General features: G+C 47.6%; 1 protein-coding gene across 3 annotated transcripts; it reads left to right on the forward strand.

Moving 5' to 3' along the window:
- Nucleotides 1–226: 226 nt before the first annotated feature.
- On the forward strand, nucleotides 227–51,313 carry VPS26C (VPS26 endosomal protein sorting factor C). 3 transcript variants are annotated; one of them, XM_019839392.3, is made up of 8 exons: nucleotides 227–425; nucleotides 25,393–25,536; nucleotides 26,722–26,871; nucleotides 34,239–34,319; nucleotides 37,742–37,816; nucleotides 42,576–42,726; nucleotides 42,967–43,119; nucleotides 49,282–51,306. In XM_019839392.3, exons 1-8 carry the CDS (start codon nucleotides 369–371, stop codon nucleotides 49,368–49,370), a joined length of 900 nt encoding a protein of 299 aa, XP_019694951.1. In that variant the 5' UTR covers nucleotides 227–368; the 3' UTR covers nucleotides 49,371–51,306. The 3 variants fall into 3 exon arrangements, with proteins under 3 accessions (XP_019694951.1, XP_011284073.1, XP_044892547.1); XM_011285771.4 differs by lacking the exon at nucleotides 49,282–51,306 and adding an exon at nucleotides 45,690–46,432; XM_045036612.1 differs by lacking the exon at nucleotides 37,742–37,816 and having other exon boundaries at nucleotides 49,282–51,313.
- Nucleotides 51,314–54,335: the final 3,022 nt, after the last annotated feature.

Below are 54,335 nucleotides of genomic sequence, written 5' to 3' on the forward strand. Positions count from 1 at the left end.
GGCAGGGCCCGCGCAACGCGACCTCGGCACCACCCCCCACCGCGGGGCACGCCGGGAGAGAGCCGTTTTGGAGGGTATTTCCGGTGTTAGGACAGTCTTTACGGAAAGGGTGGGGCCGGCCTGGTCCCGCCCCTCACGCCCAGCAGGGGCGGGGTGAAGAGTGACAGCCCCTCGGCCCGCGCTAAGGCCCGCCCCTGCACCGGAAAAAGGAAGGCGGGAGAGTCGATCCCGAGAAAGGCGCGAGGTCTCCAGAAAAGACAGCTAGCGGCAAGGGAAAAGGGGCGGGCCCGGGTCGGAGGGGCGGGGCGACTCGCCTTCCGCTCGGGTCACGCGCGGCAGGAAGTGCTGCCGGCCGCGGAGTACTCGAAATGGGGACCTGCCTGGATATTAAGATTAAGAGAGCGAACAAGGTTTATCACGCCGGGGTAAGTAGGGTGGGCGGGCCTGCAGGTCCCGTCGTCTGCGGGGCCCCGCGCACTTCTGGGTGTGCCTGGGCGGGGCAGAGCGCCCCTCCAGGTGCGTCCCCGCCAGGTGTGTTCCGCGCGCGGCCCGCAGCCCTAAGGAGGGCACCCCGGGCGGAGTCGTCACCGCGTCGGCGGGGCTTGCGGGCCGGAGGGGCCGGCGCCTGGGCTGCAGCGTTTACCGTCTGGCCTCGTGAACATCCGGCTCGGCCTTGGTTCCGGAGCTTGAGCTGTCCAGTGAGGGCCGAGGAGCTCGGTGACCACCTGCCCCGTAACTTCGCTCCCGCTGTGACTGCAGGGGTCTTACTGAACGAAAGGCAGAATTCGCTTTGAAAGCAGAAATACGCACTTCGGGCCCCGGTCAGCTCTAACACCGTACAGAAGTGACTCATTTCTCCGGTTTTATTGTTTGAATGATCTACAGAAGGAATAGCATATTAAAATGCAAGTACAAAAAAATAAAAATCTTAATTATGGCACTAACAAGTTTTGTGCCTGCCATTCGCCAATCACTTAATCTCGTCAGTCCTCAGTTGCCTTACTTGCAAAACGAGGGTGATGCAAGGTTCTTGTAGCTCAACCCTACTCTGCAGTAGAATCAATCACTTTGGGAATTTTAAAGTATGATAGCCAGGGCCCCACTCCCAGAGATACCATTGATTGTAATGTGCAGCCGGTGTTAAAATCCCAGCTGGCTCGCACTGTGGAACAAACTTGCGAGTAGCAGTTGGTCACATTAATGCAGAGCAGTCTCAAAAAGGATCGAAGACCAAGCAAAGATCATGAACAGATGCTAAACCTTTTGAGTGCAACACAGCTGGGGAAACCTGATATTTACACAGACTCAAATGGTCACCCCCCAGATTGTTAATGTCAAAGGGAAAAAGCTACCTTTATAATGGAGGAATCAGGTTATCAGGACTCCAATGACAACCAACAGTGAGCATCACCTCACTGCCACCACTAGTGACACTGAGGTTTAGTTCTGGCATGATAATAAAGGGTCTGGCCTGATGGCACTGAAAAGCAAAAGCCCTTCGATGCGATATTCCTACCAAAAGGGTTCGACTTAGATCAGTTCGTAAGGAAACAATCAGGCATTTCCAAATTGAGGAACACTCTGAAATAATTGGCCTGGATTCTTCAAAAATGTGAATGTCATGAAAAGCAATTTTTCTAGATTAAAAGAGCCTACAAAGATACGACAACTAAATACAGTGTGTAATTCCTGATAAATAAATTTGGATATAGACTGTACGAAAAATAATTTTGTATGGGTGTTAAATTTCCCGAGTGGGATATTTGTATTTTGGCTATGTAGGAGAATGTTCCACATACTGAAGTCTTTAGGAGTAAAGTGTGGAAATAACTAGATTTTAAATAGTCCACCCACATATTGTGTGTGCGTGGATGTGAGGAGAAGAGAGAGAGCAAGTGGGGCAAAGTGTTAATAATTGACTCTGATCGAGTCTACCTTGTATTCTTTTTTTTTTAATTTTTTTTTTAACATTTATTTATTTTTGAGACAGAGAGAGACAGAGCATGAACAGGGGAGGGGCAGAGAGAGAGGGAGACACAGAATCTGAAACAGGCTCCAGGCTCTGAGCAGTCAGCACAGAGCCCGACGCGGGGCTTGAACTCAAGGACCAGGAGATCATGACCTGAGCTGAAGTCAGACGCTTAACCGACCGAGCCACCCAGGCGCCCCTTGTATTCTTTTTTTAAGAACAATTTTATTGAGATGAATTCAAATACCGTAAAACTTACCCATTTAAGGTGTAGAATTCAGTGGTTGTAATATATTCACGGGGTTGGGTGAATAATCACCGCCATGTAATTTTACAACATTTTGATCCACCCAAAAAGAAACCCTCCACCCATTAGCCGATACTCCTCATCCCCTCTACATCTCACCCCCTGGCAATCACAGATCTACTTTCTGTCTCCATGGATTTGCCTATTGTGGAAACTTCATATAAATGAATCATACAACATGTAGCCTTTCATGACTGGCTTAATTCACTTAGCATGTTTTCAGCGTTCATACATGTAGCGTATGTCAATCAGTTCCTTGTCCTTTTTATGGCGGACTAATATTCCATTGCATGGATAGACCTTTTTTTTTTTTAAATTTTTTTTTCTCAACATTTATTTATTTTTGGGACAGAGAGAGACAGAGCATGAACAGGGGAGGGGCAGAGAGAGAGGGGGACACAGAATCGGAAACAGGCTCCAGGCTCTGAGCCATCAGCCCAGAGCTCGACGCGGGGCTCGAACTCACGGACCGCGAGATCGTGACCTGGCTGAAGTCGGACGCTTAACCGACTGCGCCACCCAGGCGCCCCTAGACTATGTTTTATTTACCCATTCATCTGTTGATGGACATTTAGGTTGTTTTCACTTTGGCTTTTATGAAGAATGCTACTATGAACATTCCTGTACAAGTTTTTGTGTGAACATAGGTTTTCATTTCTCTTGCATACACACAGTGGTGTGGAATTGCTGGGTGATACAGTAATTTTATGTTTAACGTTTTGAAGACCCACCAAACTGTTTTCCAAAGCACTGGGACTGCTCTACTGTGTGTGAGTGTTCCAGTTTCCCTACTATTTTGTATTCTTGGAACTTTTCTGTGGCTTGGAAATTCAGAATAAGAATTGGGGGCAGGCAGTGGTAGGAGACTATATACACTTTGCCTTAATCATTTTCATTTCATTAAAAAGTCAGTATATTCTATTCAGAGATGTTTTTCTATTCAGGGCCAGCTGAGATGTTTTCTGTGGCTTTTAAATAATGGCACAAGTAATCGAAGGTGCATCTAGAAAAGCTGCAAGAAATGAAGTGGGGAAGTTGCCCCAGCTGGAAGTCTTCCACACGTAGGACCAGGCCTCGTGGGTGGCAGAGTCGAAGGTGGTGTCAGCTTTGCACAGCTACTAGTGCACATCGCTTAGTGCCGTTAATGGGGAATAGAACCTGTAGTTGCTGGCGTATGGCGGTTTTAATTTAATTAAAATTTTATTTATTTATTTATTTTTTAATTTTTTTTTTTAACATTTATTTATTTTTGAGACAGAGAGAGACAGAGCATGAATAGGGGAGGGTCAGAGAGAGGGAGACACAGAATCCGAAACAGGCTCCAGGCTCTGAGCTGTCAGCACAGAGCCCGACACGGGACTCGAACTCACGGACCGTGAGATCATGACCTGAGCCGAAGTCGGCCGCTCAACCGACTGAGCCACCCAGGCGCCCCATTAATTAAAATTTTAATTTAATTAACATTTGTTTTAACTTAATTACCATGTTTTTTCACTTTGTTTTGAGAGTGTGAACGTGCATGAGCATGTGGGGGAGGGCAGAGAAAGAGAGAGAATCCCAAGCAGGCTCCACACGATCAGCACAGATGACACAGGGCACAAACCCACGAACCGTGGGATGACGCCCCGAGCCGAAGTCGGACACTTAACCGACTGAGCCACTCGGGTGCCCCCCTACGGCAGCGTTTCTTAATCTTGCATTGGGAGACCGTACATGGTGAGTAGAAGAGAAAAATCGAGGTAACTTCTCCTAAACAGATGGCTGCTATGTTTTTAGAAGCCAAAGGAAGAAAAAATGTTACTAAACTGGGCAGTCTAATCAACCAACAAAAGTATGTATCTGAACGTATGTGCTGTGACTCAAATGTCAGACTCCGTGATCTGTGATTCAGGATAGGTGGAGTAGGCCAGCACTGCTATGGCGGCTTCCTAGGCTCCAGCCGGCAGGACCGTTGCTGGCCAGTTGCTTGATGCTCTCAGGGCCTGTGGACAGTGCGTGTTTCAAGCATAGTTTGGGCCATGGTTGTGTGAGGGGTGGCCTCTTTTTCCCACTCTTACTGGCCGCAAGGGGAACTAATCACGTACAAGTTTTTGGTTTTCCCTGCACATCTCAACAGCGTTGGTAAAGATTCCGTTACTCAAGATTTGACTCCTCAGTGGGTCACCAGAGCACAGTACCTGTAACTGTCATTGTTTGACGTGGCTACCACCTACGTTAGCCCGATCCTTAGGTCGTAAGTGATTGTCATTCATGCAAAACATGTTTGCCTGTGTAACCACATAAAGCGGTCTTCTGTTCCACTCAGACGTACTTGGTAAGCACTGGTATAGGTTTGTTAGGCCGTATCACTGCGTTTTACTGATGAGGAAACTGAGGCCTAAGCAGGTTGAGAAACTTGCCCAAGGTTACCCAACTCGTGACAGGCTGGATTCCAGCTCAGGCCAGCTAGCTTCGTCCATCCAACAGTCTTGCCATCCTGCCTCCCTAAGAGTGACTATTTTTGTGCAACATGGTTGAATTTATAATGTAGAAATAGTTGTTATTAATTTCCTAAGAGTGCTATAAATAGTATTATAATATTTCCATTTAAAACACTATGACTTCTGGGGCACCTGGGTAGCTCAGTCGGTTAAGCATCTGACTCTTGATTTCAGCTCTTTGTTAGATCGAGTTTGGGATTCTGTCTCCCTCTTCTGCCCGCCCCCCTTCTAGCTCTTTTCCTCCTTCTCTCTCTCTCTTAAAATAAGTAAATAAACTTTAAAATAAAAAAAATAGGGGCGCCTTGGTGGCTCAGTCTGTTAAGCATCTGACTCTTGATTTTGGCTCAGGTCGTGATCTCACAGTTGGGTTTGAGCCCTGCTTCGGGCTCTGTGCTGATCGTGTGGAGACTATTTGGGATCTGTCTCCCTCTCTGCCCCTCCCCCATGTGCACGTGCACTCTCTTTCTCAAAATAAATAGATACACTTAAAATAAAACATAAAAAAATAAATCAGAACCTCTCCCCTACCCTTAAACCCTGGAAACCACTGGTCTGTTAAAAAAATTAAAAAAACAAAAACTATGACTTCTACTCAGAAGAATGTACTGATTCTGTTACTGTGCTTTTCAGTATTTTACTTATCATAAAAGCATTTGAAAATGGCTTTGATTCTGCGGATACCAGAGAACTTGAGTTACCTTGGGTTTAAAATTGGCAGTCGGGTTTTTTCCTAGAAAAAAAAAAGTTTGTTCCTATTATTGATAAAATGATAGACTTTAAAAAGTCACAGTTGAATCATTTAAAAAATAAAAATGTAATTCATGCCATGTTGGCCACTTAACATTTTATAGAAGGCTGCTAAGTGAAAAGCAAGTTCTTCCTCCTCTCCCCCCCCTTTTCTGTACCCTGGAGGTATCCCCTAGCAGCTCACGTACTAGTCCAGGCATTGCCTATGAGTAACAGGTGTGCATGTGCATGCACACACACACACACACACACACACACACACACACACAACTTGTTCTTTCTGCTTAACAGTGTCTCTTTGTCTTGGATACCTGTTCATGTCACCACATCCCCATCAATCTCCTCCTTTTTTAGTTGTTACTTAATCTAAACAAATTTATTCACCCCGTGTCTTTGGTCTCATGAGGCTTGGCGGTCAGAGAGAGAGATGGGTAACTATATAAACGAAAGGTGAGAAGGAGCTCAAATAGGAGCGTCTGTGGCAGATGAGCACAGAGTTGGGCATCCGTATTTCGGGCGGGCAGTAGTAGGGCCCTCTGGAGCTCACTGGCGGTGATGTTTGCACCTAGCTTTGAAATTTAAGCACTGGTCTGGGGTCTCCCTCCCCACCGGGCCTGTTCATTCCCACCAGGAGGAATAGACAGTGCGGCAAAGTGAACAAGAACCCGCAGACATTTGCAAAGCAGTCTGAGTCCAGGAAAAAGGTTTAGGACTTTTTTCTGTAGGCTTTTCCAGTGACTTCTATAATCCCATTTGGCAGTAATTTTTTTTTTTTTTAGAGAGAGTGCATGAGCAGGGGAAGAGGGAGAGAGTGAGAAAAGAGAGAGAGAGAGAGGAAGAGAATCTTAAGCAAGCTCCACACTCAGCACAGAGCCCCACACAGGGCTCGATCCCACCACCCTGGTACCATGACCTGAACCAAAACTAAGAGTTGGACGGTCCACTGACTGAGCCACCCAGGTGCCCCCACAGCAGTTTTTAAAGGGGATTTCACTTTATCATCTTTCCAAATATTTCCTCTTTTTCTTGAATTTATTCTGCCTTTTTCCTGTTGTTGTCTTTTATGTTCCTAACTTGACTGTTTAGCATATCAAATTAGAGCCTCCTTTTAAAAATGCAGACATTTCCCTCTAAGGACTGCTTTAGTTGCAACCGCAAGTCTGCTCTGCCTACGCGCTGCCCGAAGACACGGCTCCAAAGGACCCCACCAAGACTGCATGGCACAGCAACCTCACACTCTGCAGACATGGCAAGACCCCCAAATCACTCTACCACCGTGTCGTGTGAGGTGTGATTTGTGGCATTTCATACTTTATAATAAGATGTAACTACAATATCTTCCAATTTCCACTATGGTTTTTCCTCTGACACATGAATTGTTTAGAAGTGTGTGTTTTCAATTCTGTTGTAAAAACAATTCTCACTCATAGACTTAGAATAATTCTTTTTTTTTTTTACATTGTATTTTTTACTTTTTAAGAGACAGAGAGGGACAGAGCACGAGCAGGGAAGGGGCAGAGAGAGAGGGAGACACAGAATTGGAAACAGGCTCCAGGCTCAAAGCTGTCAGCACAGAGCCTGACACGGGGCTTGAACTCACGAACTGCAAGATCATGACCTGAGCCGAAGTCGGATGCTCAACCGACTGAGCCACCCAGGTGCCCCGACTTAGAATAGTCCTTAAATTGCAAATTTGAATTTTAGAAAATGCCTTATGAGAAGAGTACCTTGAACTGGAATGTGAGATCTTGGTGGGGCAGAGGTGTTGGTCCGGTGGTCAGGAAAAGACTTAGTATCATGCCATGTTTTCTGTAACTCAGTAGTAACCTGTAATGCATTAGCAACACCTTTTATAGGTACCTGTATCATTGCACCAGTTAAACTTGTTGCAATTGTTCTTTGAATCTTCCTAACTACAATGCTGTTTTGTTGACATTTATATACCTAGGGCCGTCAGTACCTGCCTACTCAGTAGGCACTCTAAGACTTTATTAAACGATAGTTGAAGCCTTTAAACTAAATTCATAAAGCTAATAGTTTTCTAAATGCATCGACCAGAAAGGGAAAGCTATGGTTTCATAGGCATACTGTAGATTTTCCTTTGTAATTACAAATAATACTCTAGGCATAAATTCTAGACAGATGTTGGTAAGATTCTTATTTTGGCATAGCCCCAGAGCTATGTGCGAACCCTCTCCATTATTTGTATTTGCTTTAGGACTATCGTTCTTATGTGTTTTTTTTAATGTTTATTTATTTATTTTGAGAGAGAGCATGCATGTGAGCGTGAGCCGGGGGAGAGGGCAGAGAGAGAAGGAGAGAGAGAATCCCAAGTAGGCGCCACACTGTCAGTACAGAGCCCGATGCAGGGCTCAGTCTCACGAAGCATGAGATCATGACCTGAGCCGAGTTTACGAGTCAGACGATCAACCAACTGAGCCACCCAGGCACCCCTATGACGATCATTCTTAAAAGAATGATTCAAATAAATATGGGAGTGGAGACTTCCAAATTCCTATCAACGTGATTCTCTTCTCTGCAATTCAGAAACAGAAGATAATAGAAAGTGGTCCAAAATTTGATCTGTGCCTTCATCACAATTTACATAGCGCAGAGTGAGTAGACCTTCCTCAGAGCTTAAAGCAGCATTGCCGTTCCACTCTGAGAATCCTCGTTGAGTTCAGAAATTTGACTAGTGTTTCCCAAGCCCCATGTATGTCTGATACAAGATCATCAGTAATATGATTTAAAAAGAATTCCCTAATTCCATATTTCCGGTGAACATTCTGATATCCCATGAGAGCACTTAACTAAAATTGCTTTATAATAACATATACTAATATGGCCCATTCCAACTTTAATCCCCACCAACACTGAAGAATGCCCCCATTTTATGCCTGAGAAGACTGAGGCTCAGAGAATTCAGTGACATACACTGATGAGAGGAAATATTTGAAATCGGGCTTCTGTATGCCTTGTCTTAATTTTTAAGGCCTTAATTTTTCTCAGCTGGAGGAGGAAGCTGATACCTACTCAAAAGTTTTGTTGTAAAATTAAATGACATGTTTTAAGACATTTACTGTAGGCTCTGACCCTTAGTAGGGGCTCAAATGGTAAGTGTTGGTATCGCGAGGTTTTTCGATAATGTCTGTTCACACAGAATCGCTGTTAGTGCACTTTCCAAGTGGCGTACAAGTAAGTGTTGTATCAGATGTGCTTCTCACATCGTCAGATGTCTCTCCGCCGTGGACTTGGAGGAAGGAGGGCCAGTGACCTAGCAGCCCCGATAGGGAGCCCGGCAGTTTTGGGCACTGAAAGCTGAATGGAGTGTTGGTCTCCCTGTATACTCCTCACACGGTGCAGTAGATGTGTTCTTGATCAAAAAGTTTGACTCCATTGCACCGTAAATTATTGTTTTCAGTGCACCGTGGAAGTTTATTGGTTGGAAGAAACTTGCAGTAAATCTTTTGGTAATGTAAATGTGGTTCATTTGTTTTTATAAATTCAGAATGTTTTATGTTCTAAAATCCCGGCACATGTACTCGTGAAAGTGATGCTGTTAAATAATGTGCTTGTGCAAAACATAAATAAGAGCTTTGCTCTCCGGCATAGCCAGGTCACAGTGATGAGGGATCTGTGCCCAGTGCGCTGATTACTGTAGCGTGAGAACCCCTAGATTTCCATCTTGTCTCACTCGGCTTGCATGTACTTTCTTGTTACAAAATTAAAGAGGGAAAATCCTATATGTAACAGTTTGTTATTCTGAGGAAAAATTGCAGGACTGGAATGGAATGGAAAAAGAGCCCCTTACTGTACTTGGTACTGCACGATTCTTGATGCACGAATGATCAGTTCTGGTGAATGCTGATGCAGGTCCTTAGGGTACAAACATGTAGACCTTTGAGCCAGGAGGGGTGAGTAATCCTAAGACATGTGGGGGAGGTCTGAACCTTTTAGGAATCTCTGTCGTCTAAACGTTGAGTGGGTCTCTAGAATAGAATCTAGAGATTCTAGTGGGTCTCTAGAATAGAATCTAGAATAGGCCTCTAGAATAATCGAATGCTCCTCCAAAGGCCTGTCTCCTGAATCGTAACCTAACCCTTATGTAATGCATGAGAGGCATTTTCAGAATTATCCAAGCCTGTTTGAAAACTGGGTGCAGTAAAATGATTCATGTAGTTCTCTAGTTGGTGTTTGTGACAGCAGGTTTTGTACTGACCTGAGCATTAGGAAAGCCTGCTTGACCGCTCTGGGTGTGCCGGTTTCTAGACTCGGCAGCAGCCGGACGAGTGTCAGCACGCAGGGCCAGGCCGCCCTGACTCCAGCAGGGTGGTTGGGTTTCCTCTGCCTTCCTCTGGATGCCGGTCCCCAGTTCGGACCTCCTGGCCTTGCATCATCTTGGATTTGCTGGTGGAACCAGCCACACCCTCCCCGTGGGCTCAGACCTGCACCTTTGCCTTGCCTGCTTCCTGCGGTGATGGTCCCCCAGCCGGAGAGCCAGTAGCATGGGCAGGTTTGGGGGAGATGCCACCTCTCTCCCCGTCTCGTCCCCCCCTCTTGACTCCGTCCCCACTACTGCCCCAACCCGAGTCAGCAGAGCCCTGCTGGGCTGTTCTCCAGACTTCAGGTTCAGCTAACCCTACGGATGGACGGTCCCTGCTATGTCTCCCTTACCTCCCCGTTCTCGGTCCTCTTGCACCTGTGAACCAGGGGCTGCTCACCCCCTCGGCTTTGAGCTGGACCGACTCCCTGGCCCTGGCTCTCCGCCTACTTCCATCACTCTTCCGCACCTCTGCCCAGCCTGCTTGTCCTCTGCCCTCCGAGCACAGGCATGTTCTAGAAAAGCTGTAAGTTGAAGTCTGTTTTCCGTTTGCTTCCCACTTTCATTTCAGCTACACCGCGGGAGTTTTTATCCCCCCAGCTCTGAATATCTCTTCATCTCATTTGGGTTTTTTTTTCCCCCCTAAATCAAGTAGTTGTTACACAAAAACGCAATTCTTTTAGTAGACAAATCAATGGCCTCACCCCCACCCCCTGTTAGTTTTCTGGGCTTCAGCTGTTTCATTCAGAAAACAGTCCCTCGTGAGCCACTGGGTGGGTGGGCTGACCTGTTTCCCCTCCCCATGAGCGCACAAAGCCTTGGAAGTTTCCGAAGAGCATTATTAACCAATTAGCAACTGAGGGTCTCGTGCCAGCAAAAGGACAGTGTTCTGAAGCTCAGAAATGAACTTGGCCCTGTCTAGATGGATGGTTGAAGGAGACGTAGGTCACGCGGTGCGTGTTTGTGAGCCACTGTGATTCCCACGTGTGGCTGGAGATGCAGGGTGCTGGGCTCTGGTGTGCTGGGCATTGTTCCTCTCCGGCTGTGGGGTTCTGGGTCCTTTCAGGTGCTTTCCACAGACAGGTTAAAGATCCAATTTTTGTAAAAGACTTGTGAAGTGAAGAATTCCATTCAGTTTCAATTAGTGTCCCCTACCTGCACACAACACTTTCCGGACAGTTTTGTGGTGAGCAGCTCTTAAAAAGACTGCGTTGGTCTTCTGTTGTCCTTATTGAAGAGAACAAAGTCTACTTTCTTACTCGTAGGTAGAAGAAAATTCAGGCTCAGAGCCACGGTGCCTTTCTTGAGGTGATGGAAGATATATATCCCCTTTCATCCCTAAAACTAAAGGGAGTGTTTCCTTATAAACAGCTCAAGAAAATGAACAACATCGTTTAGAATGAAGATTCCCCCCCCCACCCAAATTTAAGCCTTGAACCTCTTATGTTAAATGAAATCTTATATAGAACTCTAACATACCAATTTTTGTAAGTCTATGTTTTATAAGCATATAAAATCAGAGCTTTTCCCTTTGAGGAGGTTTCCCCTGGCTTCCCTGACTCATCCTCAGATCCCAAAGTGGCTGCTGAGGCATCTGCATAGGCCTGGAGCTCAGCGTTTCGCAGCTTGAAAAGTACTGGTTGTATGATGCAATGACTGGCCACAGCCAACAAAGTTGAAGTTTTGTATCATCCCATTTTATTTTGTCTTATGCCAGAACTTGAAAGCTCTATTAACTTTCACATATAATGCAGTGGGTGCAACCAGGCTTAAAGCATTTTGCTTTCATTCACTGGGGTATTTAAAGAATAATAATAATTAAAAGAGGTAGCCTCCTACTCTACATGAGATTCCAGACCCACCCTTGCTGGTGAGTCTTTTGCCAGTTTCCTCCTTGACAACCCGCTCACCTGGGGTTCTTGGGCCAGTAGTCCCAGCAGAAGCCGGTGGGGTCTGGCCACCTTCACCGTTGTTCTCCTTACCGGTGGGTGATTAAGCTTGCCGTGGGAAGAGCGGTGTGAGATTGTCAGTAGAGCCTTTGATTCTTGCTGGGAACCTGAACCTGGTCATGCTCTCCTGACCCCGGATGCTGATGCTCAGAAAGGGCTTGCCTCTGAGAAACTGTGGGCTCCCACCAGCTGTCCTGGCTGTCGGGCAGGTTCTCACGGTGTGTGACATTGGCACACGGGCTTTCTAATGATGGCTGGGCTCCGTTCATCCCCAGCACCCCGCCCTCTATGCTGACGTGCTTCTCTATGCTTGTGGTTTTCTGTCACACACCTGGCATGATGTCAGCCAAAAATCGGCCCTTCCTCTGCTCCTCAGAAAAGATCGTTTAAGACCATTGCTCTAAAACCCGAGTCATCCTCTTTAGGAAAGGAACAGAAGTCCCATCAGTGGAAAAGTAAGGGATAGAAGGACAGAAATTCCTCCCTTCAATAATAATCAGGAAAAAAAAAGCCACTTTTTTTTTTTTTATTGAAAAAAGATCTAGTGCTGTTAATTTGGCCATGCGTTTCAGATCTTTCAAAAAAAGTTCTATTTTGTAAATTAAAAAAAATCTATGTTTTCCCTTGCTAAGAAAATTTAAGGAAGAGGAAGGAGTATCAGATGAGAAGTAACATTCCCTGTCCCCCCCCTTCACTGCCCCGTAAGCGCCCAAGAATTAGCACGTGACACTCGCAGCCTCCCGCTGTGGCAGGGTCCTACAGTCTCTTTGGGCAGGGTGCCCGGGAGGCACTGGGCCGCCTGGAGCAGAGGCTGCTGCTGCGTTGGGAAGCGCGATCGGTCGGCCCTGGGCTCTCTGGCCCCGCTCCCGCCTGTGGGCCCTGCTCCCCTCACCTCTCGCCCTCTGCTCCCGGGCCCGGGCTCTGCCTTGGACTGATGCTACACTGTTGATGCTACACTGTTGATGTGTACCTTGTTGATGTACTGTTCTCATTCCTATGAGAGTTCCCTCTGCCTGGGATTCAGTTTGGTGGCTTGTTGGAGTTCATTATGTAAGCGGGCTGGCTGTTCAAAGCGTTTTCTTTGGCCAGCTCGCTGTATCCCTTGGTCATTACTTTGGCATATCATCAGGCCAGCTCCCAGCCTTCTGTGACGGGAGCTCTCTGAAGCTCTTGGTTTGTAGCCTGGAGTCTTTATGTTCCCTTATGCCAGTAGTTGCAGACAAATGTCAGTGTTCCCAAGTTTCCATGAGTTGTACTGTTCTTGAAATCTGAAACCCAGTCATCTCTATTAAGTCATCACTTTGCTAATACGCAGTATCCAACCCCTGAAACCACACAGCTCACCGGGATTCTAAGGTGACACTCCTGTCCTGAAGACTCGAAAAGGTTTCACTTTTTGTGACTAGTGTCGGCAATCTTATTTTGCCCCTTCCGGAACTTTTACTCAGTGGCTCAGATGTCTTTTCCAGACTCAAGAAAGTTTTGGAACTGGAAATTTCAGAGATGTCTCCCTCGGACAACTGCCATGAGTTTGTCAGCCCATTTTACTTAGTATCTACACCTGTACTTCTATACCTAGAAGTACAGAAGAGACCTGCTGTCTTTCACCGTAGTAGTACAGCATCAGAATGCGATACTAAAATGCAAGCCTTGAGAAAGGGACTTTGTCTCTCTTGTCCCCTGCCCTGTCCCTGGTACCTGGAACAGTGTCTGACTCCTAGAAGGCATACCAAAAATGTTTGTTCAATACATAATGATATTATTTCTGCTGTTTTGTCAATACATATGTGAATGTAAGCCAAACAAGTTAGTATCTCAGTATTCTGTTACCGTTCTGTTGTCAGTGAACGGATTGACTTTCATCGATTTTTACTTAAATATTAATCACTTTCAGGGCGCCTGGGTGGCACAGTCGGTTAAGCGTCCGACTTCAGCCAGGTCACGATCTCACGGTCCGTGAGTTCGAGCCCCGCGTCAGGCTCTGGGCTGATGGCTCAGAGCCTGGAGCCTGTTTCCGATTCTGTGTCTCCCTCTCTCTCTGCCCCTCCCCCGTTCATGCTCTGTCTCTCTCTGTCCCAAAAATAAATAAAAACGTTGAAAAAAAATTTTTTTAAATATTAATCACCTTCAGGGGTGCCTTGGTGGCTCAGCCGGTTAAGCGTCTGACTTGATTTTGGCTCAGGTCATGGTCTCGTGGTTTCTGAGTTCGAGCCCTGCATTGGGCTCTGTGCTGACCCTGCAGGGTCTGCTTGGGATTCTCTCTCTCCTTCTCTCTCTGCCCCTCCCCTGCTCATGTTCTCTCTCAATAAATAAATATTTAAAAAAATCTTTAAATATTAATCACTTTCAGACTGTGACTCTGTTGTCGAGAAAGTAGTATGTATTGAAGAGGGCATCTTTTGGGATGACCACTGGGTGTTGTATGGAAACCAATTTGACAATAAATTTCATATATTAAAAAAAAAAACGAGAGAAAGTAGTATAGCTGTATTTCCGTCTCTACTTAATGATCTCTGTGGGTTTCTTAATTGAGGTTATCACATACAATAGATCACTCTTCAGCGAAGAGTTCTTTTGAGATGGTAACCGCCACCACAGTCAAGATCTGGAGCAAGGACACCTGGGTGGCTCAGTTGGTTGAGTGTCCAACTCTTGATTTCAGCTCAGGTCATGATCTCATGGTTCGTGGGATCAAGCCCCACATCAGGCTCTGTGCTGACCATGTGAAGCCTGCTTGGGATTCTCTCTCCCTCTCTCTCTCTGCCTCTCTCCTGGGTTGCGTGCGTGTGCTCTCTTTCTCTCTCTCTCAAAAAAAAAAAAAAAAAAAAAAAAGACCTGGAACAGTTCTGTCACTCCCTGAAACTCCCTGTGTCCTCTGTAGTCAACCTCTTCTCCCCCCTCTACCCCCCCCCCACCCTCACCCCAGCTACTGGCAAACTCTGGTCCGTTTTCAGTCCCCTATGGTTGCCCTGTTTCAGAATATCTTGTAAGTGGCCTAATTTTGATCACACGATATGTAGCCTTTTGAATCTGGCCTTATCGTGTAGCATAATGCCTTTGAGATTCATTCAAATTGTTGTATCAATAGTTTGTTCCTTTTTATTGCTGAGGTGTCTTCCCAGGTATAGATGTACCACTCTTTGTTCAGCCATCCACCTGTTGAAGGACATTTGGGTGATTGGAATAAAGCTACTAGAAACATTTGCGTACAGATTTTTGTGTGGACATAATCTTTCATTTCACCTATAAATGGGGTTAAGTAGCATTATAGGTTTTAATGACAGATCGGAGACGATACAGTCTCTTAAATTCTCCTTTCTAGAACTACAGTAAACACCACATGATACTGGCCATTACTGACTATGTGGTGTGAGAATCCCAGGGTGGTTCTGAGTAGTGCTGCAGCATTCGGAAGGAGGGACTTGTTTGGCTACACAGAGGACTCTTGGGAACAGTGCCGGCTCCTCTGGGACCATCAGAACGGAAAGATACTGGAGAGAGAATGGCTGAGGCATCAAGTAAGAGGCCTTTGCCTCTCTGGCAGTTGTGTTCAAGTCCAAAGCAAGAGATAATCCAGCTGTGACTTTCTAGCATACAGTCTTCAGATCTTTTCCCAAGGCGAGCAGGTTATCAGAATTTAAAGAACTTAGAGTCTTTGTACATTTAGGTCCAGAGGCCCCCCATTCTAGGATTGATCTTACTTTAAAATTGATTTATTACGTTAATAGTTAATCAATTCACATGGTTTAAAATTCATGAGTTCCAGGATGGACGCATCTACCCCTCACCATCCATCAAGGTCCTCTCCATGGGGCAACCAAAAGCTATCTATTTCTTGTGATTCCTACCAAAGAGATTTTATGCATATATAAGTAAATCATACATATGGCCTTTCTCTCCCCCCCTTTTTTTTCACAATGGTGCAATATGCATCCTTAAAAAAAATAATAACCATGTATATACTAATGTGAACGATTTCCAAGGTATTGTTAAGGGGAAAACCACCATTTTCCTGTTGTTGGAATTTAGGTTGTTTACAGCCTCTTGTTATTACAAACAGTGTTGTAGTGAGTAACCGTGTTCCTGAGTCATTTCACCTGTGCTGGTATATCTCAGGAAAATTCCTAGCTAGGAATTGCCAGCCTGGGTGTTAGTGAAATGTCTTTGGTATTGCCAGATGTTCCTTATGAGGTCATGGTACTCCAGACTCCACCCACCCCAACATCTGAGAGTACCCATTGCTGCCTCCCTTAACACAACACGATAAAGTATTTTGATCTTTAGTAATCTGATGGAAAATGGTGGAAAATATTTTGATCTTTAGTAATCTGATGGAAAATGGTGGAAAATGGCACTTAGGATAGTTTTATTATTTCTCCTATTACTGTTGAGATGGAGCGTATTTTCATGGGTGTGGAATAGATTGCCTTCTTTTTCTGTGAACTCTTTGTTCCTATCATTTGCCCATATTTAAAATATTTTTTGATGTTTGTTTATTTTTGAGAGAGAGAATGAGAGACAGAGTGCGAGTGGGGGAGGGGCAGAGAGAGAGGGAGACATAGAATCTGAAGCAGGCTCCAGAGCGCGATGCAGGGTTTGAACCCACGAACTGCGAGATCCTGATCTGACCCAAAGTCAGACACTTAACCGACTGGGCCACCCAGGTGTCCCATCGTTTGCCCATATTTTAATTTTTCTGTTAAGTTGTTTATCTTTTCCATTTATTTTTTAGGAGTTCTTAAAGTATTAGAGAAATCATCAGCCCTTTGCCTTTCACATGGAGTTGCATTATTTCCCAGGTTTATCATTTATGTAAATGATTTGCTCATAATCACTTTTATGAAACAAACTTTAGGTTGTATCTGTAGTCATATTTATTCAGAATTTTGAGTCATTCTTAGAAAGGCCTTCCCCACTTTGATATGATAAAAATCATCCTGGATGGTTTCTTCCAACAACATTTTGGTTGTTTCTGTTTTTACATTTAAGTCTTTGATGCGTTGTGAACTTTTCTGTGAACAAAGGTTTACAGTATGGCTCCAGCTTAATTTTTTTTCCAGTTCTGAGGCCAGTTTTCCAGTATCATTTAGTGACTTTTCCATCTTTTCCTCTGGATTTAAAACGCTTACCTTTATTATCTGTTAAATTCCCCTACTATCTGGGTCTATTTCTGGACTCGTCTATTTCCTTCCTTTGACCTTTCAGCCTCTACATGCCCTGCACCTCACGTTGTGAATAATTGTGGCGATGTGACATCTCAGGGGGCCAGTCTCCTTCTTTTCAACATTTATTGACTATTCCATAAGAATCTTCAAATCAGCAGCACCTGGGTGGCTCAGTTGGTTGGGCTTCTGACTCTTGGTTTTGGCTCAGGTCATGGTCATGGTTCATGGGATGGAGTCCTGTGTCAGGCTCTGTGCCTTTGGCATGTAGCCTGCTTGGGATTCTCTCTCCCTCTCTCTGCCTCACTCCCACTTGCATGCACATTCTCTCTCTCTCTCTCTCTCTCTCTCTCTCTCTCTCTCAAAATAAGTAAGTAAGCTTTAAAAAAAAAAAAAAAAAGAATTTTTGAATCAGCTTGTCTGGTCTGTCTCACCCCACCAAACCACCCCCCCCCCCAGAGAATTATTTTCTTTAGGATTCTGTTGCCTTTATAGACTTAACTTTGGGAAAGTAGACACACTTAGGGTGTTAAAACTTCGTGTTCATAAGTATGGTATGGCTTTTCATTTATTTTGTGCCCTCAGCTGTTTTAAGTTTTTGTCTTATCTGTGTTTTGGACATTTCCTGTTAAGTTAATTTATAACATTTTAACTTTTGGGGGCACCTGGGTGGCCCAACTGGATGGCTCAATTAAGCATCTGACTTCGGCCCAGGTCATTATCTCACAGTTCATGAGTTCAAGTTCTGTGTCTCGCTCTCTTTGCCCTTCCCCCACTCACGCTCTTTCTCTGACTCTCTCAAAAATAAATTAACATTAAAAAAAAAAGCTTCCCATATAATATTTTAACTTTTTGTTGCTTTTGGAAATAAAGTCTTTACTTCCAGCCATGTCTTCTCATTGGTGGTTGTTTTGTACAGGATGCCTTATTAATTTCTCTGCGTTAATTTTCTACCCAACTGTCTTCCTGAAATTTTCTTCATGTTGATAATTTTCAGTGAATTCTCTTGGGTTCTTTTAGGCATGTAATCATACTATCTGCAGATAATGACCATTTTACTTTCTACTTTTCAATTTTCATACTATTTGTCTAGTTTCATTATGTTAACTAGTACTTGTAGTACAATAATAGTGGTGACAGTGTTCATCTTTGTTTTATTTTTTTTAATTTTTTAAATATTTTAGAGAGAGAGACAGAGTATGAGAATATTTTAGGGGGAGGGTCAGAGAGAGAGGGAGACACAGAATCTGAAGTAGGCTCCAGGCTCCGAGCTGTCTGCACAGACAGAGCCTGACGTGGGGCTTGAACTCACGAACCCATGAGATCATGACCTGAGCCGAAGTTGGTCGCTTAACCGACTGAGCCGCCCAGGTGCCCTGATCTTTGTTTTATTCTTGATTTAAAGGCAGTGTATCTCATTTCCCATCAACGCTGAGGCTGGCTTTTGGGGAAAGTAGATATATTTTGTCATGTTAAGGAAGTACCTTCTAATGTTACTAAGAATTTTATCGAGGACGGGTATTAGATTTTAGCAAGTGACTTTTGTGCATCTACGGAGACGACTGTATTTTTCTCTGGAGAGCTATTAATGCGCTGTATTAATAATTTTTCTCAATAATCAAGCTATCCATTCCTGGACTAAATCCCACTTGATTATGATGTGATATTCCTTTAAGTTGCTCCTGGATTATATTTGCTAATATTTCATATACCTTTTATCTGTTTGGGAGTAGTTTAATATTGGAAATTTCTGCTTTTCATATATTTTGGGAGTGGTCTATGAATTTCTCTGGGCCTGGCGCTTTGAGCAGGGGTTTATTTATACCTTTCTGTACTTTTTCTAAGGTGATTGATTCGGTTTCATGACTCCTTTGTTTAGGTTAATTGTATTTTCTAGAATGATAATTGACTTTATCAACTTTTCAGATTTACTTACATGCAGTTGAATAATGTGTTCTCCTATTATTCTTTTAATAACCTCTGTATCTCTGATACTTCCCTCTTATTTTGGAAATTTGTGCTTTTTTTTTTTTCTTGATAGTCATTTGCTTTTTTGCCCCCCCTGAAAAAACAACTGTTGAACTTACTTATGGACCAGCTTGGTCGATTTTTGTGAAGGAACCACGGATATTAAGTGTGTATCTCAGTTTCCAGGGGGTAGAGTTCCACATGTACGTCATTGACATGTAATGTAGGTCCTTTATAGCCTTTCTTCTCTTTGTCCTTTTATCTGTCATGAGCCAAGGGGGTAAATGAACACCTCCCACAACTAACGTGTTTCCCTCAATTTGTCCTTGTTTCCCCTGTGGTTCTTGCACTGCGTTGCGATGCTGTGTTATTTGATCTGCAGCGAGTACTGCCACAGGTCCTCGCTGTGAGTGGCACTGCCTCGGGTGGTACAGCGCCCTTCCGCTCCAGCCCTTCCTTCTCTGAACTCACCCTTGTCTGATGTGAAGATTACGGCCCGTGATTTATTTCTTCGCTTTTGCCTCACAGTCCTTTGCTTATCCTTTCTTCTTCTTTTAGGTGCTTCTCTGTCATACGCCATAAAATTAGGTTTTGCTTTAAGATATAATCTGTATGTCTGTTTTTAATAGACGTTAATTTAGCCCATTTATTAATGCGACATATGTTTGGCATTAGTTCTGTCACTGCTGCTTTGTTGTCACTCGAGGGGATGGTTAAGTACCTTTTAAAACTTCTTCCTCTCTTATTTTCTTTGCTTTGTGTTGATTTTCTAATGCTTTGGAGTTTTATTTGTTATAGTTGTTACCCTTACAACTTTTTATTGTGCCCCACATCTGCTATGTTTTAGACGTTATTTATAATTCCCTCTTGTGAACGATGATGAGATGACTGTATCCCCTCTTTCCTTCTTCCTTTCTCTTCTACCAACTGGTCCTAGTTATTTACAAATATTAACTCTACTGGCGTCTACCTTTGTTAAGTTTGTGCTGTATGGTTTGATGTGTTAACTTTAGATCCTCACTGTCTAACAGAACTGTCCCCAGCGATGTGCATGTCCTGTACGTTATGACAGCAACTGGCCATAAAGTGGCTTTTAAGCACTTGAACGTGTGGCTAGGACAAGTGCGGGGCTGAACTTTAAATTTTGTTTGTTATTAACCTATATAAATTTGAATTTAAATAGCTACATGTGGCTAGTGGATGCCATACTGGAGAACATGGCTTTCTTGGAGTATTTGTAAGTCCCAGCTGTGAGAGTCAGGAAAACCATGGACATTGTGCCACCTGCTGCATGGTCTCTCCCTTCCTTCCCCAACTAGTGTCACTTAAGTCACTTCTACACTGTCAGGTATTTTGCATTCTTCTACCGTCATCATCGCGTATCTCGTCGTTAGAGTTGAATGGATTGAATCTTCGCATGTTTGTTTTGTTTTTTTAAAGATTTTATTTTTAAGGAATCTCTACACCCAGTGTGGGGCTCAAACCTGCAACCCCAGGACCAAGAGTCACATGCTCCACTGAGCCAACCAAGTGCCCCACAAGTGGGTTTTTTTGACACGGTTTTTCTAGCCATCCCACAGGTGCATATAATTTGCAGTGTAGTAAATTCCTCAAGGAGGATTTTCATACAGTGTTCCCTGGGGTTTATTTGTTTCTGCACATTTAAAACTCTTTTCTACTGGAGTGACTGTTGAAGTGGGTATAAAATTCTAGGATCACTTTGTTCTTTGAGCACTGTGTCAGGCATTTTGCTGTACCTTCGTTTTGTGTCTTGCTGTGGAGAGTCTGTTTTCTCCCCTCTTGTGAGTGACTTAATCTTTCTGCCTGACTCCTAAAGGATTTTCTTTTTCCGTTTAGAATAATTTTACTGTAGTTTGTCCTTTTTCTGACCATTCCTGATTCATTTTCCCTCTCAGTATTTTAAAATTGATCAGTGACTATGTGTTCTGTTCCGTTCTTTCAGTTTTCTTATTTGGGAACTTCGTTATGCACCTGTTGGATGTTCCTCACAGTCTGTCCTATTTGTCATTGTTTTTGTGATTCTTTTTCATTCTTAAATTTTTATTTAATTTGAATTTTCTTATTTCTGCCCTGCATGTACTTTTTGCCCTTTTCAGCTTCACCCCCTTTTCTGTGGTGTTTTTGTTTTTTTCCTTCCACTTCTTTTCTGAGTTTTTCTTCTACCTTTATCTCTTTCTGTGGCCTCATCATGTCATTTTCCCTGAGCTCTTACAGCTCTGTTTTGTGCCCATCCTTTATAGAAGCAGTTTAAAAAGTTCATGGTGAAATGCATCTTCACAGTGTTCATCTGCTTGATGATACTGTTTTTCCTGGTGAATGGTCATTTATGAATATTGAATAATGAATATGGATTGAGGGCTCGTGGTTACAATCACTCTGCCGTTGTGGAGTTTATGTTCCAGGAGTACAGATAATAAATAAGAGAGAATTACTTATGTATATTTTATTGATTGATTAATTGATTGATTTTTGATTTAAATTCGAGTTAGTTAACACACAGTGTAGTACTGGTTCAGGACTAGAACCCAGTGATTCATCGCTTACATACGACACCCTGTGTTCGTCCCAACAGGTGCCTTCCTTAATGCCTGTCGCCCGTTTAACTCATGCTCCCTTTAGCCCACCCCCCACCCGCCTCCCGTCTAGCAACCCCTGTTTGTTCTCTGTGTTTAAGAGTGTCTTATGATTTGCCTCCCTCTCTGTTTTTATCTTATTTTTCCTTCCCTTCCCCTATGTTCATCTGTTGTGTTTCTTAAATTCCACATATGAATGAAATCCTACGATATTTGTGTTTCTCTGCCTGATTGACTTCTCTTAGCGTCATACCCTCTAGTTCCATCTACATTATTGCAAATGGGAAGATTTCATTCTTTTTGACTTCAGAGCAGTATTCCATTGTAAGTGTGTGCATATACATATATATACCACATTTTCTTTATCCATTCATCAGTTGATGGACATTTGGGCTTTTTCCATAATTTGGCTGTTGTTGATAGCACTGCTATAAACATGGGAATGCAGGTACCCCCTTTGAAACAGCATTTTTGTATCCTTTGGATACATTCCTAGTAGTGTAATTGCTGGGTCATAGGGTCATTCTATTTTTAATTTTTTGAGGAACCTCCTCACTGTTTTCCAAAGTGGCTGCACCAGTTTGCAGTCCCACCAGCAGTGCAAGAGGGCTCCCCTTTCTCCACATCCTCTCCAACATCTGTTGTTTCCTGAGTTGTCAATGTTAGCCATTCTGACGGGCACGAGGCGGTATCTCATTGTGGTTCTGATTTGTACCTCCCTGATGACGATTGACATTGAGCATCTTTTGATGTACTTGTGTGTATTTTAGGAGGTGACATGTGCCCCAGAGTGGAGTTGAGGTGGGGCTGACTGTTGGGGAGAGGGCGGTTTTGGACGGCACGGTCTGCGAGGGCCTCACTAAATGGGGCCATTTGCACGATGACTTCATAGAGATGAGCGAGTGAGTGTTGAAGAAGAACGATCCGTGACACTTGTTAAAGATGGTCGGGCAGGTTTTTTCAAGGAGGGCTTCTGTGGTGGGCGCAGGGGAGAGAACAGGCTCAATTCTGAGCACGGTGTAGGTAAGGAGTGGGGGTGGGGAGGAAGAGACACGGGGACTGAGTCCAAGTGGGGATTCTGGCTAAACCAATCTAATGGGACTCTTGCTGAAGGCAGGCCAGGTTGACGGGGTCTCATGTGTTGGGCCGAGGGCCCCGGGTGAGGAACCGGAGCAAGGGTGATCAGATATGGGGGCGTGGCTAAAGCAATTAGCAGAATTCTTGCTACAGTCAGACATTGCAGAGGTGAACACGGGAGTCCAGAAGTTGAGGCCTCGTTGAAAAAGAGCTCAAGAGAAGCTGAGTAGAGTTTGGTCAAGGAGAGGATTTTTGTCACAAGCCGTGTGGGTATGTGCAGGAGGAACATCCAGGTTGGGGGGTGGGGGGGTGGGGGGGAAGGACATGTGCAAATGCCCTGAAGTTGGAATTTGCAGGCACCTAAAGGACTAGCAGGGGGGCCAGTGAGGGAGGATTGGAGAGAAGTGATTGAGGGGGAGGGCTGAGAGATGAGGTCAGGGAGGGGGAGAGAGAGGAGAGAATCTCAAGCAGGCTCCTTGCGGTCAGCACGGAGCTTGACAGGGGGCTCAGACCCACTAACTGTGAGGTCATGACCTGAGCCGAAGTCAGGAGCCCGATGCTTAACCAACTGAGCCACCCAGGCGCCCCTACACTTGGACAAATTCTATATCCTTCTTTTATTGGCAGGGATTGAACAGACCTGTATATCATAGGAACTCCTAACTTATCTACTGTTTTATTAATTTTGTATTCCCTCTACTGCGTTCTTTCTGAATTAAATCAGCGAATGACAAAAGAGTCCCTTGGGTCATAAATTATTTACTCTGCTTACTTCCAAGGTACTTTGCTTCTTCTTCCTTCTTATGCCACAGGGATTAGGGAAGGAAAGGTGCTACTGATTATAATATGCCAACCAGTGGTCAGCCCAGACAGACCCTGCTCCTGTGAGATTAACTGAAAATGTTGTGATTAGATAGGAGCAGACCTGTCCCAGGCATGACTGTGTTGCATTAGGTGATGAAGTTCATGCAATTGTTTTGGCTCATTTTATTTCTTGGATACACTAGTCAAGTAGATTTTTAAAAATATACTAGTGAATTTAAACTTCTAAGAATTAGATTTCTGTTTAATATGGTTGTACAAGAACTAGTAGAATTAATTTTAATTAAATTTAATAAGATTTTTTTTTCAACTTTTTTTAAATTTTTTTTATTTTTGGGACAGAGAGAGACAGAGCATGAACGGAGGAGGGGCAGAGAGAGAGGGAGACACAGAATCGGAAACAGGCTCCAGGCTCCGAGCCATCAGCCCAGAGCCTGACGCGGGGCTCGAACTCACAGACCGCGAGATCGTGACCTGGCTGAAGTCGGACACCCAACCGACTGCGCCACCCAGGCGCCCCAATAAGATTTTTTTTTAACGTTTATTTATTTTTGAGACAGAGAGAGACAGAGCATGAACGGGGGAGGGTGAGAGAGAGAGACACACACAGAATCGGAAGCAGGCTCCAGGCTCTGAGCCATCAGCCTAGAGCCCGACGCGGGGCTCGAACTCATGGACCATGAGATCGTGACCTGAGCTGAAGTCGGACGCTTAACTGACTGAGCCACCCAGGCGCCCCAATTTTAATTAAATTTAAAAGTTAAATTATTTCAGAGGGGTTTTCATTTAAATTTGCCTACGTACTTTTTATGGGGGGAGTAGGAAACAAAAACAAAATACTTAGCATATTTAAGGGACATAGAATATTCCCTGCTCCCCAAATTCCATATACCATGAGAAGTTGGTCACAGGGTTTTCACTGGATGACTAGAGGAGATGGAGAGGTTTCAACATCAGTAGGACAGATGGTTTTTAATGCTTTGATCTGTGGGCCCGTTTTAATTTTGCTGTTTTCCTTTTTTTGTGTTGTTGCCCCCAGTTTTCTGCCATCATATTACCGCTTGACAGACGCATGCTGTTTCTGAAGGTCATTTCAGAAACACATTGTTTGAATTTATTGTGGATTCTCTTTCCGCTCGGGTGGATGCTATTTAATCTCAACTTCCTTTTCCACCCAAAACCCCCATAGCAAATTGAGACTGTCGAGTTCAATGGCAACAGGAAGAAACTGCCATCCAGCCGAGAGTATAATGTCCATATTCTGTTGCTCAGTAATTATCTTCAGGCAAATGAATACACGATCTGTTGTGAAATCGTTCTCAAATGATTTATGATCCAGAGAATTCTGGGCTCGAATGTCTACAGAGTGAACCTGGACGTGGAGAGACTGGGGAAGACCTGTAGTGAAAGGCTGGGTTGCACTCACGTGTTGTGTAGACAGGCTCGAGACCCCCCCCTCAGTGAGGCTTCCTGGGCAGAGAGAGCGCCATTTAACAAGGAGTTGTGTTAAATTACGCATTTGAAAATGTGTAGTCGTTTTAGCATAATCGGGAAAGAACCCAAAGAAAAGGGTCTTACTTGATCGTATTCTTTCTGAAGAAGTCATTATACGTGCTCATGTGTAACATGATTGTGAATCTGCCATTTGCCTCAGGCCCTTGTCTTTGCCCTTTTGAAATCAGACATTTGTTGGGATTCCCCCAGCTGGGAGTGCGGATGTGTCTGGAAGGGGGCGATCGCATGAGATCCCTCGCCCGCTCCCCCCCTCATGCTCCCCAGCAGTGTGCACCCAGCTAATTGTCCATGTCGTTGTCGGTGGCCGTCCGGCGCCCCCACCCGAGGCTGTGCCTTCTCCATCCCAGCATCCAGGCCTCTGGTCTGTAATAAGTGCTCAGTGAATGTCTGCATCTTTGAACAAATCCTTAAGGAGACCTATTGTGGCTAATAAGGTGAATGCAAAGGAATGTTAATTTGGTGGCTGTCTCTGCTTTCCTAGGAAGTCCTCTCGGGCGTGGTGGTCATATCTGGCAAGGATTCAATCCAGCACCAGGGAGTGTCTCTGACAGTGGAAGGAAGTGTGAACCTCCAGCTCAGCGCCAAGAGCGTGGGTGTGTTCGAAGCTTTCTATAATTCTGTTAAGGTAAGAATGCTCAGGTTGCACATTTTTTTTTAGTCCATTATCCGCGTAATTGTGGGGTTTTTTGCTTGCTTTTTGGCTTTATTGTTGTTACCTGTCGTTGTTTTGTAAGGTACAGTGATGATCATACTTTTAATACTTACTAATCAGACTGAAAAAAATACTCCGATATTTTGATTCTGAATATCTCCTGCGATTGAAAGTCTGTTTTTATTCCTAGAAGATAGGACGAGGAAAACTATAAGTGGTCTAAATTCAGCCTTTAAAGAGACCAGAGCCCTTCTGAGACGTTGTGCCTTTGGCTCTGGCACTCACCTTCCCAAAACAAAACCGTTACTTGATATTCAGATAAGACGCAGGTAGGGCAGTGGCCATTCTTTCCTTTTTGTCGTTTTGGGTAGAGGTCTGTGTTCCGGAATATCAACTCTTCTTCCGTACTTGTAGTTTCCGTTTCCTGAAGGACATGTTAACTCTCAGTGTTGAGAGGGAAGGAGGTGAGAGGAGAGAAGGGCTCTTGTTGCCCGCGGTCAGGTTCCGGCCTTCCCACCCTCTTCCGCAGTCTCCCTGCCTTCCTCCAGCAGCACCTCGAGACTCACTTCAGAAGTCGGAGATCTTCTGAGTGATGCTAACCCAGGGCTTGGAACACATTAACTACGGTGTGATGGCTGCCTTCAGGCAGGTTCCCAGTGTGACGCAGAGGCACGCAGGGCCGAGGCCGGGCGGGCCCGCTCCCTCCGCACACGGCGGGCGGGCGGTGGGCAGGCTCCCGGGAGGCTGGTGTCTGGTGTCCGAGGCGTGAGAAGCCCCGGTTCAGGTGGCAGCCCTCCTGGCCACTCATCCTGACTGTGCTGCACCTGCTTCTTCATTCTGAAGGTCAGAGTGCCAGTCAGGAGGGTTGATAGGATAGTTGACTGAGCTTTTTGGGGAGAGGAGAGGAAATACCGCTTCAGATGTGCCCCAAACATCGAAGCATCCGGTACCGTGAATGAACCATTATTGTGCCAGAGACTTGAGCCAACTGTGTGCTCACCTGCAGATACAGAGCTGTGCGGCCCGGGACACCGGGAGGGGGGGCACCCAAGGGCTCGTGGCTCGCGGCTCTCAGGAGATCATTAACGGACACAGTAATTTGGAAGTACATCTAGAAGTGCGTGTTGATAGATGGAGTTGTTGTTTTTTTCTTTACAGCCTATCCAGATTATCAATAGCACCATCGAAATGGTGAAGCCAGGAAAATTTCCCAGCGGCAAAACAGAAATTCCTTTTGAATTTCCCCTGCACGTGAAGGGCAACAAAGTTCTGTATGAGACTTACCACGGCGTGTTTGTCAACATTCAGGTGAGCGCTTCCTAACGCTGTGGGGCCACCTTCACGGCTGTTCCTCTGCAAAACGGCTCCGTGTCTCTTTCACTGAAAGTTAACAGACAGACCCAAGAAGTCGATGTTGCAGTTGTTGCCGAGACCTCCTGTGTGTATTCTATTTTGATTTCTCATTTTGCTTTGCAGAACACAGTTTGTGTGCGGCTGTTAGTTTTGATAGAAATCCCAGAGGACCCGTGCTACACGGCTTCTTTGAAAAAAACTCCGTTGTTTCTTTTGGCCCCCACTCAGGCCGCATGGACACCGTGCGAGGGGTGCTTTTATTATTTGGTGATAGATATGCCCTCACGTCTCTCTGGCACCCGCACTAATTGTCTATTTTCTACGTATAAATATCTCTTTGTTAGATATCCAAAGGCTACTACTCTAACATAGGCTTGTATTCTTTATTGAACAAACCTTGTAAATGAGGGGAAGTGAATTTATGACTTCCTGTCTACCTCCGCTAGCTCAGGATGCCTTTCACAGCCACTATTGTGTCAGGCACAGTTTGGAGTCATGACTCAGAGCGAGCGAGCGAGCGAGAGAGCCTTTCCTTTATTCAGTGGAAAGAAAGGTACTTTTGTGATACCAGCTCTGCAGGGCTCCCCTTGCTGGATGAGACAAAACCATCTTGTCTTACGTACGTGCAAGAGGGCAGCAAGTTGGGAAGTTTTTTGATTTATTGAGTTTTAGCTGATAATTCGGTCTTGGTAAGTCCCCATTCCCCTGCCTCAAATGTAACACTTTAAAAATGCAACACTTTAAAAATGCGGTTCCTCAAGACACTCCTGAGAGTTTTAACTAAAGGTCTGTCTACGTGTGAGTTCCATGAAGTGCTTAAAAGATGGGCAGACAAGAACCACGTGCAGCCTGGCCGTACTGTGCTGCACGGAGTATCTTTCTACAAAGAAAAACTGTATCTAGTCCTTTGTTATTGGTGCACCTGTTTCAGGCAGTCTGTATACTGAAGGCTTTGGACAGGCCGGTAGGAAGTACTTGTAACAGTGGGGAAGCGTCTAGATTGGAAGGAACCTGCCTGCATAGATGTGAGTCCTCTGGCCAGCTTTCTAGGCTGGGAGCACTTTCACCCTATAAGACCATAAATGCAAAATGCCTTTTTAGCAAGAGTGAGACCATCTCAAACGTTTATTTGGAAATCATATTTATACTCTTTCCAGAATCAGCATCACCGCACTTTCCTGACATGGTAGCTCTTTAATACTGTTTATTTAATAACATAAGCGTATGTTCATTAGAAACCGAATAGAATAGTGTTCAAGTTTCAGTGGCATACTTCTTGTTACTTCCTCCTATGTTCTTTGTTTTTGTTAAAAGATTAATTGTTTGAAATCAAATTGGAGGGCCGCCTGGCTGGCTTAGTTATGGAACATGTGACTCTTGATCTCGGGGTTGTGGATTCAAGCCCTACGTTGGGTGAAGAGATTACTTAAAAAAATAAAATCTTTCAGGGCGCCTGGGTGGCTCAGTGGGTTAAGCATCCATCTTCGGCTCAGGTCACGATCTCACGGTTCGTGGGTTTGAGCCCCAGTGTCGAGCTCTGTGCTAACAGCTCAGAGCCCGGAGGCTGCTTCGGATCCTGTGTCTCCTTCTCTCTCTGCCTCTCCCCTGCTTGCGCTCTCTCAGAAATAACTAGAACATTAAAAAAAAATAATAATAAAACCTTAAGAAAATCATATTAGAAATCTCATTCTTTTCCAGATGTTGCCAGGAAGGGCATGTGGATCTACAGTTGGCCCTTGAACGGCATGGGTTTGAACCGTGCGGGTCCACTTACTTGCGGATATTTTTGTCAGTACATACAGTCCAGTGCTATAAATGTGTTTTCTCTTCCTTGATTTTCCTAATAACATTTTCTTTTCTCTAGCTTACTTTATTGTAAGAATATAGTATATGATACATCTAACAAAATACGTGTTAATCCACTGTTAATATTATCACTCAGGCTTTTGGTCAACAGTAGGCCCTCAGTAGTGATGGTTTTGGGAAGTCACAAGTTACACCTGGGTTTTTGGACTGGCGCCCCTAACTCCCCATTGTTCGTAAGAGTCAACTGTACATAAAAACTTGTGTACTTATGTCCTGCATAGCTGTATGTAAGTTGGAAATTCTTTAAAATGCCGTTAGAGGGCTAACATGTGGTGAATTCTTTTAGTAAGGTGTATACTCTCCCGACCCAACCTTTATTTTGGCCCTAAGATCTTACCCCTGGAGGGTTAACTTCAGAATGCTACAACCTGGAATTCTCTACCTCCCCAAATATCTCACAGATTTCTAAAGATGAGGGGATTTCTTCTTATCCTAACCTTAGATTTATAAGAGCTTATCACCTAGATTCAACATTCATTAGAATTTTGCCACCTTTGTTTCATCTGTATTTCCTTCCTGAATCATTTCAAAGTTAGTTACAGAATCTCGACACTTCATCTAGAGGCACTTCAATGTCCATCTCTGGAAAATAGGGACATTCTCCTACAGAATCACAGTTGACATTTTCACACCTATCAAAATTAACAGGAATTCTCAAATACCATCTCATTCCCGATTCATATTCAAATTTGTCATTGCTTCTTTTGAGAAAATACACTTTAAAAAAAAAGATTTTATTTAATTCATTAAAAAACATTTTTGTAATGTTTATTTTTGAGAGAGAGAGAGAGAGAGACAGAACATAAGCGGGGGAGGGGCAGAAAGAGAGGGAGACCCAGAATCCGAAGCAGGCTCCTGGCTCTGAGCTGTCAGCACAGAGCCTGATGCAGGGCTTGAACTCGTGAACTGCCAGATCATGACCTGGGCCAAAGTCGGACGGGCGCTCAACCCACTGAGCCACCTAGGCTCCCCAATTTAATTTATTTTTAAAAATGTTTATTTATTTTTGAGAGAGAGAGAGTATGAGAGAGTGCGTGGGGAAGGGGCAGAGAGAAAGAAAGAATCCCAAGCAGTGCAGAGCCCACAGTGGGGCTCAAACTCAAAACCCTGAGACCAAGAATCACACGCTCCACCGACTGAGCCAGCCAGGTGCCCCTTGAAAATATACTTCTTGAGCAAAACTAGGATTATGGGTTTTTTAAATCTGCTTTTCATTGATTGGTTGATTCAGTCATTGGGTTTCTAGATGGGTCTTTTGCTAGCCTTCTTGTTTTATTAGCAGAGCAAGTGCCTCCCAGAGTCCACGGTAACCACTTGTGGTCACAGGGCTGGCCTTTGCACCGTTGCCTACCACGCTTACTCTGCAGATTCATGGGCGGTTTACTTTGGGTAGAAGGTGGTGTTAAACTAGATAGAAAGTGTTATTAAACCTAGTAACATCCTCTTTCTCAAATGACGTGGGCACAAAGACATTTTACACTTATAATTTGAATTGTATTGTAGTAACATATTGTAAAAACAGTAAAAACCATAAGACAGAATAAAGGGTTTAAGATGTAGCCAGTATTAAATTCCCAGCTTGCAGGGTCTGGGTTTCCTTGTGACTCCTTAGACGGAGGCTCAGCGGTGTTGGCCCGTCTTCTTCTCAGGCCTGTTCTCACCTTCGTGATTAGATCATGCATACGAGAATCTGCCCGCTTTCCCTAGTTGTCCTTGGTGCGCCTTTTCTTTTAAAAGTTATGTAAATCGTAGGCAAGTTTTATTACGTTTGTTCCACTCATGTGGTCATACTAACAACGTTTTGTCCTATAATAACACAGCATAGAGCAGTATTAACATGTCTGAAATCGCAATTCAAAATTAGTTTATCCAGATGCTAGTCATTCTTTGTCATAGTTCAGAATATCCTTTCTGGGAGTCTGCTTCAAATCTATTGGCAGTCTTCTTTCTTCTTCCTGTTGGCTCTGTGTTTACTGACGGTCATAGAAGATCCAATCTTGCACCTCCTTCTGGAGCCCTGCTCAGTCTGACCGTCCTGACCCCCTCTGACCTGCGGAAACTCCTACCACCTGGACCATTTCTTCACGATTGGGCAAGAGCGCGATAAAGCAAAAAGATCGAGGGCTTTGCAGCAGACAGATCTGGGCTTGAGTTATGTGTTGTGTAAAGATTCAGAGCATGGGTTTTGGCAGCCAGCAGGTGTAAATTCATATCCCACCTCTGTGACCCCGAACAGCCTTCATGACCTCCTCCTAGGGGATTAATGAGGTCTTGGCATGAAGTGCTTAGTTAGCTCAGTGCCTGGCACACGGAATGGTCCAAGTCCGTATTTGTTGAATGATTGAATATAAATGAGGTATTGGTAGCCGTCCTTGCATTATCCTAACAGTTCTATTGGAGTTGTTAGAATTAACTGAGATGGTGCATGTAAAAGAATTAACATAATTCCTGGAACAAAAATCAGCATGTTCCTCTCCTCCGCCTTTCTCCCCACCCTCGCTTGTTAGCATCTGCCCCATGTTACGAATTATTGCCTCCATACTTAAAAACATTCCGTGGCCAGAAGTTGATGCCACTTGTTCTCACTCCTTTGCAAGTTATGGAAATCCAGTTCAAGCTGACTTCGCCTAAAAAAGGTATCAGATCACAGAGCCAGAAGTGCGGGAGGCCAGTTGTGTCTCCGGCTCCGTTGTCTTCTGTGCAGGCCTCATTCTCAGCTGGGTTCTTCCCTGGCCGCGGCAGAGCTGGCTGCTAGCATGTGGCTGGCGTATGATCTACTGGATCGGCACCCCAGCAGAAAGAGTTGTTTCCGACAGTCCCTGTAGCAGGCCTGGCTTACCGGTCACTTCCAGGAGGCTGATGGGAGGTCAGCTCTGCCAAAGCCCTGAGACTAAAAATGAGGAAGGGGAAGTTCCCACTGGGAAAAGAATGCAAGAGACCAGGCAGGTCCGAACAAGATGTCGAACAAAATGCTAGACAGCGTGTGGGCTGTATAGGAGAAAGACAAAACACGTGTGTGCATACACACAGACTACACACATACACACACGTTGTGTGCACACACACGTATACAGATCTAACAGTACCAGGCCTCACTGAGCTTGTCTGGCTGGGGAGACCAGATTGAAATCTCAAAAGAGAATGTGTGTGTGTGTGTGTGTGTGTGTGTGTGTGTGTGTGTGTGTACACACGTATATATACATCCCTTGTCTACAAAGATCTTTATATATAGATACAGATATAGATATAGATCTTTGTAGATCTTTATATATATAAAGATCTTTGTAGACAAGGGATGTTTCTTTAGAAAAATGTTTTAGGGGCGCCTGGGTGGCTCAGCCGGTTAAGCGTCCAACTCTTGGTCTCTGCTCGGGCCATGATCTTACAGTTCTTGAGTTTGAGCCCTGTGTCAGGCTCTGCACTGACAGTGTGGAGCCTGCTTGGGATTCTCTCCCTCTCTCTGCCCTTTCCCTGCTCATGTTCTCTCTCTCCCGAAATAAACAAACAAAATTTTAAAAATGTTTTAATATCCCAGTAACACCTTAAATATATAGCAACTTCTTGTATAATGTGGACAGGTCGTTCATAATAATGTAGCTTCTTGATTCAACCAGGCATGTAGTCCCAGTTATATAAAATATTTTGAACATAATTCTAAAGTTTTTCCTGGATGATTAAAACAGTAGCTGACTTTCTTCACTGTGGGTTATGTGATTTTTTTTTTAGATTAGCATGAAGACAGTGATCATGCTATAGATTTTTGTTACCAGTGTGTCAACCCACAGACAAGAACCATGTGAAGAAACAGTCCCAGGTCAGAGCTCTTAGCTCAGGGACCGGCCCCACAGAGGGGCCCGCTCTCCCTTGGGTAGAACCGGGCCTGTCTTGCAGGAGGTACACAAGCAGTGGCTGGTTCAGAAAAACAGCCCAGGCACAGCAGAGAAACTGAACACGGGTTAAAAGCTAGCGTGATGCCACCTGCCTTACCCGTCCCCGTCACCTTGCACTCAGGGTATGTCTGTGTATTGGCAGATGGGGAATGGCTGAGAGGGAGAATAGTTAAGATCGGCCATGCATCGACCCCTGTGGAAGCTGGCTCCTGGATACATGGGGCGTCTTTATACTCTTCTCTTTACTTTTGCATATGGTCGGCTTTTCCAAAATAAACATTTTAAAAGATTTCCCCTTCTTTATTACTTCTTAAGGTTAAAATATGGAGAGCTAGGGGTGCCTGGGTGGCTCGGTCGGTTAAGCATCCGGCTTCGGCTCAGGTCATGATCTCACGGTTTGTGGGTTTGAGCCCCGCATCGGGCTCTGTGCCGGTGGCTCAGAGCCTGGAGCCTACTTCGGATTCCATGTCTCCCTCTCTCTTTCTCTCTCTCTCTGCTCCTTCCCCGCTCACACTCTGTCTCTCTGTCTCTCTCAAAAATAAATAGACCTGGGGCGCCTGGGTGGCTCAGTTGGTTGAGCGTCCGACTTCAGCCCAGGTCATGATCTCGCGGTCCGTGGGTTCGAGCCCCACGTCGGGCTCTGTGCTGACAGTTCGGAGCCTGGAGCCTGCTTCCGATTCTGTGTCTCCCTCTCTCTCTGCCTCTCACCCGTTCATGCTCTGTCTCTCTCTGTCCCAAAAATAAATAAACATTAAAAAAAATAAATAAATAAAAAATAAAAAATAAATAGACCTTAAAACAGTTAATTGAAAGGTGGAGAGCTAGTTTTGAGGTGCCCTGGAGTCTTAGACCTTGAGCACTGTCACCGCAGAGTCCTCTCTTCGCTAAAGCCGGAACTCCTGGGTGCAGGGTCCGACTCCGATCTTGCTCTGTCACCCGGCGCCGTGCTGTGCACACGGTGCCACGGGCAGCTCGCTTCTCAGGGGCGGTTCGTGAAATGCCAGACGCTGTCCTGGGGCTGCTCATCCTTCCTGTGTGTTTTCTAATCCTCGGGACAAAATAGCTGCCACTTTACTGAGAGCTCCTATGTGCCAGACCCTGTACTAAGTGCGTGTCACACATTATCTCATTCGGCCCTTGCTGCAGGCAGGCACTAATATCCCCATTTTAAAGAGATGACTCCTCTTTAAAGCTCAGACGGGTTGTCTTATTTGTCAGGGTTCACACGCTAAGACAGACAGCTGGATTTAAAGCGGCTTTTGCTTCCAGGTGCACATTCTTTCTGCTCTCTGCCTCTTGTAGGTGAGACTCTGTGCCTTTGCACCAGCGGGTCAACTACGGGGCGGCCGCGGCATCACCCGAAAGTGTGTCTTTGCTTTTGGTCTTTTTATAGAAATGCCTTTACTTTGAGCACTGTCTCCCCCAGTTATGTATATTAGGTTCATATAACACAGTAGTTGGACCACGTTTCCCTGAAAGTTGGCTTTCTTGGGTCTTTGGATAAAGTTCCAAGGTGGAAGCAGACCACACTAAAACGGCATTTTCTTGTCCGATTTCGCCCTCCAGTATACCCTGCGCTGTGACATGAGGCGGTCTCTGTTGGCCAAGGACGTGACGAAGACCTGCGAATTCATCGTTCACTCCGCTGTAAGCTGTGTTTGGGGCTCTGCGCGTCATGATGGGACTCCCCCGTAGGGTCTGGTCTTTTCCCCCGTCTGTAGGCCAAGAAGTTAGCCTGGTGCTGTGTCATGGCTGCTGGGGAAGAGACTCCTGGGTTGGAGACAGGGACGCTAGTGTCTCCTGGCAGGATCAGAACCCTCCAGGGGGCCGTGCCTCCGCTGAGAAACAGCGGGCAGGGGGCCCACCTCTGTCATAGCAAGCAGCAGGCCTGTTTCCGAGGGACGCATCTCTTCTTTTCTCAAGGTCATGACAGCCACACAACCCAGAGCAATGGCCTGCCTCAGACAAGGGATGGTCAGGACCTTACCTTGTTGGCACGCCCAGCGAGAGCACACAGGGACCTTCGGGGTCAGAGTGGGTCGCTTCTCCCAACACTTCCTTTTTTTTTTTTTTTAATACATTTTTTTAAATGTTTTATTCATTTTTGAGAGACATAGACCATGAGTGGGGGAGGGGCAGAGAGAGAGAGGGAGACAAAGAATCCGAAGCAGGCTCTGGGCTCTGAGCTGTCAGCACAGAGCCCAACACGGGGCTCGAACCCACAAACCGTGAGATCACAGCCTGAGCCAATGGCAGACATTTAACTGACTGAGCCACCCAGGCGCCCCTCTCCCAGCACCTTCTGTTACTATTTTGCAGTGACAACATATTCTTTATTTTATTTATTTATTTATTTATTTATTCATTTTTAAAAATTTTTTACAACATATTCTTTAAAATTTCCTTTCACGTGCCCACTGAGGGAACTGGATCCCTCTCCCCTGTGGCTATTGGCGATTCCGGGTGAATTCACGGTAGAGTCCGCAGCCCATCTGTGCTGTTCCTTGGTCATCGTGCAGAGCCTCACGGTGACTGGCCCTGTCCGCCACAGGTGTGACACGTGTGACGGATGTCCACAGCATTGGATTCCCTTGTCTCCCGGGCCTCTCTGCAGGCCGTGTCGTCCTTCCCTTCCCTGGGCTGTGCGCTCACACCTCCAGGTCAGGGCCGGCTCCTGCTTCCTCTAGGCCAGCGCTAGCCTAGCTCCCCCCTTGAATGGCCGCCTAGACTCAGGTTGTAGCGCATCTGCCTTTCATTTGATCCTGAGCAGTTTGGAGACGGAGGTGGCCAAACTGGGGTTCCTGGAGGCGCCCGGGTGAACGGGGTCTGGACGTGTTGGCGCACGTCTGCCTGGGCCGTCCCCGGGCTGACCCGGGAACACCGCTTCTGAGGGCCTCACCGGTCCGGGTAAGGCCCGTGCGTGTGCTCCGTGAGCGAACGGGTTCTGTGGGGCTGCGGGCCGTGTCAAGATGGCACCAAACCGGACAGACGCAGAAGCCACTAGCTTTCCCTGACTTGCTTCCCTTCGCGGGTAATTGCGCAAGGCGCCGCGTCCTGGGGACCCCACACGTTTCCCGTGGTCCCTGCCACGTGCCTTAGTAAATGGGGGCTTCTACAGAGCTCCACGGGGACGCACGTTGCTTTTGTGGAAAATTTGCAATTGTATTTCTTTTGTACTGTTATGAAATGTCCATGGATGTCTTTTAGTAGTGGTTACATAAAAATGTAAGACTTAAATCTCTCGTGCAGAAGATTGGCAAAATCACCGATGTCCTTTATTTCCAACATTTTTGTGATTTTTTTTTTTTAGGACGTCTAACATTTATCATTAACCCCTTATTAAATTTTTAATAATCATTAAGTGTCTTTTAGTGATAATGTATAAAATATTAAAAATATATTATTCTTTTTTTGGAAGTCATGTGATTTAGGTATTTTCCTTTTTTGTATCAAAGGTCTTCACATGGAAGCAAAAAAAAATTTTTTTTTCTTTAATGTGGATTATTCCGTAAAAGAGACATATACCCTTTTTATGTCTTTAACAAAAAGAACCTCCAGCTTTGTGAAGGAGAATAAACCCAAATTCAGCTCCCTGCCCAGAGCCACACTCCAGGCCAGGTCTTCCCTGACCCCTGACCCCCAGCCTGCTCGTGACTGCAGGGCCCTGTCAGAGGTCAGCTCAGGGCGGGCACCAGTGGCAGGGCCGTGTGGGGCTTCCTCCCTGCTCCCGGCAGCTTACCAACACCCAGCCTTCAAGGACCGTGTTTTTGGGGGCGCCTTGTGGCTCAGTTGGTTAAGCGTCCGACTTTGGCTCAGGTCATGATCTCACCGCTCGTGGGTTCGAGCCCCACGTCGGGCTCTGTGCTGACAGGTCGGAGCCTGGAGCCTGCTTCGGGTTCTGTGTCTCCCTCTCTCTCTGCCCCGCCCCTGCTCATGCTCTACCTCTCTGTCTCTCTCAAAAATAAATAAACATTAAAAAACTAATAATAAAAAAAGAACCCTGTTCTTGGAGTGCCTGGCTCGCACAGTTGCTGGAACGTGCAGCTCTTGATCTCAGGGTTGTGAGTTCGAGCCCCATGTTGGGGCTTAAAATCTTAAAAATAAAATCTTAAAAAAAATTACAAAAATAATCCTGTTCTTTTTTACGAACGATTTCATGAGAAGGATAAAACCATGCTGTGATCTCTAGTCGACAAGTTAAATACTCCTTTAAATGCCGTGAGGAAGAATATATCCACTAAAGACTATGTTCATGAACCTATTAATAAGAATATTGTGTAGAATACGCCTTTGGTAAATGAGTAAACTTGGCATTTTGGCTCCTGGCATCTGGTGTCAGTGGCCTTTGGATCCCAGCGCTGGAGCGGAATCTGCCAGGCAGGCCCTCATGAAGCTCGGCGGTGCCGATGGGTTCCGCAGCTGTGTGACGTGGAGGTGACCGTGCTTGGCTGACGATGGCAACATTTATGATTATTTAATGGGAGTGACCCTCCCGGTGGACATTTGGGCGGCTGGGTGGCTCACAGTGCCGGCCTTGGAGCCAGACCACCCGGGTTTGAATCTCGGTTCTGCCACTTGAGACCATCCGAGTTCTCTGTGCCTCACTGTCCTTGTCTGTGAAGTGGGGCCAGTGACCGTAACAGCACCCCGTAGGCTCGTCGCGCTCAGTCAGTAGCACATCAGAGGTACTTGGTGTCAGCTCTTATTCTAAGAGCTTTAACGTGAATACCTTCCAATAATACTACCCTTGGTTCTTACGTCTGATTTTTAATTCCTGGACCTGAAAGGGACCTGATAGGTTAAGAAAGTGGTCCCTCATTTTACAGATGAGGAAACTGAGTCACAGGGGATGAAGAAATGTGACAAAGAGCACAACACTGTCTTTCGGCAGAGCTGTGTTTGTAGAACCCAGGTGAGCTGCCTCGCACTGCCAGCTCCCCCCCGCCGCCCCCCCGCCGCCCCCCGATCCATTCTGCTGCCTTTCGTCTGTTTAAAAACGGAAAGGGAAGTTGGACCCGTGGAACCCTGGGCCTTCAAGCAGCTGATGTTGGTTTTACCTCCTGTTTTAGCCTCAGAAGGGGAAGCTGACCCCGAGCCCTGTGGACTTCACTATCACTCCCGAAACCTTGCAGAACGTCCGAGAGGTACGTGCACTTCCCACTTGAAAGCCAGAGATGTTTTCTTGGTGACTGGACCCCGCAGACAGACCGTTGACCAAGGGTTCCTTCTTTGGGTATGAGGTCATCAGCAAGAGTAACGTTCTGATTATCTCTGTACCCAAAATAGCCTGGATTTTTCGTTTGACTTCTTTTTTTTAACGTTTATTTGTATTAGAGAGTGTGTGTGTGTGCGTGCGCGCGTGAATGTGAGTGGGGGGAGGGGCAGAGAAAGACAGAATCCAAAGCAGGCTCCAGGCTCCAAGCTGTCAGCACAGAGCCCGACTAGGGCCTTGAACTCTCAGACTATGAGATCATGACCTGAGCTGAAGTCGGCCGCTTAACTGACTGAGCCACTCAGGCGCCCCTGGTTTGATTTCTTTTTAAACTCGGTAACTACTTTTCAGAGGCTGCTCCGGGAGCCTGTATGCCCACCATGGTCCCCCCCTCTCCTCCCGGTTCTATTGTGCTGCAGTCAGAGCCCCTTTTCCCTGAGTCCCGACCACCCCCGCACCCCTCACTTCTTAGCTGGCCACCTGCTCTCTTGTCCGAGGGCCTGGCTCTTCTTCCCTGCTGTCGTCCTGCATTCTGCTGTCCGGACCCTGTCATCTGGGTTAAAGGCAGGTCTGGGAGGCCTGGGGCACAGGAGCGGTTATCGGCCTCCCTGGGGAGGCAGGGGTGCGTCCTCAGGTGCCTCTCAGGAAGTCCCTTTACCATCTGGAGGGGACAGGACCCCCATGGCCCGGTTGGCTTGTACTCTCACAGGGATTTGAACATGACTGGACACGTGTAGGGAGTGCAGGTGGTAGTGACAGGCTGAGGCTGTGGCCGCGGCCCGGATCTCACTGCCCTGGTCCCTCCCCGGCCTCGGCTGTTCAGCCCGAGAACTGCCCAGTGGTGTCCCAGTTGGCGCTCATGCTCTTAACTGGTTTGTGTTTCTTAGGAATCTAAACAATACAGAACCAGGTGACAGAACGGGAGAGGGGAGGGGGGCTGAGTAGATCCAAGAGCGTCTTGTAAAGAGCACCCAGCCAGATCCTTTGAACGAGTTTGTTTTGTTCCTTCCATCGTGTCCTGCGTGTACCTTAATGGTACCTTAATGTGTACCTTAATGTTTCTCTTTTTGCCTGGCCTTGGTCTAATTCATTAAGGTCGCAAGGGTTTTTTTTTCTGTTAGCGTACTGTTACTTGCTCCTTTTTTCTCTAACATCCTGTTTCTGTTTTCCTAACAGTTATCCCCAAATGTTCAAACATGCAGAGACAATCATGTGTTTCAGTAACAACACGGAGAACAAGAACCTTCTGCCGGAAGGTTTATAACATTTTCGCATTTTCCTCCTACCACACCCTTGTTTGTTGAAATGGTCTGAAATCTAAGGTCAGGTTTGTCTGTTTCATTTTTCTCAGTGTTAATTAAGCCTCTGTTGGCTTAGAAGCCATTTCTCATAGTTGCCTGAACTATCACAGGCAGGATTTAACTGTCACTACTTCACTGGAGGTGTCACCGTGGTCATCGCTGCCTGTTGCTTCCTCTCCCATTCTCGTGTGTCTTCAGTTTATTTTCTGTGTTGCTGGAGTACATCCTAGAGTCATTCTTTCAGAAAGGGCGAGGAGTGAACTTACATCCTGAGTGTCTAACAGACACACCAGACACTGGAACCCTAGTTTGTCCAGGTCGAAGACTCTGGCTCTAATTTCTTTTGCCCTTAGAACTTGGGAAGTAGCTGCCTGGTGTTCTGGTGCCTCGTGATTCTGATGATGACCTGATCCCCAAATTTGTGCGAGCTCATCTGTGTCTCCTCCCTCTTCCTTACCCAGCCCTGAAAACTTCCAGTATCTCCCCATCCTTAGCATTGTGGAACGTCTAAGCCCTTGCCCGGATTTTGATGTTTCCTTAGTCAATGTGCCTGCTGTCTTTCCTTCAGCTCTGTGACCATCTCTCAGTGTCTCTTAGACGCGTCCCAGCAGAGTCCTCGGCTCGGTCTTCCAGCTCACTGATTTGCTCTTTGGTTGGTATGGAGCCCAGCTATTGAAACGTTTGCTTCGGGCGCCTGGGTGGCTCAGTCGGTTGAGCGTCCTACTTCAGCTCAGGTCATGATCTCACGGTCTGTGAGTTCAAGCCCTGTATCAGGCTCTCTGCTGACAGCTCGGAGCCTGGAGCCTGTTTCGGGTTCTGTGTCTCCCTCTCTCTCTGACCCTCCCCTGTTCATGCTCTGTCGCTCTCTGTCTCAAAAATAAATAAACGTTAAAAATAATAATAAAAATAATAATAATAATAATAAAAGAAACGTTTGCTTCAACGCAGTGTGATTCATTTCCAAGCAGTTCCTCTCGCAAGATAGCGCCTCTTCCTGCAGACACACGGCCCTTCATCTCTCTTCCTGGTGATCCTGTTTGCTGGCGTCGGCCTCTTTTTCTTGCTTTTATTTTCCTCAAGTGTCTATCGGTTTTTGGGTGTCAGCTTATGTTTATATAAACGAGGATCAAACGTGTGTGGCCTTGTTAACCAGACTCTCTGTCCTCAGCCCAAATGATAATCTGTCCTTGTGGTTTTACACACACACCCTACCTGAGGAGCTCTGATGCAGGGGAGGGGCATTCGGCCCTGTGGGCTCTCTTTGAAGGTGTGCAGGTGAAGGTGTCAGAGCCTTGTCGTCCTGCATTGTGGCCGTAAATGGGGACGCTCGCCCAGCCTGCTCTGGGAGCGTCCTGGGTGGGAAGTCCCCCTCGAGGGGGACACGCTGACCCCAGAGGCCGCCGATGGCCAGTTCCGCCATCCCTGTGACTGCCCCGCCCCGACTGCCCCTTCCCCGGGTGGGCCCCACCTCTGACCTCAGGGCTGCCCAGGGCCCGCTGGGAGCACGCGTGTGCAGAGCTCTGTCTTCTAACCGCAGGACGTGGTTCCCTGAGCCGGGAGCTTCACTGTCCGTGCGCTTTTATTCACAGAAACACTTCACCGGGCTGGTCTTTCTCTGTGTAGCTTGTTTTTTTGTTTGTTTGTTTATGCCAACGTCATGTCCCCGGGAGGAGGGGTAAAGTGAATTATTAGTCAGAATCTTTAGCTGGGCGTTGAGAGCTTTTCTTTTTTGCCAGTTGCCTGAAAGAATTTTAATGCAGACTGCTACTGCTTTTTAGTTTTTGGAACAAATAGCCTCTCTGTAGTTATTTTTAGAACTTTGTCTTGAATCAAGTCTTTTTTTAGAGCTCTCTGCCCTTGGGGCCAGCAGGTGCGGGTCCCTGCACCCCAGTTCCGGCGCTGCCCGACAGGGGAGACCAGTCACGGCCACTGCTGGCCCCTGAGGTGTGGCTAGTCTGAACTGAGATGAGCTCTGGGTGTCAGGTCCTGACTGGATTTCAAAAAGAAAGAGAATATAAATGTAATTAAAAAAAAATTTTTTTTTAACGTTTATTTATTTTTGAGACAGAGAGAGACAGAGCATGAACAGGGGAGGGTCAGAGAGAGAGAGGGAGACACAGAATCTGAAACAGGCTCCAGGCTCTGAGCTGTCGGCACAGAGCTCGACACAGGGCTCGAACTCACAGACCATGAGATCATGACCTGAGCCAAAGTCGGACGCTTAACCGACCAAGCCACCCAGGTGCCCCTAAATGTAATTTTTAATATTGATTATATGTGGAAGGGAGAGTTTGGACCTTTTGGTTGGTTTTAGCTGTTTCCTTTTACTCCTTAAAATATAGCTACTAGGAAATTTTAAATTACATAGGTGGTTCCCATTTTGGCTGCATTTTGTTTCTGTGAGACAGCAGTGCTCCAAACTCCACTTTAGTAACTGGGACCAGCGAGGTGAAGGCTTCTCGAACAGCTACCTCTGTTTATATCCACTTCCCACAAGAAATCATCATCCACCTGTGACCAGGTTCTTAGGTCTACAGAGGAAGCATCCAAAAGGTTTAGTCAAGCATTGATGACAATGGTTTTCTTTAAATGCCCTTGAGGGGTGCCTGGGTGGCTTAGTTGTTTGAGTGTCTGGCTCTTGATCTCAGCTCAGGTCTTGATCTCAGGGTCATGAGTTCAGGCCCCGCATTGGGCTCTGCACTGGGAATGAAGCCTACTTAAAAAAACAGTAAATAAATAAAAAATAAAACTAAATGTAAAAAATTCTTTAAATGTCCTTGAAATAAATGCCTTCGCTTTTCAAAATTGCATAATTGGGAGCATAGCATTTTTTTTTTTAATGTTTATTTTAGGGAGAGACAGCATGAGCAGGGGAGGGGCAGAGAGAGAGGGAGACAATCTGAGGCGGGCCCCAGGCTCTGAGCCGTCAGCACAGACCCCGACACGGGGCTCAAACCCACAAACCCTGAGATCGTGGCCTACGCCAAAGTCCAACGCTTAACCGAATGAGCCACCCAGGCCCCAATAACTGTTGATTATTTTTTTTAAACCTTTTGGGTGTATGTGTGACCGGTTGTCCGTGGCCCTTACACGCTCTCGGCAACTTCCTCGGGCGTTTTCGGGTCGTGTTGCTTGGCAAGAAGGGGCTTTCCAGGTCTGATCCAGGCGATCGGGACAGCTCCGAGGGAGCCGGCCGTTCTGTGCGGGCCGTGTGGACGCCTGGTGTCTGCGGGCAGCTGTTGAGTCATTCAGTCTGTTAGCTGACTCGGCCGTGGGTTTTACGAAAACTACCCAGCTTTGTGTTCGGTTTTTATCTGCACCGAGTGACTGACTGTGGCGTGATCTCCCTTGGCACCTTCGTCCCTGACGCCTTGCTTCTGTTCGTCGTAGAGAGCCCTGCTCCCCAAGTTTCTCATCAGGGGCCATCTCAGCTCAACCAGCTGTGTCATCACGCAGCCGCTGACGGGCGAGCTGCTGGTCGAGAGCTCGGAGGCCGCCATCAAGAGCATAGAGCTGCAGCTGGTCCGCGTGGAGACGTGCGGTAAGGGCCCTGCGGCCGGCGTGCCGAGGGGGCAGCGGGCGGAAGGGCGCGCCTCCCGCTTCCCGGCCGTGTCCGTGTGAGAAGGCGCCACGCGGAGGGAGGCAGCTCGAGTCGCGTGGGGCAGACGGCAGCGCTGGGTGAGCGGGGTGACACAGGTGCTCACGGAGTCCCCGGGGTCTCTCGCTCGGCCCGTTTGGACACCCGCCGTGTCCTGACCGCTCGGCGGCCCGCCTCCCCCAGGGTGTGCCGAAGGATATGCCCGAGACGCCACGGAGATTCAGAACATTCAGATCGCCGACGGAGATGTTTGCCGGAGCCTGTCTGTCCCCATATACATGGTCTTCCCCCGGCTGTTCACCTGCCCTACGCTGGAGACCACCAACTTCAAAGTGGGTAAGCGCGCTGGCTCCCTGCCCCGGGCCTGCCGGGGTTCTCCCGCGAAGGCGGGGCCCGCAGAAGGGCCGCCGAGTGCCTGAGGCCCAGACCCTCACGGGTCTGCTTGGGGCGGGCTCGGCCCAGAGCACCCAGTCCTCCGGCCACTCAGCAGGAGCTCCCCGAGAGGCTGCCGTGCCAGCCCTGACCGTACACGTGAGCGGCGCCGGCCCTCCACGGGGAGACAGCGTGGCCCTGTCGCCGTGGGGCGGGGACCGTGGGTTCGAGAAGGAAACTAGCACAGCGGGGAGCAAGCTCGCCGTGTGCGTGAGGAGGTCAGGCAGGCTCCTCTGATAGGCTGGCATTTGGGGGAGACTCGGACGTGACCGTCAGTGTGATCACCGTGAAGGCTGCTGCCTTCCACCAGCTGGCGGCGTCTTGGTCATTTTCCGTGACGAATATTTGTGAAGCCCCTCGAGTGCTTTTACCTGCCGTGTGACATCATAACAAGCACGTCGTGGGGTCAGGACATCCGCGGCAGGAGCAGAGGGCGCCAGACTCCACTGTTTGCCAAACACGTACAAGGACGGCGACGTCTGCTAAAGACAGCGTGGGGTCAGATCTGACCCGAGCTAAGCTGCTGTGACTTTTTTTTTTTAATTAAAAAAAAAATGTTTTTTTAACGTTTACTCATTAGTGAGAGAGAGAGAAAGAGACTGAGCATGAGCAGGGCAGGGACAGAGAGAGAGGGAGACACAGAGTCCAAAGCAGGCTCCAGGCTCTGAGCTGTCAGCACGGAGCTCGACGCGGGGCTCAAACTCCCCAACCGTGAGATCATGACCTGAGCTGAAGTTGGACGCCCAACAGACTGAACCACCCAGGCGCCCTGCCGCTGTGACTTTTCTCACAAAACATGTGTATGATTATCAAATAGCTGGTGTGTGCCCACAGCAGAGCGGGCAGGGCGCCAGGGGCTGGAGTGCAGAGCGAGCGCCCTCCGCTGCCCGCTTCCCCCCGCAGGTGCCCCCCGGCGACCAGCGTCAGGCCCCCGGCACGCTGCCCACGGCGTCCTAAAGGCCGTGTTTTACTTCAGCGTACTTTGATTTTAAGCCCGAAGGAGGAGCTTATCTGTTGCTTTCTCACTTGGTTTTTCTACATAAACTTCAAGAGCTCTAAACGTTTTTGTTCTTCTGTGCTGTATTTTAAGCACCTAACTTCTTGCATGCTGTTTCTATCAGATTTAGAAAGTGTCCATATAACATGTCACGCGAGCCTGCGATTCTTCCGTATAAATCACGCCCTCAGTCCTTCAGCCGGGACAGCAGTAATGCTCTTCAGACCCGATTGTGAATTTCGTGTGGTTTGGGGCTGACAGGCTCCCGGACACCGGTAGGGACTTGGTGGGGCTCACAGGCCGCCGGACACGGCTGGTCGGGAGCGCACGCAGCAGAGGGAGGGCCCGATGGCTGGGCCCCGCAGCTCCCGTGGGCCCTGGAGTTGCCGTCCATGGGCCCGGCTGAGGTGAGGCTCCGGGCGTCTGGCTGGGGGGTGGGAGCGAGCTGTCCGTCCCAAGTGTGCAGCGGTACCCGCGTGCGCCCCCTTCAGCTTTGCTGGTGCTGACCACACGTGACCCAGTGCTCTGTCGGGCCCGGGGCCTCCCGCGGGGACCGGCTCAGGGCCCCGGAGCCTGGGCGGAATGGCTGTTCTGCCCCGTGTTCTCTGCCGTGAGGAAAACCAGCACCAGCTCCCTGACCTGGGCCTTCCCGGCCTGCCGGGCGTCCAGCCACGCCGTGCCCCCTCCAGGGAGGACGCAGGGGGGCGGGGGGAGGGGGGAAGACGATGGCCACCAGAGTCCCAGCAGGCCGTTCGAGTGCCGTGGCGATCTTCACCATGAGGAGAGAGACGGGGGCACTGCTAGCTCACAGCTCCTGCCAGGGCCGCCCCCTCCCCCCCCCCCAGGAAGGCAGACAGACACCCTCGGGGACACTATCCTCAGGACTCCAGCCACGAGGGCCGTGGGCGAGGTGACTGCAGAGCCCCTTCCCCAGCCGAGCTGCCTTGGTGCTTGGCCCTGGCCTCTTGGCACGGAGCTCCCCGCTCACACACACCGCTTTTGCCGTCGTCAACGAGAGACCGTTGTTTGAACCGGCGTCTGGGGCGAATTAACCCCTCCCGCAAAGAACAACAGTGAAACCGCAGTCTCTCATTTGGGGCGGGAGACCGGGACCCACACAGCCGGCCAGTTCCCAGTCGGTTCTTCCATGGAGAACTGTTGGGAAGGAAAAAAAAAAAAAAAAAAGCAAGACTATGAATGAGCAGAAAGGATTCTAGAAGATTCTCTCTGGTAAGGACAGAGGATGAGGAAAGTGTGGTTGAGAAGCTGACCTCTTCCTGTTCCAAGGAGAGAAGACAAATTCCCCTAGAGAGAGTCCTCCCCGGTTCCCCTGGAAGCTGAGGGTGACCGTCGCGGGTCGCGGGCACAGAAGCCCCCAGGGCTGCCTGTGCGCCCCTCACCTTCAGAGCCGGGCGGTGGGCGTGTGGCCTCTGCTGCGGGGGCAGGTGAGTGTGACGCCCGTTCTTTCTTTTCTCAGAATTTGAGGTTAACATCGTTGTGCTTCTCCACCCCGATCACCTCATCACCGAGAACTTTCCGCTGAAGCTGTGCAGGATGTAGCCCAGGAGCGGGCAGTGTGGACGGCGGGAGCGGCGGGGCGGAAATGCGGCTGGGGGGCCGACCCACGGGAGCCGAAGCCCGCAGCTTGTGCTTCCTTTCTCGATGAATCTGTGTCGGAAACGGAGCTGACCCCCGACCACAGTCACCGTGAAGCTTCTGCTTCCAGTGCTCGCCTCTCGTCAGACCTCTTCTTTAAGACTCCACAGGACTCCGTTGTTTTTGGCCAGATCGCTTGGCAGAAAGCAAAACTTCCTGGGACTCCTGACTTAACTGCCCCCTTGTAGAGGCAGTAAAACTACAAACAGCCGTTTGTGCTTGGCCGGAAAGTGGGATCCCGGAGGCCGAGGAAACCCTCCGCACCGAAGACTCCCCCGCAGCAAAGCAGCTTCGCCGGATGGTCACGGGCAAGCGGCCGGCTTACGACGTTTGTGGGTTCCGCCCGCGCGGGGCTGCGGGGGCGGGGGCTGCGGGGACGGGGGCTGCGGGGACGGGGGCTGCGGATCATCCGCGCGGGGCCGCAAGGCGGCATCCCCTAGAACGGTGTAGCATTTTTTCCCGACTCTGTTCTGTAGTCCTTTTGTAACATTTTTCATAACAACTTCCAAGTTTTGAGGGAACTGGAATAAAGCGTCCCTTCCTGGCACGGGGGGAAAAAACGTCTGTCTGCACCTGTTGTTGCTGGGTGGGTTCCGAATGGCAGGAGACCTGTGCCGGGGGCAGTAGGCGAAGACCCCTCTGCGGTGGGTGGTGCTGGGAAAATGCCCGGGACGTGATGAACTTGGCCTGCCCCCAAGCCCGTGACGGAGGTGCGTTCGTAAAGCCACGTGGCTCGCGGAATGTGAGCCTGTTGCGACGCGTTTCTTCCGTCTGATCCTGCCATTGTTGCTGTTGGTCCGCAACGAACAGGCCTCAGAAATAAGCCGTGTGCCTCGCACGTTCCCTGGCCTCCCTGACGGTCCCTCCGCCCGGTCAGGCCTGAGCAAGGCGGCCGGCTGACCCCCCCCCCCACCACCCCGCACCCCGGCCACGCCGCTCTCTTCCGCGACGGCGTCCCGCGACGGGTGAGGCCCAGGACGCTCACGCCTGAGTCAGGCACCGCCTTATCCTGGGGCTTCGCCAGCGAAGCTGACAGCGCTTATCCACGGAGTCATTCCGAAGCTGGCTCCCAGAGAACGCATTTCCGGTTTGTAAATCGCCCTTTATGCTCAGGTGACGTTAATAATTGTCTTTGATGATGTGTTTAGAGTATCAGAAGACAAAGAGGCCATACTTTCTGGGAAAGGCAGAAGTCATTTTTAGTGAAAAAAGAAAAAAGCTAAATAAGAATTTTGAGAAAAGGTTTGGAATGTATGTTGCTATAGAATTTCTTTAGTTGACCGGTTTTATGGATATAAATATGACGACTGCCCTTCTTAGGGGCTATTAACTCAAGACCTGCCGGCAGCCTGGCCGCTTTGATTTTCATCTCATTGGATCCCGAGTGGCCCAGGCAAGGGCCTCAGGCTGGCCATCTCCTTCCCCTTCCTGGCCAGACACCTCCCGTGGCTTTTTAAGGGAAACACAGATGTGTAAATATCTCGGACAGCGGCAACCGCCCGGCTACTGTCCTGGCTGGCTGGGGCCGGGGTATCCGCCGTCAGGTGCCCGGGGCTGCCAAATTCGCCCGTTAGAGCAAGAGCAGAGGAGGGGGAGGGGAAGGAAAGAATCTGAACCGTGAGCGTCTACCTGTATTAATTTGGAAACGCCCCTCGAGGCAGGAACGCACTTCGGCCGTCAGAGATCGGCAGGCGAGGGGCCTGGCTCCAGTTCTCGGCCATGTTGTAAGTTCCGGCGTAAAGGCAAGAGGTAGATCAGAAATAGGTGTGAAAAAGCCAAAGCGTTTGTGCCTGAATTCGTCCAGTCGATGTCCTGAGCCTACCTGCTCTGGTAGCTGGTGGGGAAGAACACCCTGGTGCCCTGTCTGCCCCCACCATTGGAATCTCATAATTCCCAGTCTGGGTCTGAATTCTCCTCTTAAAACTTCGGGGGTGGGGGGGTGCGGTTGGCGCCTGGGTGGCTCCATCAGTTAAGCTAAACGTGGTTTCCCTGTTCATGAGTTCGAGTCCCACATCAGGCTGACGGCCTGCTTCAGATCCTCTGTCCCCCGCCCCTCCCCCACTTGTGTGCACCTGCGCATGTTCTCTCTCTCTCTCTCTCTCAAAAATAAATAAACGTTTAAAAAAGTATTTAAAAAACTTTGGGGGAGAAGATTACCTCCACGTGCAGGCAGAGATGCGGGCTGTGGCAGATGGCTACACTCTGGGATCCCACGATCCCTTTCAGAATTTTTTTTCTGAAATAATGTGCTTCCATGAACCCAAGGCCACCTGAGTAGGGACTGACTTCCAACTCCTTTGCTGCTCGGTGTGGTTGTGTGATGAGGTGGCCGTGGGCCCAGGAGCAGCCTGCCGCCCAGCCCAGCCTAGCCGGAGCTCAGCACCCTCGGGGATGGCGGAGAAGCGGGACACCCGTCCCTGAACGTGTAAGAACAGCTCACCTCCCCACCCTCTGTGGCCACAGGAGGAAGGAAGGGACACCTCTCCAGACCCCCAGATTGCCGGGAGGCTTGGCAGCCCAACCCCACCCCAGAGTGGGTGGCGGGAAGGGCAAGAGCCCCACACCGGGGCCTGGGCCTGGTAGGGCCGGAGGTACCCACGCGTGTGCAACAAACATCTTCGTGACCCTCCGAGCTGCGAGATGGCTTCGAGGCTCTCAGGGGTCCAGAACCCTGCTTGGGTCGGCTGGCCAAGTGCCAGGATGGGTGGAAGCCCAGTACCCCTGGGAGCCGCCATCACCACCCATCGGGTGGCCATGCCCAGCCCCACCCAGGAAAACCTCCCTGACCCGAGTGGAAGGACCCAGGGCTGGTTTTCACGGTTACTGGTCAGTCGATTAAAAGGACTGAGTTGCTGGTTTCCCCGGAGAGAAGGGCCGGCTTAGCACCAAGAGTGAATTCAGGGAAGACAGCTGCACGGCATCCTTGTATCCTCCGCTTTGGGGGGAGAGCTGCAGCGGGCTCGCGAGGGTGGGCTCGAGGGTCTTGAGCCGGCCCCGACCCGTCCTTGAACCTTGTCAGGAGGTGCTGCCTCCGGCAAGGCTCCTCCTTTCCCTCCAGAGGGTGCGCCTTGAGCTGCCTGCTCGGGGTGGGGGTGGGGGGTGCTCAACCCTGGCGCTTCTGAGTCACTGGATGTTGAGATACCAGCCGTGGGGGCGCCTGGGTGGCTCAGTCGGTTGAGCGACTGGCTCAATTTCGGCTCAGGTCAGGATCTCACAGTTTGTGGGTTCGGGTCCCGAGTCGGGCTCTGTGCTGACGGTGAGGAGCCTACTTGAGATTCTCTCTCTCCCTCTCACTCTGCCCCTCTCTCTCAAAATAAATCAATAAACTTAAAAAATTAAAAAAAAAAAAAAGACCAGCGGTGGCTCTGGGTCTAATGGGAGTAGGAGATACGTGAGCATTTGTTGTCGTTTAGGATCTGGCCCCGTCGACAGTGCTGTGCACGTATCATTTAGCCGAATGGTGATCCTCGGAGGAGGGAACGGTTACTCTCCGCGTGGCTGATGGAGGGATCAGAATTGACGGAAGGCAACGCCCACGCCTCCCCGCCTCCCGGGGGAGCTCTGTTTAACGAGGTCCAGTTTTACCTGCGCCAAACCCCGGGCCACCCTCACCTCGCTCGGTGCGGGCCTCGCTGTGCCACGTCAGCGACATGCTTTTCTGCCCTTTTCCTCCTGTTCCCCATCCCACGTTGGCTGTGTCCCCGTGTCGGCCGAGGGGAGCTCAGGGCTCTGCTGCCTTTGTTCTCAGTGATGGCCTCCGTTTTGATGAGGTGAATCAAAGGAAGATGAAATCAGGAGACAGGAAATCGTTTGCAGCTGGATGCCGTTAAGGAGTGAGGTGAGTGACAGAAGACCCACAAATCCAAGACAAGTCGTACTCTCGTCCTGATTTCCTTTCTGGAAAGTGAAAACGTCAGGGAATGTTCTCGGCCAGTTCAGCCCACTGTAGTGTCTTGTAGTAATGACCTCACAGTGGCCTTGTTGAGGGGGTTCTGTTATCCCCACTTCGCAGCTAAGCAAGCTGAGGCCCAGAGAAGCTGTGAGCTGCCCGAGCCACATCGCTCTGTAGGTTTCCTGGCCCGATCATCCGCCCCCACGGCCCCGACTTCCCACACCAAGAGAGAATTAGAATAGCCATTGCCAAAGACGCACGTGATCTTGTTCGTGGGGGGCCACCTGTTCTTCGTGCACCCCTGCTGTCAAAGCCACTCTTCGTAATTGCCACTGGTTGTCAAAGAGGCAGAAGAAAGTTTTGTGTGGAGAAACCTCTGTCCATGGTCAGGCTCATCCAAGCTAACGGATGTTGGGACCAGCGTAGAGCTGAAAAGTCACAAGGCAGGGCAACTGCTTGGGAAAATGCTCCGGGAAGAGAAGGCCACTTTTGGGCGAGAACAATTCTGGAACGCCAAGGTGGGCAAAACTAGACACTCGGGCAGAAAAAAAGTGTGTGCGTGTGGGTCCAAGAGGTGGAGGTGAGAGTAAGTCTCCTGGGTCAGTGTCTTCACTCTGACCACCAAAACCTATTTATACTCGAGACTGTCAAGAGTGGCTGGAATAGTCAAAGAACGTGACTTTACTAAGAAACCTAAGGGTACCTAGTTTACAGACTCAAAGCTGACCCATCTACACTTAACACAAAATGCAGTGAAGTGATGGAGGGAGTAAAGGCAAACCGGAGTGATAGCTCAGTGAGGAGTCGTGACACATAGTTCTGCTTTCCTGAGAATGTCGCTGGTAGAATGGGGCCACCTCGACCCCCGCCAGGTTAGGCAGGAGTCCAAGTGCTGCGGGGTTTTTCACATCCAAACCCAGCCAGGCCCTCTGAAACCCTGCATTAACATACAAGAAGCATACTCTGGAGGTTTTAAGTACTTAGGAAAGTACAAGACATCATTTGCACTTGTGTCTGCAAGACTGTTGTCAGATTTTGGGAGCACCCCCTTGACCAAGACCAAGGGGGCGGAAAAACCAAAATATTGGATTGCCTGTGATCGGCATCAACTGTCACTTGCTCCAGCGATGCCTCTGTTTGGTTCCCTTGGCAACATCCAGCAGGGGCAGGAGGCTGGGGTTCCCTGAGGTAGGGTTTGTTAAACAAGTGCTCTGTGAGATGGGATGTTGTCACTTCCTTTCTCAGGGGTCACCCATCTGGGGGACAAAGGACTAGAGCTTCAGAACCATCACTTCTGGGTCTTATGTGATGGGATGGGACCGGCTTTCCTGTTTTAGACCAGCAGCCACTGATCAGGCCCCCTGAGGGAGGCTGGGCCAGCAGCCCAGACATATTGCTGCTTGATGCACCAAGAAAAGGGTACGTACAGACTTAGTTGACGAAAGGTTGTGGAAAAGAGCAGAAAACTAAAATCAAGTATTCATTTTAATTTTTTAAATGTTTATGTTTTAATTTTTTTAATGTTTATTTTTGAGAGAGAGAGAGCGTCAATGGGGGAGGGGCAGAGAGAGAGAGAGAGAGAGACAGACAGACAGACAGAATCAGAAGCGGGCTCCAGGCTCTGAACTGTCAGCACAGAGCCCGACGTGGGGCTCGAACTCATGAACCGTGAGATCATGACCTGAGCTGAAGTTGGACACTTAACCAACTGAGCCATCGAGGCACCCCTCGTTTTAGTTTTAAAATAGTTTTCAACATCAAAATGTATTAAAACACAAAACACAAAAACAGGTAATTTCAAGAGATGAGTATTGATTCCCTGAAGTGTTTACCACCATCTTCCTTTATATCTTACAGAAAATAAATATTTTTTTAATGCATGGAAGATTTGCAAAAATCAGGTATACATTCTTCCAAAAAAGAAAGAAAATCTCAATAAAATGTTAATAAGTAGAAATTGCCCAAGCCACACAGTCTACCATATTGCAATAAAATTAGAAATTAATACCAAAAGAAAAATTCAGTATAACCATTTGTAAATTTTATAACATTCTTCAGAAAGAAAATCAGAACTTTACTTGCAGACCTTTTAAAATTTAATGAAAATGAGGGGCGCTTGGGTGGCTCAGTAGGTTAAGCATCTGACTTCTGCTCAGGTCACAATCCCATGGTTCATGGGTTTGAGCCCTGAGTTGGGCTCTGTGCTGACAGCTCAGAGTCTGGGGCCTGCTTCAAATTCTGTATTTCCCTCTCTGCCTTTCCCCTGTTTGTGCTCTCTCTCTGTCTCAAAAATAGATAAGCATTTAAAATTTTTTGGGGGGTCGCCTGGGTGGCTCAGTTAAGCATCTGACTTCATCTCGGGTCATGATCTCGCGGTTCATGGGTTCGAGCCCCGCATCGGGCTCTGTGCTGACAGCTCGGAGCCTGGAGCCTGCTTTGGATTCTGTGTCTCTCTCAAAAATAAATAAAGATATTTTAAAAAATTTTTTTAATTTAATGAAAATGAATATACTATATGGCAAAGAGCTTTGCACAGTGACTAGTGCTACAGTCAAAGGATAATTCATAGTCTTTTTTCTTTAAGGTTGTTTATTTTGAGAGAAAGAGCACTCACATGTGCAGGGGAGGGGCAGAGAGAGAATGAGACAGAGAATTCCAAGCAGGCTCCATGACGTCAGTGCAGCGCCCAATATGGGGCTTGATCTCACAAACTCTGAAATCAAGACCTGAGCTGAAATCAAGAATCGGATGCTTAATCGGATCAAGAATCAAGGACTCTTTGATCTTTAACTGATTGAGCCATCCAGGCTCCCCTTAAGTGTTTTTATTATTACAATGGAGAGAATGAAAACTGAGTTAGGCACTCCTAAGTCTAGAAAAGCAAGAACAAAATAAGAATGACAATAAGGGGCACCTGGGTGGCTCAGTCAATTAAGCATCGGACTTCAGCTCAGGTCATGATCTCACAGTTTATGAGTTTGAGCCCCGCACTGGTTGATCTTGAACCCTGCTTCAGGGGAACCCCGCTTCTCCCTCTCTCCCTCTTCCTCCCTCTCCTTCTCTGTCCTTCGTGGGAATTCTTTTTCTCTCTCTCTCCCCCTCTCTCTCTGCCCTTTGCTCACTTGAGCCCCCCCCCCCAAAAAAAAGTGATGATGAAAACAGGAATTGATTGATATGAAAGCGAAAACACTGGAAAGTTTATAACTAAGTCCAGGAGTTGGTACTTGAAAAGACTGATTTGCTTAGCAGAGTTTCTTTTTTTTTTTTTCCAATATATGAAATTTATTGTCATATTGGTTTCCATACAACACCCAGTGCTCATCCCAACAGGTGCCCTCCTGAATACCCATCACCCACCCTCCCCTCCCTCCCACCCCCCATCAACCTGCAGTTCTCAGTTTTTAAGAGTCTCTTATGCTTTGGCTCTCTCCCACTCTAACCTCTTTTTTGCTTAGCAGAGTTTCAATAGGACAAACTAAACACAACTCTTGATTTTCGCTCAGGTCATGATCTTGAGATTTGAGAGTTTGAGCCCTGCTGGGCACTGACAGTGTAAAGCCTACTTGGGATTCTCTCTCTCCTTCCCTCCCTCTCTCTGCCCACCCCCCTTCTCTCTCTCTCTCAAAATTAATAAATAAACTTTAAAAAAAGAAGCCAATGTATCATGACCAGGAAGGGGTATGTGTGTATGTTTACAATAGGAAAAGGCAGTTCAACACTAAGGAATCTGTTGACGTGATTTATCACATTAATCAGTTAAAGGAAACCATCTTAATGGATGCCTTAGGGTATATATTCTTTAATGTTTTATTTTGTATATGTTATTCCAACATGTACAAAAGGAGAGAATCATATAGATCATGTCAGATCCAAAGGATATGTATTCTTTTTATTAACATCTTTATTGAGATATAATTTAGAAACCATAAAATTGACCCATTTACAGCGTGTAATTTCATTGTTTTTTAGTGTTCTCGCAGAATTGTGGAACCAGCACCACCATCTAAACTTAGAACATTTCTTCACCCCAAATAGAAACCCTGAACCTATTAGCAGTCAGTCACTTCCTGCCTTCAGCCCTGAGAAACCAGTAATTTACTGTCTCCATACTTTGCCTCTTCTGGACATTTCATATAAATAGAATCATACATTATGTGGCCTTTTGTGACTGACTTCTTTGACTTTGTATCGTGTATTTGAGGTTCATCCACATTGCAACGTGGATCAGTAGATCATTATTTTTTTAAGTTTATTTATTTTGAGTGAGAGAGAGAGAGAGTGGGGGAGGAGTGGTAGGGAGACAGGGAGAGAATCACAAGCAGGCTCTGCAGAGGCTATCAGCATAAAGCCCGATGCGGGGCTCAAACTCACGAACCGTGAGATCATGACCTGAGCCAAAATCAAGAGTCAGACACCTAACTGACCGAGCCACCCAGGCGCCCCTATAGCTTGTTACTTTTTATCGCCACATAACATTCCGTTGTATAGCTGTACGATATTGTGTGTATTCTCAGCTACAGGCATTTGAACTGTTTCCACTTTTTTGGCAATTAAGAAAAATACTGCTCTGAACAC

This window comes from Felis catus, chromosome C2, assembly GCF_018350175.1.
Source record: "Felis catus isolate Fca126 chromosome C2, F.catus_Fca126_mat1.0, whole genome shotgun sequence".
Classification (NCBI taxonomy): domain Eukaryota; kingdom Metazoa; phylum Chordata; class Mammalia; order Carnivora; family Felidae; genus Felis; species Felis catus.

Bases quoted from the DNA above. Each gene is read 5' to 3' on its own strand.
- VPS26C (XM_019839392.3), top strand. From the start codon at position 369: ATGGGGACCTGCCTGGATATTAAGATTAAGAGAGCGAACAAGGTTTAT. The intron at 426-25,392 runs GTAAGTAGGGTG...CTGCTTTCCTAG, and splicing joins ACAAGGTTTATCACGCCGGG to GAAGTCCTCTCGGGCGTGGT. The intron at 37,817-42,575 runs GTACGTGCACTT...TGTTCGTCGTAG, and splicing joins CCTTGCAGAACGTCCGAGAG to AGAGCCCTGCTCCCCAAGTT.